At 43.2% G+C, this 72,089-nt stretch overlaps 1 protein-coding gene across 3 annotated transcripts; it reads right to left on the bottom strand.

Moving 5' to 3' along the window:
* Positions 1–24,222: 24,222 nt before the first annotated feature.
* Positions 24,223–65,973, bottom strand: ABHD4 (abhydrolase domain containing 4, N-acyl phospholipase B). Of its 3 annotated transcripts, XM_077468560.1 has the most exons (8): positions 65,832–65,946; positions 52,284–52,313; positions 49,600–49,685; positions 39,895–40,267; positions 37,769–37,923; positions 34,702–34,813; positions 30,948–31,134; positions 24,223–27,864 (listed from the first exon to the last, which is right to left on the bottom strand). In XM_077468560.1, exons 3-8 carry the CDS (start codon positions 49,637–49,639, stop codon positions 27,775–27,777), a joined length of 957 nt encoding a protein of 318 aa, XP_077324686.1. In that variant the 5' UTR covers positions 49,640–49,685; positions 52,284–52,313; positions 65,832–65,946; the 3' UTR covers positions 24,223–27,774. The 3 variants fall into 3 exon arrangements, with proteins under 3 accessions (XP_077324686.1, XP_077324676.1, XP_077324695.1); XM_077468550.1 differs by lacking the exon at positions 52,284–52,313 and having other exon boundaries at positions 65,832–65,973; XM_077468569.1 differs by lacking the exons at positions 52,284–52,313; positions 65,832–65,946 and adding an exon at positions 61,311–61,329.
* Between the last annotated feature and the right edge of the window lie 6,116 nt (positions 65,974–72,089).

The following is a 72,089-nucleotide window of genomic DNA, read 5'->3' as shown; positions in this document are numbered from 1 at the left end:
TTGTGGGCAAAAAGTTGGATTTTGGTTTCATCTGACCAGAGCACCTTCTTCCACATGTTTGGTGTGTCTCCCAGGTGGCTTGTGGCAAACTTTAGACAAGAATTTTTATGGATATCTTTGAGAAATGGCTTTCTTCTTGCCACTCTTCCATAAAGGCCAGATTTGTGCAGTGTACGACTGATTGTTGTCCTATGGACAGACTCTCCCACCTCAGCTGTAGTTCTCTGCAGTTCATCCAGAGTGATCGTGGGTCTCTTGGCTGCATCTCTGATCAGTCTTCTCCTTGTCTGAGCTGAAAGTTTGGAGGGACGGCCAGGTCTTGGTAGATTTGCAGTGGTCTGATACTCCTTCCATTTCAAAATGATCGCTTGCATAGTGCTCCTTGGGATGTTTAAAGCTTGGGAAATCTTTTTGTATCCAAATCCGGCTTTAAACTTCTCCACAACAGTATTACGGACCTGCCCGGTGTGTTCCTTGGTCTTCATGATGCTCTCTGCGCTTTCAACAGAACCCTGAGACTATCACAGAGCAGGTGCATTTATACAGAGACTTGATTACACACAGGTGGATTCTATTTATCACCATCAGTCATTTAGGACAACATTGGATCATTCAGAGATCTTCGCTGAACTTCTGGAGTGAGTTTGCTGCACTGAAAGTAAAGGGCCCGAATAATTTTGCACGCACCACTTTTCAGTTTTTTATTTGCTAAAAAAGTTTAAAATATCCAATAGATTTCGCTCCACTTCACAATTGTGTCCCACTTGTTGGTGATTTTTCACAAAAGATAAAAATGTTATATCTTTATGTTTGAAGCCTGAATTGTGGCAAAAGGTTGAAAAGTTCAAGGGGGCCGAATACTTTCGCAAGGCACTGTATGCTAAAACTCCCAGATTCACCCTGAAAAATTATGACCAGGTTTTTTTGGCTTCAGGCCAGAAGAAGAGAAGTGGAGTCCTCACTGCAATACGGAGCACACTGCAATTCAAACTACATCAATCTGTCACGGACACCCATGGCCATTTCCTGATTCTCGTATGCGACATTAACCAAGTCACCTACACTCTGATCAACGTATGTGGGCCAAACAAACAACAACTGTGATTCCACAAACAACTATACAAGAAAGTAACATGACTCCGCAGGGGGAGGCTTCCTATTGGAACGACTTCAACATAATTTGAGATCCCAATTTGGATACTACGTCCACGACTAGAAACCATCAATCTGTTCTAAACCCCGTTCTTCAAGCAAATGACCTCTATGATCCCTAGAGATGCCAACACAGCAATGAGCGGGACTTTTCCTATGTCTCCTCCTCTCAACTGTCATACACCCGTATTGACTTCTTCCTTGTTTACAAACTCACCCTCCAGGACGTGACGAACTCCGTGAATGGATCCATCACATGGTCAGACAATGCACCTATCTCCCTTACTGTGGGAAACTGTAGACCTAGAACAACCAGAATATGGAGACTTCCCTCATATCCGATCCAAGCATCATTCAAAAACTCACTACTGAGCACCACTCTTACTTTAAAATGAACAATCAACCAGACACCGATAGGTTTGTACTTTGGTCAGCATATAAAGCCTACATGCGTTGCATCCTAATTAAACTTCACAGTAATGTTAAGAACCAGAGGTCTAAGCAAGTTGACAAGGTCCTTTCGCAAATTACCCTATTAGAAAACCAAAACAAATTGACCCCCTCCCACAAACTAGTCAGTGAGCTCTTAGAACAGTGACAAAAACTCTGCTCACTTTTACTCTTTACAATTGAAAAAAATCTTAAATTAACTAAAGCCAAATAGTATACCTTAAGTAATAAAGCTGGAGCCCTACTAGCCCGACAGGTCAAAGGTCAACGCGTTAACAGTAAAATAGCTTATCTCCACTATCCCACCACCGAACAACTCCTAACAAACCCACACGATATAGCTAACATCTTTAGTGACTATTATTTCTATCTCCACAACCTTTTAAATAACACAGCTACTCCTCAACCAACAGACCAAAGCATACAGAACTTCCTATTCAGTATTGATCTTCCGACTATTACCCCTACTCAAACAGAGGAGCTCTCCCAACCATTCCCGGGCGAAGAAGTCTTAAAAGCCATTAATTCTCTCCCTCTCCACAAGTCACCTGGGGAAGGTGGCTACACTAACTCACAGACCTCTTCAACTCTGCTGCCACCTCTGGTTCCCTACTGCTTGACATGCTGCTTTCAGTTATCATCACCATTCCCAAGCGAGAGAAAGACCCTACCTCCAATTGCAGACCCATTTTGCTCCTCAACACAGACGTAAAAATATTTGCTAAAGTCATTGCATCTAGATTGCTGAAGTGTCTTCCTTCTATAATGCACCCGGACCAAGTCGGCTTTATGCTAGACAAGCAAGCACCAGATACAACTACAAGGGTCATCAATTTGATCCATCAGATCACCTAAGCACTAATGCCTTTTCTGCTAATATCTTTAGATGCAGAGAAGGCATTTGACAGAGTGCACTGGGGATTCCTGAGGGCAGTACTATCCAAATTTGGAATCACAGGCTGATTTCAAACTGCCATACACTCACCTTATTCAAACCCCTCAACTAGAGTTAACTGGCGGAACCCTGTCCAAACTGTTCAGGGTCTCTAATGGCATTTGCCAAGGTTGCCCGCTCTCCCCTTTCACTTTTGCTCAAATTATGGAATCCCTAGCCGCAAGGATTAGAGGCGACAATCGCATTTCAGGCATCCCACACAACAACATGGAACATAAAATAAGCCTATTTGCCGATGATGTCATACTTTTGATCACAAATCCAGCCCACTCCATGCCTGCAATCCAAGACACCATTACTCAATTTAGCTCTGTCTCCTTCTATAAAGTTAATTCCTCTAAGTTCCTAATCCTCCCATTTAATCTTACACACAGACAGCAGTCCCTCCTAGAGGGAACTCTCCCTTATTCTTGGATGAGGAAATCTATCCCATACTTAGGGATAAAACTAGCCCCCTCACTACCTCACCTCTATGATCTCAACTACCGTGCCTTCCAAAAACTGCTTCCCCAACTATTAAACCAAATGCGCACAACAGGCCTATCTAAACTAGAAAGGATTGCCTCCTTTAAAATGCTAATCCTCCTCAAGCTACTCTAGCTATTCTGTACAGTCATCTTACCTTTACCCCATACCTTCTTCACCTCCATACAAAAGTACATTTCCAGATATGTTTGAGAAACTAAACCACCCAGATGCGCTCACTACATTCTAACCAGACATCACAAAAAAGGAGGAGAAAGCCTTCCCCACATACAAACCTACTACTATGCTTCCATCCTGGACCAGCTTTACTACTGGCGGCACTCAATTCCCAATAAGTCCTGGTCAATTGTAGAATTATCTTCCTTCAAACCAAACACTCTGCATGATATACTCCTGATTAGGGATGAGCTTCATGTTAGAAATGAACCCATATTTGACTCGAACATCGTCTGTTCACCCGTTCGGTGAATTCCGAACATTATAGGCTGTTTGAGCCAAATTCATGTGGTGCGTCACGGCCCATACTTCACTGCGGCATCGCAGTGCATAGCTGGCTGATGATTGGCCAAGCATGTACTATGACCCGCATGCTTTGGCCAATCTCAGCGCGGAAAAAACAGAGAGGCGTAATTGGTCAAAGCCAGGGTGATAGGAGAGACAGTGTGATTGAATTTCTTTTGAAGCTGTTGCAATTACAGTCGGTGCATTGTGCCACCTGCACAGTGTACACCTAAAGCTACCCCAATTGCTGGTGTTCTGCTGATCCTATACCACAGGCAGGCAGCTGCAGCAATTACAGTCAGTGTATTGTGCCACCTGCACAGTGTACACCTAAAGCTACCCCAATTGCGGCTGTTCTGCTGATCCTATACCACAGGCAGGCAGCTGCAGCAATAACAGTCAGTGTGTTGTGCCACCTGCACTGTGTACACCTAAAGCTACCCCAATTGCTGGTGTTCTGCTGATCCTATACCACAGGCAGACAGCTGTAGCAATTACAGTCGGTGTATTGTGCCACCTGCACAGTGTACACCTAAAGCTACCTCAATTGCTGGTATTCTGCTGATCCTATCCACAGGCAGCTGTAGCAATTACAGTCGGTGTATTGTGCCACCTGCACAGTGCACACCTAAAGCTACTCCAATTGCTGGTGTTCTGCTGATCCTATCCACAGGCAGCTGTAGCAATTACAAAACTAAAACAATCCTGCGCATAAGCGGAACACCAGACCGGCTATGGAAAAACAGACACTGGCCTTGCTGCCCTCAAGGGTGGGGAACCCTAAAAGTCAAAAAAGAGAAGAGAAAAAGAGAGGGCTCACTGGCCTTGCACATTATCCTGTTGTTGTGTTTATTGAAGAAATAAAACAGAAAATGACTCACAAACGATCGTATAAATTCTTATAGTAAGACAGTACAAGTAGTCATCAAATAGCAGCATCCAATACTAGACGAATGGGACTCTCCAGAGGTCACACCACTCACCACCCACTGACACGTTTCGAGGGGACCAACCCCTTTTCTTCAGAGCTCAGTGGAAGGCTCTCCTTCAGCAGTCCCTGAATTCCACAGTGTACACCTAAAGCCACCTCAATTGCTGGTGTTCTGCTGATCCTATCCGCAGGCAGCTGTAGCAATTACAGTCGGTGTATTGTGCCACCTGCACAGTGTACGCCTAAAGCTACCCCAATTTCTGGTGTTCTGCTGATCCTATCCACAGGCAGCTGTAGCAATTACAGTCTGTGTATTGTGCCACCTACACAGTGTACGCCTAAAGCTACCTCAATTGCTGGTGTTCTGCTGATCCTATCTGCAGGCAGCTGTAGCAATTACAGTCGGTGTATTGTGCCATCTGCACAGTGTAAGCCTAAAGCCACCTCAATTGCTGTTTTTCTGCTGATCCTATCCGCAGGCAGCTGTAGCAATTACAGTCGGTGTATTGTGCCATCTGCACAGTGTGCACCTAAAGCTACCTCAATTGCTGGTGTTCTGCTGATCTTATATCGCAGGCAGCTGCAGTAATTACAGTCGGTGTACTGTGTCATCTGCACAGTGTGCACTTAAAGCTACCCCAATTGCTGGTGTTCTACTGATCCTATACCGAAGGCAGCTGCAGTAATTACAGTCGGTGTACAGTGTCATCTGCACAGTGTGCACTTAAGGCTACCCCAATTGCTGGTGTTCTCATACTAATAATACTACAGGCAGGCAGTTGATTCTGCTAGCTGCAGTATATCAGTATATACATCCCAGCATTGTGCAGCTACATCTCCCTGCTGGCCATTAGTATGTCTGGAAGGCCAACAAGGAGAGGCAGACAGTCACGAGCCAATAAAAGAGGGCAAGTAGGCTCTGTGTCTAGAGGCAACAGTGCTGGCCGTGGACACGGTGCATCCTCCTCAGCACGTGGCCATGGGACACGCTTGTCCTTATTTTTGGCAGCTGGACGTGTTGAGCCACAACATGCCAAAGACTTGGTAGAGTGGATGACCAAGCCGTCCTCATCCTCCTCATCCTCTCTCACCCAGGCTCAGGGTACTGGCAAAGCAGCTGCCAACGCGGCCTCTTCCCTTGGCTCAATGGCATCAGTCACTCCTTCCCTAGCCCCACCATGTCCTCCTGAGGAGCCCCCCGAACTGTTTGAGCACAGTGTTGGGTACATGTTCCATGACGATGCCCAGCGTTTTGAAGGCTCTGATGATTATACCCAGCAAGAGGAAGGCAGTAACATGAGCCCAGAGAGAGGGGATGCCCAAGAAGGACAGCAATATGGCAGTCATGTTCCCCCAGCTGCCAGGTTTGCTCCAGTGATGAAGAGGGAGGGGATGTTGAGGTCACTGACTCCATGTGGGTGCCTGATAGGAGAGAGGAGGAGGAGGAGGCACATCTCCAATGAGGCAGGATGCCCTCCAGGGGCCAGCTTAAGTGCAGCACACTGACTGCATCATGCCGCAGAGCTCCGCATGTACAGGGCGCTGTCTCTGCGCATTATTCCAAAAGTTCTTTGGTTTTGGCCTTTTTTGACACGAGTGCATCAGATCGTACCGCTGCTATTTGCAACATATGTCTCAAGAGTATCTCGTGTGGCCAAAACATCAGCCGCTTGGGCAACACATGCTTGACCAGACATATGTCGACCTGCCATGCAGTTCGTTTTGCAAGTGTACCTAAAAGACCCACAACAAAGAACAAAGCGGACCTCTCCTTGCTCATCATCAGCTGGGATCTCCAACCCCACTATACCTTCATTCCTCTCTGAAACCTGCACTGAGAAGAATGAAGGTGTAGAATTAGGTGTGTCACAGCCAAGTACTTGCTGGCAATCTGCTATCGGTACACCGACGTCCGATTGTACCAGGCAAATTTCCCTGCCCCAGCTGCTGCACCATTGAAATAAGTTCACTACCAGCCATCAACATGCCCATCAGTTGAATGCTAGCTTGGCTAAATTGCTAGCACTTCAACTGCTGCCTTTTCAGTTGTTAGACTCTGCCCCCTTCTGTGAGTTTGTGGAATGTGCGGTTCCTCAGTGGCAGGTTCCCAAATGCCACTTTTTCTCATGGAAGGCGATTCCGGCTCTCTACCGGCATGTGGAAGGCAATGCCTTGGCCTCGCTGGACAGGGCGGTCAGTGGTAAGGTGCATATTACCGCTGACTCATGGTCCAGCAGGCATGGACAGGGATGTTACTTATCTTTCACCGTGCATTGAGTGACTCTTCTGGCAGCTGGGAAGGATGCAGGACAAGGTGCAGTAGTGTTGGAGGTTGTTCCGCCACCACACCTCCAAAATGCTACTACTGGTGATTCTGACACACCTCTCTCCTCCACCCCATCCTCTTCTTCTTCCTTCATGGCCTCTTCCTGTGCTTTGTCCTCGGAATTAGCGGTGCTCCGTAGGAGTTTAAGGGGATACGCAAGTACGCAGGCAAAAAAATGCCATGCGATGTTTGCGCTGGTGTGCTTGGGAGACAAGAGTCACACTGGGGCAGAGATTCTGTCAGCTCTCCAGGGGCAGGCTGAGAGGTAGTTGATGCCATGCCAGCTTAAGCCAGGAATGGTGGTTTGTGACAATGGCACCAACCTCCTCTCCGCCCTCCGACAGGGACAACTGACCCATGTGCCCTGTCTGGCTCACGCCCTTAACTTGGTGGTGCAGCGGTTCTTGGGCAGGTACCCGGGCTTACAGGATGTCCTGAGGCAGGCCAGGAAAGTCAGATTGCATTTCCGCCAGTCAAATAATGCCAGCGCTTGGCTGGCTGACCTCCAAAAGGAATTGAACCTGCCCAAGAACCGCCTAATCTGTGACATGCCCACCAGGTGGAACTCAATGTTGGCCATGCTGCAGCGGCGTCACACTCAGAAGAGGGCCATCAATGAGTACCTGTATGACTACGGCACCAGGACATGGGGGAGCTTGTTTTTTTTCCCCATGCCAGTGGGCCATGATCGGGGATGCATGCACTGTCCTATCACTATTTGTGGACTTGTACGTGGCTGGGAGGAGGTGGCTGCGGATCATGCTGTCCTTAGTGACCCAGAGGACTCCGGATCGAATGCCTCAGCTAACCTAAGCTGCATGGCCTCCCTGATCCTGCAAAGCCTGTTGAAGGATCCTCATATTCATTGGATCAAGGAGAGGGACCGTTACTAGCTGGCAACCCTTCTTGATCCACGTTACAAGGGTAAGGTTGAGGACCTTATCTTGCCATCACAGAGGGAGCAGAGGATGAATCATCTTCGGAAGGCCTTGCAGAAAGGTCTGTGCAACGGGTTCCCAGAGACTGGGAAGTTCCAAATTCCTGGTCCTGGACAACGTGTTGGTGAGACTTCGGTCAGTCACAGAAGGAGCAGTGGAGAAGGTGGCCATCTGACCGATGCGTTCAGATTTTTTAGTCCGCAGCCCCAAGGTATGATCGGTTCCAGCAACCATCGCCAGCGTCTGATTTACATGGTGCAGGAATACCTAGGGGCAAGATCAGACTTGGACACCTTTCCCACCAAAAATCCTCTGGGTTACTGGGTCTTGAGGATGGATCACTGGCCAGAGCTTGCACAGTATGCAATTGAGTTACTGGCCTGTCCTGCATCCATCGTGCTTTCAGAACGCACATTCAGTGCTGCTGGAGGCTTTGTGACCGATCACAGGGTGCGCCTGTCCACCGACTCGGCTGATCGACTGATCTTCATAAAAACTAATCAGTCTTGGATCACCACCAGCTACCAAGCACCTGAAGCTAATGTAACCGAATATTTTATTTTTTTTTAAATGTCAGATCCCTTCAAGACTGCCTATGCTGATGCTGAGTGACTATCCTGTTATGCTGAGTGGCTATCCTCTTCCTCCTCAAGGATCATGCTGATAGCTTGGAAGAACATTTTTGGTTCTGGGCGCCGTCACCAGTGACTAAGGCTTAATTCTTCAGCCCCTGTTTAGCAGGGGCATGTAATTACAATTTTTGATGCAATATTTTGCAGGAGGGTTCGTTGCTGTGCTCAACTACAATATTTAGGAGTGGCTGCAGTGTTGTGGCACCAGCACCAGTGCCTAAGGCTCAATTTTTCAGCCCCTGTTTACCAGGGGTGTGTAATTAAAATTTTTGAAGCAATACTTTGCAGCAGGGCTCATTCCTGTGCTCCAACTGGAATATCTGTGAGGGTTTGCAGTGTCGTGGCACCAGCACCAGTGCCTAAGACCCAATTTTTCAGCCCCTGTTTAACAGGGGCGTGTAATTACAATTACAATTTATGATCCAATACTTTGCAACAGGGCTCATTCCTGCTCTCCAACTAGAGTTTCTGTGAGGTGTTGCAGTGTTGTGGCACCAGTGCTTAAGGCCCAATTTTTGTGCCCCTGTTCAACAGATGCATGTAATTACAATTCTTGATATAATATTTCACAGCAGGGTCCGTTCCAGTGCCCACCAATAGTAACTGTGAGGACTTACAGTGTTATGGCACCAGCACCACCACCACCACCACCAAAGGCTCAATTTTTCTACCACTGTTCAACAGTGGCATATAATTACAATTCTTGTTATAATAGTTCACAGCAGGGCGTTCCAGCACCCACCAAGAGTCACTTTGAGGGATTACAGTGTTGTTCCAACACCAACACCTCAGGTCCAAATTTCTGCAGAGCATATAGGGCAGGCCCCTACTTTCAAACATCCAACTTACAAACGTCCCCTACTTGCAAACGGAAGGAGACAACAGGAAGTGAGATGAAATCTACTCCTAGGAAGGGAAATTCTCTCCTGTAAGAGTTGATATGGGAAAAACGTGTCTCCTCTCCACTCATGCTTTATCCCAATCCTTGTTTTACTAAAAAACCCAAGTTTAAAAAAAAACATTTGTCATTGGGACAGAAAGTCAGGTGAAATCTTGGTGCATAGACAGCCAAAAATATTTTACATGGGTGATAACCCTTCCCTATGTTTTCCAAAAAGCTTAAAAATAGATTTTTTGACTAGAGCTACACTTTAAAAATGTACCAGTTCGAAATTACAAACAGATTCTACTTAACAACAAACCTACACATTCCCTGTCTTGTTTGCACTGCCTGTATACTGCTGTCCTGAGTATGAGTATATAGGGCCTGGGGGCCCCACGCCTTTCCTTTTTTCAATTTGGGTACGGGGTTCCCCTTAATATCCATACAAGATCCAAAGGGGCTGCTAATGGGTGGGGGGAGGGGTACCCATGCCATTTGTCTCAATGATTTTCATCCATATTGCCAGGACCAGACATTACATTAAAACCGCAAGCAGTTTTAAATTACTTTTTTTCCATTAGAAATGTCATTTTGTGCAGGGACTGTTCTACAGACATACTACAAACACCCCCAAGCACGATAGTTAAAGGAATATTTTACTTTTTTCACTTTAAGCTTTATTAATTTCAGTGCTCCCGAAAAAACTGCAGTTTTTAAAACTTTTTTTGCATTGATATATGTCCCCTGGAGCAGGACCCGGGCCCCCAAACCCTTTTTAGGACAATAACTTGCATATTAGCCTTTAAAATTAGCACTTTTGATTTTGAATGTTCGAGTCCCATTGACTTTAACGGGGTTCTAAAGTTTGCGTGAATTTTCGGTCCGTTCGCAGGTTCTGGTGCAAACCGAACCGGGGGTGTTCGGCTCATCCCTACTCCTTCCTCCTAACACAAGGACTAATCCCCCATCAATCACAGCTTCATTGACAGTCTGGAAGAAATTCACCCAGGCGACATCCACAGCTCACCCGTCAAACATTACCAATTCCTCTCAGAATGCTAATAACGCATTTGCCAAATCTTAAACTACAAAACTGGCAGAAACACAAGATCAGTATTATCTCAGACCTCTACAAAAAAGACACTTTACAAAACCTTCACAGATCTCCAAACTGATTACAACCTCAATCAAACAGAGGCCTTTACATGAGGATCTCCCACTTTTTTCAAACGTCTAAAATCCTCACTGAGGCCAAAATACCTGAACCAATCCACAACTTTTACACATACACAACTTACCCAAAACATGGTATCTCCATAATGTACTTTGCACTTAGTGACAACTGGCCCTACTCCCAAATATCATCTGTCTCAAAATGGACAGAAGAACTAAGTATCACTGTCACCCCTGACATGTGGACACGTGCTTTAAACACACCTTCACAGCCTCCCACTGCTCTAACCACTGGGAATCATACCAGAAAACAATACACAGATGGTATCTTACACCCTACCGTCTCCCCAAATTCTTCCCAGGACATCCCTCTACCTGTTGGAGGACCTGTGGAAGTACTGGTACCATAGCACACATCTTGGAAACAAATATTTGATCTAATCTCCACCATATCACAGTTTACAATGACCCCCTAATCCCTTGCTAGCATTACTACACCTCGGAATAGAAACATTTCAACCCCACGTCACGAGTAGTAATAGTGCATCTACTACTCGCAGCAAAACTGAACATCACCAAACTCTGGAAAACTACAGATGCCTCATCCATTTCCAATGCAATCACAGATTTGAACCTTCAATAATGGAGAGACTAGTTGCTAGAAAAAGTATGGAAAAGTTTCTGTATAAAGGGTCATCCTGACTCAAACATCAAAAATGTACTGTAACGACCTGATGTTCTCCTTATATCGCAAATTCCTCCCATTTTCATATCTGCTCTTTATTTTCCTATCCACCCACATACTACAACATAGCAAGATGCCTACCTAGCTGGTACCCCCTCTCCATCTGGAGTTATCATATTAAAATACTATGCATGACTCACCACAGCTTAGTCCAATTTGTAAGAATATCTATGCAATACTTAACCCAACTTCTTCAGTTTTGGTTTAACTTGCTCTAGTCAGAACATCCGACATGTTGTAAAAAACGTATTTCTTCTTCACGTTATTGAAAATATTAATAAAGAAATATTGAAATAAAATTATATTGAATATCCTCAATGTTACCAGCTCTAGAATGGGCACACTTATGTTAGTTTAACTAAAGGAAAGCTTCTCAGTCCTCATATTTGTTCTGCCTATTATTAGTACTCATTGCATTTTGTCATTACTATTGTGATGTATAGAGGAACATAGGGGATGTCAGCTACTCTAAATATACCACTGGTAAAAAAAAAGGTGTCCCTGAAAATATTTTTGAAATGTTGGCAACTATGCTCTTGGGCACTGCCCAAAGGCCATCCGGTTAGTAAGGGTTCCCATGAGTGGCTCCTGGGATCCTGTGATATTAAAGCAGTAGTAAACTTTGCTAACATTACTACTTTTTAGAGACCATGAGGTAGGTTATGCCATAATGTACAAGTATTCACAGCATATTAGCACATTAAGGTACACTTACCTGTCAGACTGAGCCCTCCAGTGCTGTGCTGTGATCAATCTGGTGGGTCCTGGGTGCTTCCATCTTCACCCGGTCTTCCTTCTAGGTTCTGTGTCTTCAGTCACTTGCCTTGCCCGGGCTGCATTGATGTCACTCCCACACATGTTCGTGTGCATCCTCTCTCTCTCTTATCCCCCCTCTCTCTCTCACCCTCCCTCCCTTACCTCACCCCCTTTCTCTCTCTCTCACCCTTCCTCTCTCTATTTAATTTAATTTGTTATAACAAAAAATTATTTGCATTTTTATTTATTTATTTTGTTATAAAACGCCCTACCAAAATCCTCAGCACCAGGCTCCTGATGCTCTTAATCCAGCCCTGCATGTAGTCATCTCAGAAAGGTGTGTGTGTGTAGATATGAATTAGCTGAAATGAGGCTGCAGCAGCACTAAGATGCAAATATTAAATATACTTATTGAATGCAGTGTTGCATCAAACTTGTTGCCCCCCTATACATTGTAAAGCGCTGCGTAAACTGTTGGCGCTATATAAATCGATAATAATAAAACTAAATGGCATTCAGGGTTTACAGCTACTATTACTAGCCATAGTCAAATGTATGTATGCATACATACACACTAGATGGCGGCAAGCTGCAACTCACACGCTGATAAATAAAATGAATAGCCATAGTATGTATACATTGATAAAATTAATCCACTAGGGGGCAGCAGGTTGACACTCACAAACAGTTAAATCAAATAACTTGTCCTGCGTATGAATTTATATACAATTAGTCCACAAGGTGGCAGCATGCTGCAATTTATAAATAGATAAATCGGATTGAAATCTACAAGTGCATTTGAGATGCAAGCATCTCAGAACTACATGAATTTAGACATGAAGTGGCTGAAATAATATTGTAGAAGATCAGCAGTAAGATGCAATGGATAAAAAAGTGAAAGTATTTTTTACTATATTTGTTTATTATATACAGCATTTTAAATGTCATTCAGGGTTTACAGCTACTTTTACTAGTCAAACACACACACACACACACACACACACACACTCTTGAAAAAGTATTGGTGGTTTCAGCCAGGTGGAGGGGAGGACAGGGTGGATGGTAGCCATGTGGAGGGGAGGACAGGGTGGATGCAGCCAGATGGAGACTAGAGGAGGACAGGGTGGAGCAGCCAGGTGGAGAGGAGGACAGGGTGGAGCAGCCAGGTGGAGGGGAGGACAGGGTTTATGCAGCCAGGTGGAGAGGAGGACAGGGTGGAGCAGCCAGGTGGAGGGGAGGACAGGGTTTATGCAGCCAGGTGGAGAGGAGGACAGGGTGGATGCAGCCATTGATATGGTCATGTTTGCTCTATGGAAACCTTCATCCCCGCCCCCATCCCCCATCACTCTCCCCACCTGGAGGTAAGTTCTTACCTTGGGGGATATATAATAGAATGACTGGCATTTTCTTTCTGGATCCCTACACTCGTGGTCCCACTTCTCCTCTCACAATCCTCTTTCCCCTCCTCTTCCCCCTACTGCTTGGCATGTTGGAGGCTGCAGTCCCCCAAGGGAACTTACCTTGGGGGATATATAATAGAATGACTGGCATTTTCTTTCTGGATCCCTACACTCGTGGTCCCACTTCTCCTCTCACAATCCTCTTTCCCCTCCTCTTCCCCCTACTGCTTGGCATGTTGGAGGCTGCAGTGCACTCTCAGGGAATCGCCCTGGGCCCGCTGGTATCCAGGACTACATGTCCCATAATCCCCTAGCTGTTAGATTCTCAGCCATTGGCCCTGAACGTGGCCGATAGGAGTGGGCATTGCCGGGCCGGGTGAATGAGAGCTGCTCGGCTCCAGGAGGAGAAGGAGGGGTGGAAAACCCTGCAGCTGTGGTTCTGCTGTCCTGTGTCCTGTAGCAGCAGCAGCTGATGGAGTGTGCAAGGGGGGTTGGCACCCGCTACGCAAAGAAAGGCATTTTCATTTAATTGGGGGGCACATAAGGGGGCACACCCCTAGTGATGCCACTGGAGGATAGCAGGTTGTGGATCACCAGGTATTGTTTAAAGAAGTGTGGCAAATAAAGTGGTTTTCACTGAGCTGGGAGTGTTGACTGTCTGTCACTACTCTGTGCTCTGCCCTTCCAGCACTCACTGGAGAGTACCAGGCAGTGGAGGGGATGGCAGCAGCTGGCTCAGGCTCTCATCCTTCCAGAACCTGGACCAGCTCAGTGTTGTCAGCTGGATCTGGGTCCCAGGAGTGCAGAAATAAGTGACCCAGAAGAGACATAAGGCCATACTTCTCTTTTGACATTAAATAGTTCCTTTGCACCAAGCTGGTCCCAACAAACTATTTACTTCACTAACAGATGCAGGGAGCGCTTTATAAGATGTATGTAGCCTCAGGTACATATAGTATACAGTGCTGTGTTTTGGCATTAGACTAGCACTTCCAGTCCCACTTTCAGAATAAAACTGAGTCAGGTTGAGTGACAATCAGCCTTTCCATACTGTGCCAATAGTCCCGATTTTCCCAGGACAATCCCGATAATTGGAGCCTCGTCCCAATCAAGATCCCAGGCACACCTGATGTAAGGAGAGGAGGGACTCCACTAGACACATTTGATGTAAGAAGTGGAGGGACTCTGCTGGGCACACCTGATGTAAACAGCGGAGGAACTCTGCTGGGCACACCTGATGTAAAGAGCAGAGGGACTCCACTGGGGGCACCTAATGTAAGGAGGGACTCTGCTGGGGGCCCCTAATGTAAGGACGGACTCTGCTGGGGGCACCTTATTTAAGGGGGACTCTGCTGGGAATGCCTGATGTAAATAGGGGCTCTGCTAGGGTCGCCTGATGTAAGGAGGGACTCTACTGGGAATACCTGGTGTAAGGTGGGACTCTACTGGGTATGCCTGGTGTAAAGAGAGATTTTATTGGGTATGCCCGGTCTAAGGAGGGACTCTACTGGAATGCCTGGTGTAAGGAGGGGCTCTACTAGGAGTGCTTGGTGTAAGGAGGGACTCTACTGGGAATGCCTAGTATAAGGAGGGATTCTACTGGGAATGCCTGGTGTTAGGAGGGACTCTGTTGGGGACACCTGATGGCATCTGGTAGCAAGCGACGTGACAAGTGACACATTCGGGGCTCCCACTGATTCTGCATTATGGTGAGTGGAACAATTTCATTTTATATTACAATGCAATAATAGAAATAATGCGGTTCAATCATCCTGACACCATAACAACCATGGTACCAGGATGATTGAAGCGCTAACATCAGGTGTTTGGAGTATGTTTATCTGATGATTGTTACAATTTCTGGAATACAAATATTGCTATTGTGGTGTAGGATCTGGGCCTGCTTTCCCTCCATCCCTCTTTCTTTCTTTCCTTCTCTCTCTTTCCCTCCCTATTTCTTTCTCTCTCTCTTTCCCTCCCTATTTCTTTCTCTCTCTCTCTCTCTCTCCCTCTTTCTCCCTCCATCTCTCTCTATCCCTTGTTCATCTCAGACTCTAACCATACCCCCTTTGAGCCACACCCAATATTTTAGTTTAAACCACACCCATTCTTTGGAGCACTTTTCTTCCCCTGATATGCCATGCCTACAAATGAGTGCCCTGCTCTCTAATTATAACAAGGCTTCACCTACAGGCAAAAAAGTGTCCCTATACATTTTTTTACGTTGGCAACTATGCCTCTCGGCCAGTCAGGAAAGAGGGTGGGGACGAACAAGCTCCACCCCTCCTGAACCATACTAGGCCACTTGCCATCAACATGGGGGGTGGGTGCTTTGGGGTAGGGGGTGCCCTGTGGCCCCCCACCCCAAAGCACTTTGTCCCCATGCTGATGAGGACAAGGGCCTCTTCCAGACAACCCTGGCCGTTGGTTGTCAGGGTCTGCGGGCTGGGGCTTATCGGAATCTGGGAGTCCCCTTTAATAAGGAGACCCCCAGATCCCAGCCCCCCACCATATGTGAATGAGTATGGGGTACATCATACCCCTACCCATTCACCTGGGGAAAAAAAGTGTTAATAAAAAAAAAAAACACACTAGATCGGTTTTTAAAGTAATTTATTAGGCAGCCTGCAGCATGATGAGGTGGTGACGTCATAAATCGTTGTGCACCACACACATGGCATTACAGCGGGAGAGAGTGCTGTGTCAACATTGGAAGAACAGAATAGGGAAGAAGATGACGATGGAGAATACTGGGCCAACACTAGTAAAAGAGCTGGAACAAGATAGCGGAGGAGCCCGGCAAAAGAGGCTGGAGAGTACGGAGAAGAACCGGAGACCAGGAGAAGAGGCTGGAGAGCGGGAGAAGAACCGGAAAGCGCAGAGAAGTCGGAAGAGACCCCCAAAGTCAGAAGAAGACCCCCGGAGCTGCCTAATAAATTATTTTAAAAACCTGTCTAGTGTGTTTTTTATTGACACTTTTTTCCCCAGGTGAATGGGTAAGGGTACGATCACACAGGGTGGGGGGCCGGGATATGGGGGAACCCTTATTAAAGGGGATTCCTGGATTCCGATGAGCCTCCCGCCCGCAGACCCCGACAACCAACAGCCAGGGTTGTCAGGAAGAGACCCTTAGGGACAAGGTGCTTTGGGGTGGGGGGGCTGCAGGGCGCCCCCCTGCCCCAAAGGACCCACTCCTCATGTTGAGGGCATGCGGCCTGGTACGGTTCAGGAGGGGGGTGCTCCCTCGTCCACACCTCCTTTCCTGACCATCCAGGCTGCGTGTTCGCATAAGGGTCTGGTAAGGATTTTGGGGGGACCCCCATGCCGTTTTTCTGCGTAGGAGGTTCCCCTTAAAATCCTTACCAGACCGAAGGGCCTGGTATACTCTTGGAGGCGGAACCCAATGCCGTTTTTTTTATTTAAAATGTTGTGAGAGTTCCCCCTCAAGATTCATACCAAACAAAGTTCCTGGTATTGGCAGGGATCCAAGTCCGATTCCTGTTCATTGAATTCGGATGGATGTAGGACAAATGTAGGAACAATGTAGGGCTGATGTCACAGAGCAAAGTAGGATGAAAGTCGTACTACTGTCTTGTTGTATAGTGTAAACCCAGCCTAATTCTGAACACAGCTAGTTATAAGAGGGTGTGCACACTTATGCAATCACATTATTTTAGTTCTTTATTTTCACCACCCCCCCCCCCCCCTCCCCAAAGGATTTCAGTTTGTTTTTTAACTGAGTTGTACAGTTTATAGGTCACATTAAAGGTGGAAAAAGTTCTGAAATGATTTATCTTTGTTTCGTTTTTTTACACCACAGAAACCTGACATTTTAATAAGGGTGTGTAGACTTTTTATATCAACTGTGTGTGCACACACATTAGTCCACTAGGTGGCAGCAGGCTGCAACTCATACATTTGTTAATACCAATTGTAGTCATTTTAAAATCTATACAAATCCAATCAAGTTGGTTCAAAAATGAGGTGTTCTATGTCTATTCTTTTTCAATGATTTTAAATCATTAAAGAAGACTCAATTTTCAGAGCAGGGGGCTGCAGGTGAACACATTTTTTGAGAGCAGTGGCTTCTTGAGGCTGGGTTCACACTGCATCTAATTCGCATAGCAGGAGATTGTGACCGGCTCTCTATGGAGTCGGTTCACACATCTCCGCAGTGGCTCCAGTGCGAATTGCACAGGGGTTCTTTGCCTCTTTTGGTCACTTCAGGTCTGAATTCAGCCCAAAATTCATCTGAAATCGGACCTGGGACTGTGAATGGAGACGCACTGAACTCCTGCTGTGAGACGCTGCGATGTCTAGTGTAAACCCAGGCTTGCCGTGGTCTGAAACACCCCCTACCTTGGCAGCAATGTTCATTCTATCTGCTGATTGCAGTTCTGTAGTAGCAACAAGGTAAAGGGTGTTTCAGATAACTGTAGAGACCTCTGTTGTCACATTTGAAAGAAACAACTGAATTAAGCCTACTAGCCTAAGTTTTAGGGGTAGGTTGCCTTGACCCAGCTGATCATGATTGTGATCAGAAGCCAATTAAGAGTAGTTCAAATTTCCTAAAAAAAACGTCACATGTGCTATAAGCATTTAAGAAAAGCATGGAGTCCTGGTTCATACTGATGCAAATTCAATGTGGATTAGATACAATCTTAAGGGCATAGATTTGCATGTCAACTGAAAAAAACATTGTTTTAAATGAAGCCTGTTCACGTTTATGCAGTGTCATTCTGATAAAAAAAAAAAAAAAAGGGTCCAGTGCGAGTTTAGTGCGGATTAGGTGCACATTTTATCTCCAGCTATGCCAATCGCACCTGTCACAGCAGAAAATGAACTGTAAAATGGCATCAGATTTGCACCACATCAGTGTGAACAGAGACTTAGGCCTCTTTCACATATCCGATCCGTTCAGGTCCACCTGTCAGTTTTTCAGGCGGACCTGAACGGATGCTCCATAGAGGTCTATGGAGCGTCGGATGTCAGCGGTGACAAGTCCGCTGACATCCAACCCACTCCGATCCGAAAAAGTGTGAAGGAGGAAAAACCTACTTTTCCATCTGTCATCGGATCGGATGACGACGGACTCTGTGGTCCGTCGTCATCCGATCTCCCACAGGGGAGAGCGGCGCTCTGACAGGTCCATCCCTGCAAAGTGTGCAGAGACAGCAGGGGCGGATCCAGAGTCTAATCTCGGGAGGGGCACTGCTATAAAATATGTTTTTTGGGGGGCAATTTATATGGGAAATGGCTGGTATTGGCGCTTCAATCATTACGGCACCATGGTTGTTATGGTGTCAGGATGATTGAAGCGCATTATTTCTATTAATACATTGTAATATAAAATTAAATGGTTCAACTCACCATATTGCAGAATCAGTGGGAGCCCTGAGGATGTCACTTGCCATGTCGCCTGCCACCAAATGTGGATTGTCACTTGTCACCAAATGCGGATTGTTACTTGCCACGTCACCTGCCACACATTGCGGATTGTCACTTGCCACGTAGCCTGCCACACATTGCGGATTGTGACTTGCCACGTCACCTGCCACACATTGCGGATTGTCACTTGCCACGTCGCCTGCCACCAGATGCGGATTGCCACGTAGCCTGCCACACATTGCGGATTGCCACTTGCCACGTCACCTGCCACACATTGCGGATTGTCACTTGCCACGTCGCCTGCCACCAGATGCGGATTGCCACGTAGCCTGCCACACATTGCGGATTGCCACGTCACCTGCCACACATTGCGGAATGTCACTTGCCACGTAGCCTGCCACACATTGCGGATTGTGACTTGCCACGTCACCTGCCACATATTGCGGATTGTCACTTGCCACGTCGCCTGCCACCAGATGCGGATTGCCACGTAGCCTGCCACACATTGCGGATTGCCACTTGCCACGTCACCTGCCACACATTGCGGATTGTCACTTGCCACGTCGCCTGCCACCAGATGCGGATTGCCACGTAGCCTGCCACACATTGCGGATTGCCACTTGCCACGTCACCTGCCACACATTGCGGATTGTCACTTGCCACGTTGCCTGACCCACATTGCGGATTGCCACTTGCCACGTCACCTGCCACACATTGGGGATTGTCACTTGCCACGTCACCTGCCACACATTGCGGATTGCCACTTGCCACGTAGTCTGCCACACATTGTGGATTGCCACTTGCCACGTAGTCTGCCACACATTGCGGATTGTCACTTGCCACGTCACCTGCCACACATTGCGGATTGTCACTTGCCACGTCACCTGCCACACATTGCGGATTGTCACTTGCCACGTCACCTGCCACACATTGCGGATTGCCACTTGCCACGTAGTCTGCCACACATTGTGGATTGCCACTTGCCACGTAGTCTGCCACACATTGCGGATTGCAACTTGCCACGTAGCCTGCCACACATTGCGGATTGCCACTTGCCACGTAGCCTGCCACACATTGCGGATTGTCACCTACTGGTGGTCTTTTGTTGGGTCCCAGAGTGAAGATAGGCAGCAGAGAGATGATGCAATCTGTCTGCTGCACACAGCTTCCTACACAGTGAGGGTGGAACTGGAGGGATGCAGGGCAGTGAGAGATGATGTCATCTCCCTGCTCCCCTGCCTGCTGGCTTCCTGATTGGCCAGCAGCCCTCCTAAGCCGCCCAGCTGCCCCCCCTCACTCGTCCACTAAGCGCGGGTACCCGCGGAACCGGCCGCGCGGGTACCCGCGGAACCGACCGCGATTGGACCCGCGGAACCGGCCGCGATTGGACCCGCGGAACCGGCCGCGGGTACCCGCGGAACCGCCCGCGATTGGACCCGCGGAACCGGCCGCGATTGGACCCGCGGAACCGGCCGCGGGTACCCGCGGAACCGCCCGCGATTGGACCCGCGGAACCGGCCGCGATTGGACCCGCGGAACCGGCCGTGGGTACCCGCGGAACCGCCCGCGATTGGACCCGCGGAACCGGCCGTATTCTCGGAGGGGGCAATTGACCCGTTGCCCCCCCCCTGGATCCGCCCCTGAGAGACAGACCTGTCATCTTCCTGCTCAGCGGGGATCGTACACTTAGGCCTGGTACACACCTATGTATTTTTTTTTTGTGCATTTTCAGTTTTGCAGAAATACACTACAGTCCATTTAACTTTAGCTATTACCTTTTGTACCACCACCCCTCCCTTTAGAATGTAAGTTCTATGAGCAGGGCCCTCCTGTACCTTTTGTATTGAACTGTACTGTAATTGTGTTGTTCCCCCGACCCCCCCTATACATTGTAAAGTGCTGCGTAAACTGTCGGAGCTATATAAATCATGTAGTATAATAATAATGATTTAACTTGGTTTCCTATGGATGTAGTTCACATCTGTGCATTTTATGGAAAGGGCCAGGGACAAGCAGGTTGTGTTTTTGATTCCATAGACTTCAATGGATCAAAAATATGTACTGAAAAAAGCAAAATGCAACTGGAACATGCACCAACTGCAGCCTGCATAGGTGTGAACCAGACCTTGCATGGATTAATGTGCTGCTGCGATTTATTATATTCTGATATCCGGGCACCAGCAGCTGTCAGAATACCTGAAGTGTGGCTGTATTTGATTGAATGCAGTCACTGTTTGGCAAACAGCTCTCTATCTTCCTCTGTGTTTTTCGAGGGACATTGGGTGGAAGGGTGGTGACAGGACCAGATATGGGCTGAAATTTTAGCTGGTTCCTGATTTAATTCAGATAGTGAATGACCAAAAGTGTTTATAAACTCACATCATAAAAAACTATCACTAAATGGTATATTACATGCTGTTCATACTCAGTCACTATGAGATTAGTTTTCTGTATTCTGCAAAAAAAAAAAAACTGGTGGATCCTGCTGATCTCTATCTCCACCTTCTGTTCATATTCCCAATTCAGCTGGAGTTTTGCAGCTGTGGTGGCAACTTTGCACATGCTCAGTTTTCAGTGAGTTTCTATGCTGAGCATTTCCTCCCCTTCACATCTGAGCAGCCCATGTGACTACAGAGTCACACATGTGAGCGTATACACAGTGGAAAATGACAGCCCACTTCCTCCCTCCTCCTCCATGTCCACTAACCAGCTTAACATAATGGGGGTGGGAGACTACATGTAGATTGATGGAGGCTTTACCTCCCTCTTATTCTAAGTCACAGGCTGGAGGGGATTGCCATAGTCTGTGACTGGCAGAGGTCCCCCCACACCATGTTATTTCCACAAAATAATAAAGATTTGATTTCAAATATATATTTGTATGACAATTTAAAACATTTTATTAGTATTTATTTTTACTCTGTATTCCAAAAGGCAGTTTTTTTTTTTTTTTTTTGTTTTTTTAGAATATGTGACCAGCAGCAGAGGACTAGAAGCTTCTCCTGGTTATGTTTCCCTGCAGACAGGCTGGGAAAGAGCTGGATGATGTGACAGTTGTATATTGATTAAGAAGATCCATCATCCATAAACAGAAATAGAAGTGACAATGTAAATGAAAAAGTGTGTGTTTAGTATCACTTTAAAGGCACTGAACCTCTCTTTTACAGTCACAGAGAGAACAGATATACACAGACTGCTGCTTCCTCTTTTTTCTGGCTGCCCCCCAGTGCACTGACATATTCCTGGCTCATCTCAGTGACTGTCACTGTACTGCATTTAGGATGCAGCCTGGGCTCTACATTTGAGCTGTTCACAAACATGTACCCAACTACCAGAATGGGGAGAGCAACAAGGGTGGGACTTTACATGAAGTGCGTGAAAGCAATAAAATAGAATTTGGTGAACAATTGGGAAATTTTTAATTGGTTTATAAAAAATAATATATAAACAATAAAACATGCATAAACTATTAATACCAATTCCATGTAAGAATAGATATTCACAGTAAACATAATAAGACAATACATGATAATATGAACACATACCGTTTGTGCCCATTGGCCAGGCGCTACTGTGCCCATTCGGCGGTGCTCTTCGCCCCTCCCTGGCGTGTGCGGCGTGACATTGGTGGGGCCTATAAAGGCGGAGCTTCGGCAGTGCTGGCTCTCGAGGCTCCCATTACACTGGATGTTTCATTTGCTTGGGGATTGTTATTTCCTTTTCTTTGGTTCACTCCACACACCAGGTACTTTCACTGTCTTATCTGTTTTTCCCCTCACTTCCCTACATTCTCTTTCACGTTTTCTTAATGGCATCCGGCTTTCTCTTTTTCTCTTTTTAGCATTGATCTGTATCTACTCCAGGGTCACTGCAGCAATGGCCGCACTCCTTTTCCCCCTTTTTTACCTATCAAGTTCTACTCTTTCCCCTTTCTCTCCTCGTCACTACCACAGTCATGCCCTCACTTATTCACTCCAGTCCACTCTTTGGCAGCACCTCTTGCCTTGAATTTTCACTTATACAATTTCACTCTACACGCAGGCCTGCCTTGTGGGTTTATGCCAGCCATGGATGACACCTTGCAGGTTGCCTCCGCTGATCCGTCCACCTCAGCTCCCGGGTGGTGCCTCCAAATGGCCGGCGGCGCCCGACATTCAGCCACCATCACATGAACCATAATATGGAAGCATTATCTTGGGTGTTTTTTTTTTTTTTTTTTTACTACCCCACCTCTGCCTTATGTCTGCAATTAACAGACCACTCTTATACTATATCTTTTATTCTAGACAAGACACGCGCTTGCTCCTGACGAATAGTACCTCAGCCACGAAACGCATAGAGCTACCAAATGTCGTGTTCTTCATAAATTTTACCTAACTTTCCATAATTGTCATACCCCACAGGATATCCAAGCCACTTGTCATGCACGCACCATCTTATATCTTACGGTTTTATATCAATATCAATTTGGTGCACTGTGGAATATTTTTGTGTTCATATTATCATGTATTGTTGTCTTATTATGTTTACTGTGAATATCTATTCTTACATGGAATTGGTATTAATACTTTATGCATGCTTTATTGTTTATATATTTTTTTTTTATGAACCAATTAAAATTTTCCCAATTGTTCACCAAATTCTATTTTATTGCACTCACACGCTTAATGTAAAGTCCCACCCTCGTTGCTCTCCCCTTTCTGATAATTACAGGGATGGAAACATCTGACCTTACCAGATCATTGTTTCATTCAAAGTCCCAAGCGATGGAAATAGTTGGCCTTATCAGGCCATCATTTGGTTAAAGTCCCTAAACCTTCTCCCAATTAAAGTGCCCACCTACAGTGAGGATGGCCAGTGGAGGGCTCAAAACAAAATGGCTAAGCTTCTAGTCACTATAGGATGCCAGGGGTGGGCTACTGACGCATGACACCGAGAGTGTGCCGTAAAGCACCAGAGCATTGGAGAGCAGACGTTTGAAGTGGCCATTAGTGTACAAACCATACTGTCCAGTTTGGCAACCCTAGTCACATGTATGCAAGCATATAAATGTATTCAAGTAGGAGACTGACTCCAATTCACATTGAATAAAAAACAAAATACTAGCCTGTGCTTGTAAATAACTACACCGTTGCCCATTTTATAACTTCGAGATATTGGGCTTATGTAAAAGCGGTATGTTTTCAGAACAGTATCGATTACGATTTGTTTCCCCAGGTCAAGATGGTATCATTGTTGGCTTAGGTATTGCCAGACCAGGGTGGCATCATTGTACGTTTGTGTTTTTTCTAGTCTAGGGTAGTATCATTGCAGATTTAGCTTTTTCCACGCGAGGGTGGCATCATAATAGGTTTAGGTTTTCCTAAACCTACAAAGTCACTTGGGTTGGGATTGGCCAGGATGGTGGCATTGTAGGTTTAGGGTTTCCCACATCATCTACCTTACCTTTTGATATAGTCAGTTGAAGAAGATGTTTCAGCAAATCTCATAGAAGACATAAAACTCATTTGGAAGGTTTCATGAGTGCAAGATCTCTTTATTTTTAGAGTGGATTTCTGATGGCAATAATTAGTTCACATGTACAAAATGATCAACACATTGACCATTGTTACAAGACTTTATTAAAATAGAAAACAATATAAAGTTAGCGAAACTATACAATGCACCAAAATGCTGGAGGATTATTATGAAAACCATTTTTTTCTTTTTAACATAATGTAAATATTACAAACAGTCCAATAACATTATGTTCTTAATATGAAATAACCTTACACAGACCTTCATTGTTACTACAAATTACAATATATACCAGTAACACTAGGCTGTGATTAAGGAGAAGACATAAAACTCAAAATGTTGTTGAAAACATTATCATGTATTAATTTCTGTATGTAGTTTATAAACTTGTTGCGGTTTTGTATATACATATATTTATTTATCTATTGAACTCTGCATATAAATATATTCAAAATTACTATTCTCTTTTATAGGAGTTTTTTAAATAGTTTTTTTCTTCTATTCTTAAGCACCGGAAAACAGGAATAAATGATGTGTCAAAAACAACAAAACAAGAAACTACTTCATTTCAATAAAACAAAACTTATTAGGCAGTATACAGTGTGTTAACAGAAGAAAGCACCAGTTATTTAGTGAAAACATTAACTATGTTAAACTTTCAGAGTTTAAAGACTGGCAAAGTTTGTTCTTTACTAGTACCCTCACTTCACTATAAACTGGAGCTTTGCGGTGGCACAATGTTCTATAGTTAACAGTGCCCATTAATACAACTCTGTGCTTTATCCATTAAACTGAAGGCATTAAAAGCCAATTTCAGCTTTCACTCCTTTCTTGTAGATAGGCCAATGAAAGATGATTTCCATTTGCAAATTTCAATAACTAGTATTAATGTTATTCAATAAAGCCATACAATTGTATAAAGTCTATAACCCAAGCAGCAAGACAACGTGATTTTTGTTTTTATAGCTGAAGCCTTATTACTAAGGGCGATCTACTTTTTTGTGTTATCCTTTCTACAGCACTAACTAATCTTACTACAGAATAAAACTAATCAGATGCCGTCCAACTAGTTGTAGTGATGTGATAAAATGCAAGAACTGCTTAATCTATGTGGGCCCTCATTGTAAAAACAAATTGTTTACAAAAAAAAAATAAGAAATGTAGGGAAATAGTGTATTGAACATACTCACCTTTCCACTAACATCCACCTGTACCCCTATGCAAATGCTTCTTCTAGCAAGATCCTGGGTATTATCAAGTAACCTAAACCGTGCTAGAAGACACTCCTTGCACTTGTGGCATCATCACATGAAATTTGGGCTACTCTGCATTCCTTGGGATTTCTTCACAAGTTATTTGTTTTTAGGGTTTAATAAAAAAATTTTTTTTTTCAGTAAAGACCCTTTCAATAGTATATAAAAGGAGTGTTGGCACCTGTGCTCTGCCACCAACCTCAAAAGTAATGCCCACTAATTTGGCTCCTATGTGGGGAGAAGCAGAGTGGAGGGACTAGACAAAGAAAAATGTGCTCTTATGCTACAAAACGATCACGGTTTTCAGAACAGATACAAGGCATTTGCTCTCCCTATAATTAGATTTTAAATGCATCACAATAGTTCTTCTTTAAGTCAGTCATTCTTAAGGCCTAGTTCACACCTATGCAAGTTGCAGCTTGCGTTTTTTCAATACACGTTTTGATCCACTGAATTCTATGGAACCAAAAACCAGAATAAAGTCCCTGGTCCTTTACATAAAATGCACAGATGTGAACGTGACCCATAGGGAACCATGTTAAATGGACTGTAGTGTGTTTCTGCAAAATGGAAGACGCACTAAAAAAAAAAAAAATGCATAGGTGTGAACCATGTCTAAGAACATGCCAAGCTAGTACTGCATATCACTTGTTTTACAGGTAAGGGAGCAGATGGCAGCTGAGTAGTTAATATGATGGGTTATATTTTAACTATTCTCATCTCAAAGGCACACTGTGAATATACAATGCCTGAGAGAATAAGCTATGCAGTGTATTTGCTAAAACAAGCTACAGTACGGTACAGAGGTAGAAGGTTAAGATACGATTACAGGATAATCAAGCAGTAGACAGTTACATCCTATTTTTTAATTGGTTGCTGCACTTTACTAATTGCATTTTTTAATAATTTTGTCCATCCATTTTCACACATCCTGGTGTGATACATTTTACAGCCCTCGGATAGCAAGAGGACCTGAAAGCAAAGAGTACACCAGTGGTCTATCTTGCTACTCAAAATAGAAAGGATTTGCTTGGCTGGAACATTCTACATGGTCATACTAAAAGTCGGATGGCAGTGGAGTCAGAACGTGGATCCTAAAAATGCTAAAGGACGAAATTCTATATACAATTCTCTATTTATATATTAAAATGACAACCATTAGCTTTATTTTTGGCCAAATTAGCAGTTTGGCCAAGAATGCATCCCCCACATCTAAGGACTGGTGGACTGCTATACATGTAACATCTGTTGACAACACTGTTCCTCTACTATAAGAAATTATAGTACAGAACAGGATCCAATATAGAACATATATAAAACATCCATGGAGAACTCTCCTATTCCATTCTTTTTATATCCTGCCTCTGTTATACACCTATAGGAACCAATCACATTTAGCTTACTGAGGTTAGATCAGTAAATGTTGTCAAATATCGCCATTGGCTTCATTGCATGCCTTCTATTGAAGTTTCTTATAAAATGAACGCCAGCAAGTCTTCATGTTTCCTCTGGTAAAATGTTAAAGAAGGTGATGCAACGTCTCATACCACTTAAACAAATACAATTAGAACTACAGTGCATGTGTTCAGTATTGTGAACATAAAATATACCACAGATTCCACAAAGAAACAAGCTTACCATAACCTGTTCTGTCAAGTACAATATAATGAATACAAGATGTATCACTATGATAGATCTGGATATTACTTTCAAATATAACAGATTCTTTGCACATTACAGAGGTAGTTCTGGCAACATCAAACATGTAATCCACAGGTTTCTGAAAGTTACATCCCGTTACTCATTTACATATCCACTAGAAACGAATATTGGCATTGGCAGAGTTATGCTACTAGAATGCCTACTCAGGAGCTGTTTTTTTGATACAAGACGGTTTATACAAGACATGCTCTTCTATTTGTGCGCTAGACAGGTTTGGCACATTAAGGTCAAACATTCATTGCTTTGAGTCCTTATAGATTCAAACTGAATGACAATCTTCCAATATAAAGTATATAAAAAATAAAAAGACAAAAGGTTGGATAACTTAACAGTTGGTGCTCCAATAGCAAGATCATCATCCGGCATACAGTTGGTGAATATCACCAGGAGAGGGCGCCATGCGCTGCTGTGGCACTGTGGGAAATCTACCGCATTGTACAGATGGGCTCTAAACTATCCAGCTTAAAGAGTAGAGCTCAAATGTGAGCCATTGAGATTTATTATATTATTAATTTCGGTTCACACACCAGGAGCTTTTCCTTATTTTTGGATATCACAGGGTACTCTCAATCCACCGCATCACAAATCTCATCCACCACTTCATTGAAGATACTTGGCTGATCTGCATATACATGGTGAGAGGCACCTTTGATGGCCTGGGGATAGGAAAATATTACAGTGAGGTTTACCAATACATGTACATAAAGAGCTAATTTAGGCATCACCACAAATAGTATATGAATAGGTATAAATTATCATATTTTCATCTATAACACAAAAGATAGGAGGTGATGAAATCTAGAAAGGCCCAGTTGTTTAGTAGTTTGTTTCCCATGACTATCCTCAAATACCATTTACATGGATGTTTTGCAGGTACCTCACATGTCGAAGTGTTAAAGTGATACTAAACTTTTTCTTTTTTTGTTTAAAAATAACAAACATGTTATACTTACTTGCTCTGTGTAGTGGTTTTGCAAAGAGCAGCCTGGATCCCCCTCTTCTTGGGTCTCTCACTGGCTCTCGGCCCCTCCCTCCTGCAGAGTGCCCCACAGCAAGCAGCTTGCTATGGGGTCACTTGATTCGAGGCTCCGTGTGTCCATTCAGACACGGAACTGCAGTCCGTCCCCCGCCCCCATTGGCTCACTTACTTTGACAACAGCAGGAGCCAATGGTGCCCTGCTGTGTTCTCAGCCAATAAGGAGGGAGAGTCCAGGTACGTTACAGGAAGTGTGTTCCTGACAGGATCACCTATTCAAAAAGTTAGGAAAAAAGAAGAAAGAAAAGAAGGAAGGAAAAAGAAGAAAGAAAAGGAGGAAGGAAAAAGAAGAAAGAAAAAGGAGGAAGGAAAAAGAAGAAAGAAAGAAGAAAGAAAGAAGAAAACCAAATTCATGATCACATCTAAGCTGCAATACATTACATTTTCATTCCTGAGTTTTAATACAAATTGAAAATCCAACTCCTTGACACTGAAAAAACCCACTCTTCAACCCCCACCCCCTGCACTGCAAGGGTTATCTGTTTGTTATGTCTAGGAGTATAGCATTAAAGAGAAGGATTTTTATCCTAATGCATTCTAAGCATTAAGATAAAAAAACCTTCTGTGTGTAGCAGCCCCCCCCCCCATACGTACCTGAGCCCCCTCTATATCCAGTGATGTCCACGAGTGCCTGGCCATCTGGGACACTCCCTCCTGATTGGCTGAAACAGGTCATTGGCTAACTGACTTTGACAGAAGCGGGAGTAAATCAGAAGAGAGAGGGGGCAAACCAGGGGTCTGTGTCTGAATGGACACAGGGAGCTGTGAATCGGCTTGGGTACCCCCATAGCAAGCTGCTTGCTGTGGGGGGGAATCGGCAGGAGGGAGGGGCCAGGAGAGCCGAAGAGGGACCAGTGAAGAGGAGGATCTGGGCTGACCTGTACTATAACCACTGCAACAGACCAGGCAAGTATAACACGTTATTTTTATATATAAAAAATTAATTAAAATTTGACTTTACAATCACTTTTAGGAGTAAACACTTACCCTAGTCCGAAATCACCTAGAAATATCTAGCAATTAAAAGTAGTTGTAAACCCTCACGTATACACAGTGAAGTGACTGGCCTCAAGTGATTCACAGAGATTAAACAAATCCTCTTACATGCAAGTTGTACCTGTTTATCTGCATATCTTTTCACTGAATCCATATAATTGTCTGATTTATTTATTTTTTCCCCTATACATAATAGCGCTGGGAAGGAGCTGTCATTCGAGCCTGTCACTAAACAAAAGGGGTGGGGTCATCCGGTGATGTCATTGGGTGACCCGGCCCCTTTGTTTAGTTTAGTTAGTGGCGGCCCGAATGACAGCTCCTTCTCGGCGCTATTAAGTATATAAAAAAAAAAAAAGACCCGACAATTGCATTTAAAAGCCGACAGTGACAGTCAGCATCAACATGTGTGGGAGCTTGTCTGTACAGACTGCCCCCTCACTGTATATACTGCTCTGTCCCGGCCATCACATTTAAAAGCAGAAAATGACAGTCAGTACCAGCAAGCGAGGGAGCCTGTACAGGCCACCCCTCACTGTGTATACTGCTCTCCTTCATTTCCCCACTACAACCCCCCCACAGTGACTGGTTGCTCCTATCAACCAATGCAAAAAACGGATGCAACAGACTGTTCGTCCGTTTACATCCATTTTTTGTCCAATCTGTTTTTTTTAATGGATGAAAAATAAGGCTTTCATTCGTTTAAAAAAAAAAAAACGGATGTTAACAGAAGCGGATGAAAATAGATGATCATCCATGGTCTTCTGTTTTTCTATAGGAATGCACTGATGTCCGTTTTTCATCCATCAATGGATAGAGGGAAAACGGACAAACAGCCCGTATGTGTGAAAGGGGCCCAAGAGACAAATACACACTATAGATGGATATGCTTTGTTCATATTTATGTGTGAGGTTTACAACCACTTTACCCTCACGGAGTTGGTGTTTAGGTATTCTATAGGTGGGCCTGTGAGCTACTGCCATGTGAACAAAGCAGCATTTGTTCTGCAGAGCTGGGTAAGCTCAATATAGATGGTTCCAGCATGTACATATATATGAAACTTTGTGCCCATGAAAACCTGCTGTACGTTTCTACTATTCTACAAAAACATGGAGGCGATAGTCAAGTGTTCAGTTTTTAGTTGTGCTTAATAAAGATGTATTCATATGGGTAATGCTTGTGTTATGGCAGATGCAACCTGTGCCACCTTTTCTAGGTTTGATCAATCCTAAAACGTAATCGTAAAATTAGTTAAAATTTTTTCAAGATAATATGTTGTGCTTGTATAGCCAGTCTATATGGGACAGTTATACAATCTACTGTTGAAGGATGGCACAGCTCACAGATGCATATCGACGGGTCTCATCTCTTGGCGATACATGACAGGTTGATTCTCACCAAACTACAAATACATTTATTGAAAACTCATGTAGAGACAGGGGCCTACAATTACTCTGGTCTCTACATGAGATTTCAATAATGGTATTAAGAACAGCTCAGGGAGTACAGCAATTTACAAGCTGAACAAATTATATATTATACTGAAGTAATAGTAACAAAAATGGTTAAAGCGTATTTAAACCCAAGAACAAAAATGGAATATATTGGAGTTTACAGGTCCATAGATAGAATCACAGAACATGACAAAAAATATTGCATTACTTATCTGATGTTTGCAGACAGAATCCACCTTTTTTTCAGGCTCTTACCAGTGTATGCACATATGAGTCAGGTCGTAGTTCTTTGGCCTTTTCCCCCGTGCTGCTGTCAATCCAGGTCTCTGCCCCATAGATGAATGTGATGGGAAGGGATTTAGGAATCAAATTAAGACGAGGCAACATCGGTCGCTTAGCCCAGCCAAACCTCTCCATCATGGTTTTGAAAGCACTTTCACCACTAATACGAACATAAAGGAAAAGTTCATGATACATTTTACACCAAGTACAAAGATACATGGCTAATAATCCAGCTATTCTCTAAGTGCCACCCAACTGCTTAATATTTAATAACTAAATCAGCTATGTTAGCATAAGTGATGCATATGCCAACAAAAGCAAAATCTACTTCTGGTTTGTACGTGGGCTGCAAAAGAAACAGTATATATGCTGATGTCCTTCTCCGACAGCACAACATGGTGAGTTTCCCTTACTTGCCCATCTCGAAGCAGGTCTATGTACACTTTTTTCATTAGACTCATCAGAAGTTAGTAAGCTACTCACACGGAGCTGTTTGGTTGAGGCAATGTATAGTATAGCATGGTATACATTATCCAGGCACCGCTTGCCTACATGGGCGAAAACCCAACATAGATCCATTGTCCAGGTACATGCATATGTGAACTTGTGCAGAATGTTCTTTACATTATGTATATTAGCATGCATGGACTTACTCAAGCATTGGTCTATCTGCTTTAAAAGGCTATAGTGATATTACATGTGCTGGAAGATTTTCATTTTGTCTTAAGCCAGCCATAGATGGATCAGAATTTGGCCAGTTCAGCAGGGATCCATGTGTGGCCGTTCTCATTTGACAGAAGTTAATCCTTAGATTGACTTCTGCTGAACAGGAACGTTTGAAAACTTTTGTCGATTAGTGGCTGCAGCTGCTGATCATTGTATTCTGATGCTTGCTAACAAAAAAAAAAAAAAAAATGAATGATCTATGGCCAGCTTTAGGAATCTTAAAGCATACGCCCTATTTCTCTGACAGCGGAACTTGATTCCAATTAGTGTGGCACTTGTCCGTTTCCTGGTACCTACCATCCCTTAAATGTCTTGAGCTTTCCTCCCAATTCTTGAAGTATGCCTGCTCCCCTGACTTGACAGATAAGGCCAGATTTCAGGTACTAACCCTCTACTATAAAGATTCCAGATGCCTAACCTCCTAAACACATTGTGCTGCCTTTACTCATCACTTCATCAGTTAGAGGTGCGGTAAATACGGCACTCTTCAGCTTCAATTATCACTGGGTACAATGGCAGGAGGTCAAATTAGCAGCTATACACTACACTCTTGATAATAATTAAGAGTTTTTTTTTTTTTTTTTTTAATCGGAGGTCATCTTATATTAACCTGGTCTAAGTTGGTCTTATCCTCTCTTATACAATGTATGACGCAATCTTTTGAGTAGTTAGATCCATGCTTAAATTGATTTAAACTACTTTAAGTTTATGTTGGAACTACAACTCAATATTACCATATATGTGGTCTTTTATTTTGCTGCCACCATATGTACTTATGTATACTAATTGTTAAGATTCAATAAGCAAAATTTCACTAGAATTAGCAGCTAAAAATTTCAGCAGCAGTTGTTCAGCAAAGTGCTGACTGCATTTCTTCATATCCAAAACGAACTCTACAAAGCTCTATGTGAAGTGGAATCATAAAAACCATGAAACACCAGGCATCTAAAAAATGCAAAAACGATGTAAAATAATAGGCAAATTTTACAATGAGTGAACAAAAATGAGCTGCGCTAAAATCAAATTAGAAATGAAAAATTAATCAAACACCTAAAACCTAATCAAAACCTATACAAAGTAAGCATACAAAACAATATTAAATAAACAAAAATGTGATTAGTAAATAGTATATATGAGTACTATCATATCATCATAGAGTGAATAAAGTGTATACTAGATCTGAAATGAAATTAGTATAAATAATATAGAAAACACCCACAATAATTAATGTGAATTGAAACAAAAATAATAATGTGTGCTAAATCTAAACGAATAATATTAACAAAAATAATATTCAAAAACCATAAAGAGTTCATATGTGATAAAGGAAAAAATAATACTTTTAGTCCAAAAATATTATTATTGATTCTTCAAACTTGATATTAAGGTGAAAAAAGAATATCCACAAATGCGTGTATGTAGAAAATATTCAAAACAATCCTCCACCAGTGAGAAGAGGGGCCGCTTACCAGAGCTTTAGATCCCAGTGTTAGTGAGATCAATAAGGCAACAACACAGGGGTTTCTGGGTGAACCGTCACAGGCATCCCACCATCTATATCTCCAATGCGAAGGCTCCAATACGAAGGCTCCAATCGAGGAACGAAGGTGTCGTAGATTGCTGACACCACGCTGTCTCTATCTCCAGTACGAAGCCTCCAATCAGGAAACGAGGGTATCGTGGATCATATATAAAAGATCAAAGACACTCGCATAGCGTAAAACCACTTGGTTTAATAAAGTAGAATTTAAAAAAATTTACACTCACATACGTAAAGAAAAAATGATCACATAAAAAACGAGCCGGCCGGACTCGTGTGCCGCCCGCACTTCCTGGTTGGGCGTAGAACGCGGAGACGTCAGAACGCCTATCTCCCTACGCGCGTTTCGTCTCAAACGGACGTGTTCACGGGATGCGCATCCCGTGAACACGTCCGTTTGAGACGAAACGCGCGTAGGGAGATAGGCGTTCTGACGTCTCCGCGTTCTACGCCCAACCAGGAAGTGCGGGCGGCACACGAGTACGGCCGGCTCGTTTTTTATGTGATCATTTTTTCTTTACGTATGTGAGTGTAAATTTTTTTAAATTCTACTTTATTAAACCAAGTGGTTTTACGCTATGCGAGTGTCTTTGATCTTTTATATATGATCCACGATACCCTCGTTTCCTGATTGGAGGCTTCGTACTGGAGATAGAGACAGCGTGGTGTCAGCAATCTACGACACCTTCGTTCCTCGATTGGAGCCTTCGTATTGGAGCCTTCGCATTGGAGATATAGATGGTGGGATGCCTGTGACGGTTCACCCAGAAACCCCTGTGTTGTTGCCTTATTGATCTCACTAACACTGGGATCTAAAGCTCTGGTAAGCGGCCCCTCTTCTCACTGGTGGAGGATTGTTTTGAATATTTTCTACATACACGCATTTGTGGATATTCTTTTTTCACCTTAATATCAAGTTTGAAGAATCAATAATAATATTTTTGGACTAAAAGTATTATTTTTTCCTTTATCACATATGAACTCTTTATGGTTTTTGAATATTATTTTTGTTAATATTATTCGTTTAGATTTAGCACACATTATTATTTTTGTTTCAATTCACATTAATTATTGTGGGTGTTTTCTATATTATTTATACTAATTTCATTTCAGATCTAGTATACACTTTATTCACTCTATGATGATATGATAGTACTCATATATACTATTTACTAATCACATTTTTGTTTATTTAATATTGTTTTGTATGCTTACTTTGTATAGGTTTTGATTAGGTTTTAGGTGTTTGATTAATTTTTCATTTCTAATTTGATTTTAGCGCAGCTCATTTTTGTTCACCTATTTAGTTTGATATCGGAGTATTACGATTAGGGTTGCTGCTTATAGGTTGCTTTCTTTTGTTGTTCGAGTAGCGCGGTTTACCCTTTGTACCAAAATTTTACAATGAGAATTAAAAAAAAATATAACATATTAAAAACAAATCTTTTCAATTCAACCTACCTTGGTGTCTGAGCATTGCAGTGGTAAATGTATTCCATTATGGTGTCATCCTCAAAGAACTCCTCAAATTTCCTTTTTAAGTCTGGACGAAATCTTTGCACCAATCTCGGACCTGGTAATTAACAGTTATACAGCTGAACATGTGTTGCCTTTTTTTCCAAGGCCAAAATATAGCATCTTTTAGCAATTTATTTAATAGTATTTATTACACATGCTTTCATTTCTTCACCAATATTATTATCTGAATTTACCAAAGTAAGTGAAAAATGTGATTGAATACATACGTCGCTACCTTTGGGGATATGAAGCGATACACTTTTGCCTGGACTCACAATTTTACCTAAATGACCACAAAACCCATTCTGTGAATTTTTCCTGTGCAAAATGAGTGCATCCTTACATTTCATAGCAATGTGTCTATATCGGCAGCAGAACCAAGTGTCTACACTTGTTTAACCCCTTGTAATCGGTGCCTCCCAGCCCTTTAAGGGGTTTAGGATGCCAGGAGGTGGGGCAGGGTTTCTGATCATGTGGCCGCCTGTCAGGTCACCTTGAGGCGAGGTGACAGATGCACACTGTAGGAATCAGGAGTGCACCGCAAAGGTTGTGGACCCTACGGCTGACTGCTGCGGACAGGAGACAGGTCCCACCGGGGTTAGAGTGTAAGATTCCCTGGGGCGCGGAGTGTAAGAGCCAGCAGGTGTTCACCAGCGCCTCGAGTGGTGAGGATGGATTGGCTGCAACTGGCTCCAGGTCGCGACCCCCAGGGTCCCCCAGCTCACACCCACAGTAGGCAACAGGAGGATAGGGATGGTGAGGGACAAAGCCAAGGTCGGGGCCACAAGCAGACAGAATAGTCAGGGACACCCCAAAAGGTCAGGATCACAGGCAAACAGGGATAGTCAAAGACACGCCAAAGTCGGTAACGGAACAACAGAAGAGCACACGGCAGGTAACAGGAAGCCAAACACACAAAGGAATACACAATGGTTGATCAGCACTGATGGCCTGCAGTGCACAGGTTAATATAGGGCTCCCTGATAGGGCCTGGGGTGGAGCCATGCTTAGAGGAGAGATTATAAAAACCACCAGGTGGAAGTGGCTGGCCTCTTAGTCTGAACACATGAGGGAAGGTAAGCAAACACAGGAAGATCACTGCATAACCATGACACCGCCATGACTGGCAGTCACCTGATTGGAAAGCTTTTCGTTAGCTGCCAGTAACTGTATCGGGAGCGCACAGGGCACACTCTTGGCACAGCTGTTTTTGCACTGATGCACACAAATATGCTGCCTCTCAGCGCCAAGGGCCACCCGCCGAGAGGCTGCATATTTGTGTGCAGGCAGCGCCAAGAGGTTAAAGATGAAGCGCCTTGTAGTCTGCATGCCTGAAACTTCAAATGCCCTTCTTTAATGCTACATTAAAGTAACACTAAACCATATCCTTAATCTCCAAAAATAATCCATACACATCTGCTTAAAGACCCTGTAATCTTTTTTTTTTTCAGAAAATGGTTTCTTCGGTGGAGGAAGGCTACATTCCTACATACAATGGGACCATGGAGAACGAATGTAGTCACCTTCTCAAAGAAGGTTTGATCACAGCAAGAATAAAAAAAAAAAAAAAAAAAGGGTATGTTGACATTTGGGGGGAGGCTGAGAGCAATAGAAGGGATTTTAGTGGCACAACAGCAATCCAATGAGTCACTCTACCTAACATTCAGTGCAACAATGTGTACCTGTCTGTACTAGTTCAAAAATGTTACTTTTCAATGCAGATTTGCTTTTCCGGCGTGACCACTTCTCACAGCTAAATACAGTGATACATCATATAAAGCTCTAAGGGCCAGTTCACACCACATGCAGTCCAGTGCGTTTTTTCTGCATCAAAAAACGCATGAAAAGTAGGTTATATGAGTCCTGCTGTGATTAGATGCTCTTTTAGCAATCTCTGTTGTCTAGTACAATGAAAAAATAATATGTTCTTAATAAAATGTTGATTTTTATCTTTATTCTATGATTGTTATTGTATACATGGTGCCTAAAAAGTCCAGAAGCCCCACCTTTTGTCTTTGTTGTAAAATATTAATTGGGACGTGGCACTTGTTGTACTTCTGTGTATCCACAGCTCCACTCTGTGTGAGATGCATTTTTTTGATTAGCATTTAAGTAGGTTATATGGTTTTCAATGGCACAGTTGACACCAGTGCTTGCAGTTTCAGTTCCATAAAAAAAAAAAAAAATAATAATAATAATAATAATAAAGAATATTCTGCATTTTTCCTGCACTGGAACACTGTAAAGTGCATCAATAACGCACTGGAACGCACCTAAAATGCATCAAAAAACACAAGAACGCACATGTTCTTGTTTAAAGGTTAAGAAAAAAAAAAAAAAAGAAGAGGGGGGAAAAAAAAAAAGAAGCAATGGACAACATCAAAAACACACGGGAACCTATGAAAAACGCACATGCAGAAAAGCATCTGGGATGCATCCAGACTGCATTTCTATGTGGTGAACGGGCCCTAAATCAAAGACATGATGTAGATCTACTTCGTGTTACTAGGTATTTTTTAAGCATTTGTAATGACAATATGGAATTTGTTGCCTGCTTGGTTTCCATGGTATCCAATAAACAGAATGGTAAATGCAGTGCTCTATAGTTTTAGAACCCCAGGGGTCCCCCTTCTCAGGTACTAGGTATACAGTGCTTGTATTCCACTGGTAGGATTTGCTTTATTGTTACCATAATTTAGGTCATGGATCTCCTCCAGAAAGTTTTCACCTCATACATATCTAACAGAATCCATTGGGGGTAACCTTCATAATGTAATTCTTGAACAATGGATTCTTATTTTTCCTGCTCAATTCTCCATAAAGTGAAAAAAAAAAAAAACAGAAAAATCCACCAAGGAGGAAAGAATTTCCTCGTAATGGTGTTCATATGGGGCTGTAACAATGGCCATTCAGTTTCTGCAATAGATGCTTGAGTCTGGACTGAGTGCACCTATTGGGAGGGCAGACTGCATCCTTAACCAGTATGTGTGCATTAATAGCAAGAACTCACCCCAAGGTCCTGCTGCTCTCACAACAGCCAAAGGATTGGATCGTCCAAGAACTGCAGCAATAGCTTTAACCCATGCTGGAGGAGAACGCACCTCACTGGGGTCTGTTGGCAAGGCTGGGAAGCCCCATGGATCAACAAGAATGAGATGTTTCACTCTGAAATTTGTAAAATAAACAGAATACTATGTACATATGGGTAAGAATTATTGGCATAGCAATATAATCAGTGACAGAAATGATCCACCAAAATTATATATACACATACACACACACAGTATCTCACAAACGTGAGTACATCCCTCACATTTTTTGTAAATATTTTATTCTACCTTTTCATCTGACAACACTGAATAAATGAGACTTTTCTACAATGTAAAATAGTGTGTACAGCTTGTATAACAGTGTAAATTTGTTGTCCCCTCAAAATAACTCAACACACAGCCATTAAGGTCTAAACCGCTGGCAACAAAAGTGAGCACACCCCTAAGTGAAAATGTCCAAATTGGGCCCAGTTAGCCATTCCCTGGTGTCATATGACTCAGTGTTACAAAGTCTCAGGTGTGAATAGGGTGCGGGTGTGTTAAATTTGGTGTTATCGCTCTCTCACTCTCTCATACTGGTCACTGGAAGTTCAACATGCACCTCATGGCAAAGAACTATGAGAATCTGAAAAAAAAAAGAATTGTTGCTCTACATAAAGATGGCCTAGACCAGTGATGGCGAACTTTGGCACCCCTGATGTTTTGGAACTACATTTCCCATGATGCTCAAGGACTCTGCAGTGTGGTGGAGCATCATGGGAAATGTAGTTCCAAAACATCTGGAGTGCCAAGGTTCGCCATCACTGGCCTAGACTATAAGATTGCCAAGACCCTGAAACTGAGCTGGTGGGGGGAGAGTCATGGTCTGGGGCTACATGAGTGTTGCCGGCACTGGGGAGCTACAGTTCATTGAGGGAACCATGAATGCCAATGTGTACTGTGACATACTGAAGCAGAGCATGATCCTCTCCCTGCGGAGACTGGGCCCCGGGGCAGTATTCCAACATGATAACGACCCCAAAGACCTCCAAGACGACCACTACCTTGATAAAGAAGCTGATTGTAAAAGGTGATGGACTGGTCAAGCATGTCTACAGACCTAAACCCTATTGAGCATCTGTGGGGCATCCTCAAAATGGACCGTGGAGGAGCTCAAGGTCTCTAACATCCACCAGCTCTGTGATGTCATCATGGATGAGTGGAAGAGGACTTCAGTGGAAACCTGTGAAGCTCTGGTGAACTCCATGTCCAAGAGAGTTAAGGAAGTGCTGGAAAATAATGGTGGCCACACAAAATATTGACACTTTGGGCCCAATTTGGACATTTTCTCTTAGGGGTGTAATCACTTTTGTTTCCAGTGGTTTAGACATTAATGGCTGTGTGTTGAGTTATTTTGAGGGAACACAAATTTTACGGTTATACAAGTTGTACACTCACGACTTTACATTGTAGCAAAGTGTCATTTCTTCAATGTTCATGAAAAGATATAATAAAATATTTACAAAAATGTGGGGGGGGGGGGTGTACTCACTTTTGTGCTAAGGTTTTGGCTAGACCTATTCTTTCTTTTAGGAGTGTAATATAAGCTGTACACAAACACACACACACACACACACACACACACACACACACTTGAGCAGTGGAGGACACTCTGCTGCTTGAGAAGTAAGCAATGTTGCCAAATCCATTAACAGCTGGACAGTTTCCATTACATTATACATGTAGAAGTGTTTAATTTGGCTTACAGAAAACACTCTAACAGGAGGTTATTCTTGATAATAAAAAAGATGAACTTTCAACATTCTGAAAAATAAGGATTTTCATTCCATATCCCCACACTAAAGCTACTCTTTAGTGTTAATGTACCAGCATGTACAGTTTTATTCATTCATTTGAATTCCAGAAGCTCACACCACCAATTACTGGGAGATGGCGGAATAGCTTGTTCTTAAATATTGTGATTTTTCCTAAAAGCTGAGCGAGTAAGTTTATAGGCAGTTCATGCCTTCTATTTCTTTAAAAACAATAGAAAATCTGAGATTTGTGTTGTCCTGACTTAAGAAAGCAGATTCTTGCATTTGCTCACCTCTGTGGGTATTTCGTAGAATACGATGTAGCTAGGAATCCACCCATGCTATGCCCCAGGAGAATCATGTCTTTAATTCCCATCTCCTCTCTCCACTGCTCAATGGATGATACAAACAGCTCTTCTGCCGCTTCTGGATCACTTGGAAAGGTTGGTCGGGAGCTACGCCCAAATCCCAATAAATCAAAAGCATAGAGAGCCCGCCGTGAGCTAAGGCGGTCTATGTTTTGAATCCAAAGTCCTATCCCACCTCCAAAACCATGAACCATCACTAAAGGTGTCTTTTCCCGTAGCTCTGGGCTCACTGTCAAAGTCCAAATCTTGTTCTGATCCGGTAAAGAGACATAGCCTGCAGAGAATCGGTTCTTGATACCTACAGAGATAAAAAGGACAGGAATATACCAGATGAATATTGTATTATTTTTTTACTAAAGAAGTCGATAGTGCAATTATAATAAAGTGCAGAAACCCAAAGAAAACAGATCAGCTTACTGTAGGCACATTAGGTAAACTAGGTTTAAAACCTAACCTAAACATTTTATAATAGAGAATATATATATATTATCTATCTGGTAAAGTCACCTAGTTGCATCCAGGATCACTACATATAGTATAAATAAACCGCACCTTTGTTTTTTTTTCACCTACAACGCTGTCTGCTGTGCCTGATTTTGTGTGGTGAACCCATCCAGGGAGGTCACACACTCACTGTTGAGCTAACCCCCTCACAGTATATATTTTTTTTTAAATACAGTACTATAGTCACACTTTCAAGCAGAGCAGTTATCAAGGTGGGTTCCCCCATGGTGACAACTGAAATATAGTCACATAATGTGTGTTGAAACATATGAAAAGCAGTCTATTGGAAAACCATGGGGGAGATATACCAAACATGGGCACAACGAATCTGGTGTAGCTATGCATAGTAACCAATCAACTTCTAAATTCAACTTGTTCAGTAAACAAGTTTGACAATAAAACCTAAAAGCTGATGGTTACTCTGCACCACATTACGTGTGTACCAGGTTTAGTATAACTCGGCTGTGACACGATGACAATGCAGGAGCACAACAGAGACAGGGACCGAGCACTATCAGCTCATAGCAGAAGTGCCCAAACATTAATATTCATGGCAGGATCACTAAAGCTCAAGATGTAAGAATATTGAAAATTACTTTTAAAATAAGACTAAACATTTATGACATTAGATTTACATATACTTTAATTCTCATAGTTTGGGGTTGAACTAATTGCACATCAGTAACATTTAAATTGGCTTAAAGTGTTCCTAAACCCAGGACCCTGCATTCACTATATCTGGTCTTCCACAGTACATGAGAATTAATTGTTTTAGTAAATATAAACTGCTAAATACCTCTTCTCATCAGCAGTTCTCTCAGTGTGTCTTTTTAAAGCTTGTATTAGGAGTTTTCAATCTGCTCTGACTGTCCTATGAGGCTGCAGGACCCCTGGCTCTCTGTCTAGACAGTGCAGATTGGCCCTTTGCTGATTACATGCACCATCCAGAGAACAACAAAAAAAAAAAATCCCCTCTAGCAATACACACCATGTTCACACCATGCGATCCGAGTTTGCAGATCGCACTGCGATATGCGAACTGATCTGGGGGTGTCATTAACATTTCACTGACACTCCCAGCAGTTCGCATAGGGCAGTGTGAACTGCCGCCGGGAGGCATGCGATGCGGGAACCCGCCGCGGATTCGTGGCGTTCCCGCATCGCTCCAGTGTGAACCCAGCCTAATAAGCGATCGTTTTTCTGATCGCTGTATTAGTGTCACAGGTGACGCTAGTTAGGCAGGTAGGTATTTAGGTTCGCCGCAGCTTTTTATAGCGCCAGGGACCCCCATATACTACCGCATAAAGCCCCCTGATTGCCCCCTAGTTAACCCTTTCACCAGTGATCACCATATAACTGTTACAGGTGACGCTGGTTGGTTAGTTATTTTTTTTATAGTTTCAGGGCACCCGCCATTTATTACCTAGTCTCACTAGTGTACCCCTAAATTTAGGGGTGTCTACTTTCCAAAATGGGGTCATTTGGGGGGGGGGGTTTGTGCCATCTTGGCATTTTATGGCCTTCAAAACTGTAATAGGTAGTGAGAAGTGAAATCAAAAATTTACGCCCTTAGAAAGCCTGAAGGCGGTGCTTGGTTTTCAGGGCCCCGTACGCGGCTAGGCTCCCAAAAAGTCCCACATATGTGGTATCCCCGTACTCAGGAGAAGCAGCAGAATTTATTTTGGGGTGTCATTTCACATATGCCCATAGCATGTGTGAGCAATATATCATTTAGTGACAACTTTGTGTAAAAAAAAAAATTATTATTCAATCGCTTGAGGCAAAAAAATAAAATATTCAATGGGCTCAACATGCCACTTATCAATTTCCTTAGGGGGTCTACTTTCCAAAATGGGGTCATTTGGGGGGGTTTTGTACTGCCCTGCCATTTTAGCACCTCAAGAAATGAGATAGGCAGTCGTAAACTAAAAGCTGCGTAAATTCCAGAAAACGTACCTTAGTTTGTAGATGTGACAACTTTTGCGCAAACCAATAAATATACAATTATTGACTTTTTGATTATTATCAAAGACATGTGGCTGAATACATTTTGGCCTAAATGTATGACTAAAATTGAGTTTATTGGATTTTTCTAATAACAAAAAGTAGAAAATATCATTTTTTTTTCAAAATTTGCGGTCTTTTTACGTTTATATCGCAAAAAATAAAAATCGCAGAGGCAATCAAATACCATCAAAAGAAAGCTCTATTTGTGGGAAGAAAAGGACGCAAATTTTGTTTGGGTACAACATTGCATGACCGCGCAATTACCAGTTAAAGCAGCGCAGTGCCAAATTGTAAAAAGACCTCTGGTCATTTACCAGCAAAATGGTCCGGTCTGAAAGTGGTTAAGATGCGGACGTCATGTGGTTTGGGGTTCCGGTCCAGAACAATGTTCTGACTTCATGGTCCTGGTCCTCCTGACCAGCCACCATGAAGGCTATGGCCTGGAGTGCGGATCCACCCAACTTATTGTCTTGGGGCTGACTAGCCCGAGACAAGGAAACTAAAGAAGGATTCTAAGGTGTTTGGGTGCCGTCACCGGTTTGGGAGAGACCCAGTAACTTCATAGCCATCCAGGGGAGGACTCTTCAGAAGAAAGCCACGTATGGGTTGGTTTCTTAGCAAGAGCCTGGAGGGGCTGAAGTACCTAAGTGAATCTGGTCTCGTGGGTATCGCCAAGCTGGCTGAAAGATCCAGGTATCACACGAGTGTTCTACAAGTTTAGTTTTCCTACATGCTCTACAACAACATCTGTGGCAGAGACTTATTGCTGTATGTTCTACAACAACGTCTGTGGCAGAGACTTGTTCCTGAGTTAAGCACCTTGTTGGCTGCTAGGCCTTGTGAGAGAGGGACTATCCAACTCAAGTGAACATCCAGTTGTGAATGGCTATTCTCTGGATTTAGTCAAAGTAAGCAAGTCCTTTATTATTGACTTTGACACTAAAAGTACCTGAATTTTTCTTCCAAACCCTCTGATCCTAATTTAAGAGACTATTCGTTGTCTACGTTTTTGCAAATAAAATCCCTTTATGCGGATCTGTCGTCAGTCTCTCAAGTTACTGGGCCATTTATCACGGGAAACCCCTAGACGTGAATTGAGGGGGAAGAAGGTAACGGTAAGCCCAATCAAACCAGCAGCTCCTTCGGGGGTAAGTTCGGGGGTAAGTGCTACACAGGGATAACTGTGCAGGTTTAGGAGATATCCTGGGTAGCTGCAGGTAAGCCTTATTATAGGCTTACCTGTAGCACAAAGTGGTCTGTAAGGGTTTACAACCACTTTAAGCTCATGTAGTTTGGGTATTTTTCTAACGCACTATTGCACAGCTGGAAATTACCACACATTTGTCATGTCTGATTGTAGCAGTAAAAAAAATCTATGTCCTAAAGCCCTTTATGTTCTTAAACCATGGGGGAGATTTACTAAAAAAAAATTAAAAATAACTGGAGCATGCCAAATCTGCTGCAATTGCGCATAGTAACCAATCAGCTTCCAGGTTTTATTGCCAAAGCTAAATTAAACAAGCTGTATTTAGAAACCAATTGGCTACCATGCACAGCTACACCAGATTCTGAGTGCTCCAGTTTTAGTAAATCTCCCCAAATTTATGCTATACTGCAATTCACCTCCGATTACAGGTCCCAGCAACCAGTGGTAAGTTACACCCATCTATTTTTTCTTTTACCCCCATTTTTTAGTCTTAAAACACATTGAACAAAAAGAGGCCATTAGCATGGCCCAAATTCAAGGGATCCAACATCAATTTTGTTCATGTTATGTAAACATAACACATATATAGTACACAGTTTCACTAAAATATATGATGGAATTTGGCAAATCTTCTCACTGCCTATTGGCCAAATAGCTCTAAGTGTTGCCTCTCACGATAGTACCAGCAGTTTCCCCAGATTCAAGGAGGCCCACACATAAAAAGCCCTTACTCAGAACATGTCGTAAAGAACCCAAAAAGGTACAATTATTTATTGGCCATTTATTCTCAGTCTAGCAATATAACAGCCCCTGAGTGCATAGAAGACCAGCAATTTCATAATACATAAGCCTTAGCAGCAGCAATTTCACCAACAACTTTACAAACTGATCATGAACACACAACCTAGGCAGCAAATCATACTACAGTACCAATTGGTCACAAATATAGGGATTCCTACACTTGTTAAAGAGATGTTTTCTTATTTCGTAGAAGCCTTATTAAAAAAGGTGTTGCTTAAATGCACTGCATTTTTCATTACAACAATCCAAACAGCAAACCTGCATTTATATACCTGGAATATCCGGTTGTCTAATGACCTACTAACTACCAGCTGAACTTATTGTAAGGTCATCAACCAAACCCAAGATATGCCCAGTGACTAATTGCTATTGCATGCCAATGGATATAAGATTAGATCTGGCTGATACATTACTTAATGTGGCAATACAGCCAAATTCTGTTCAGTGATCTATGTAAGTCCAAGCATAAAATTTGCTTTACCAACACCTAGCAGTTTTTTTCTAATGTTTATCACAGCCTTTCTCAACCTTTTCAACACAGAGGAACCCTTGAAAGTTCTCCAGTCTCGGGCAACCCCTGCTAAAAATTAGAAATCTACAACTCGTAATACATTAGTGTGATGGTCAGTGGGAAGAATGGTCCTTACACTTGTGATCATTGGGAAGAATTACCTCCTTACAGATATCTAAAAAGATCAATTGTGTCAGTGGGAACTTATCCAAGAGGCAGAAATGGCCCAATGCTGAAGGAACCCCTAGCAACCTCTGGAGGAACCCTGGTTGAGAATCACTGGTTTATCAGATAAACCAAGCTACATATTTCCTATAGAGCGGTATGTATTGAATAACAATGAGGAGATGTAACACTAGTAAATTCTAATTTGTCATATGTATAGATGCAAAAGCCATATTTTCCAATGCATGGGAATACATTGGTTATGCTTACTACTGATAACAATGCAGACTAAAAGAATTAGTGTACTGAGGAGTTTCAAATAAATAATAACATCGGAAGGTTGATTTACTAAAACCCCTGCAAATTAAGGGAATTCCTTGGGGACCCCAGGTCACCACTGGAAGAATTCCTCTCTATTACTTTTCTGGGGACAACCCAAAAATCTTTTACTTTCACTGATAATGGTAAACATGACAAACAGAGAGTGAATCTCCCCATCGGCGACACAAACCTGGGGTGCTAGAGGGCATATACTGGAGGTGTGTGTCATTGGCTCACTTTGGGTTGCAATGATATTACTTGTAGTTGTTGAGTGCTAGAAGTAATAAAAGCTCTGCTACTTTACTGCGGACACTTGTGCAAGGCTTAAAGCTGATCTTCAGGCCAGCGTTTCTCAACTCCAGTCCTCAAGGCGCCCCAACAGGTCATGTTTTCAGGTTTTCCATTATTTTGCACAGGCGTTTTGATCAGTTTCACTGCCTTAGTAATTACCACAGCTGTTCCATCTGAGGAAAATCCTGAAACCATGACCTGTTGGGGCGCCTTGAGGACTGGAGTTGAGAAACACTGCTCCAGGCATAAAAACGCTCTAATTTAACCACTCACAGACCGGCTCACGTCACTATACAATGGCACTTTGAAGAGGAATATTGTTGTTATGGCAGCAGCTAGCTGCCATAACCCCGGTATCCTCTTCTTCAGTGAGTGGTCCGGTTTCAGATGAAAGTGGCCGCTCCAGTGCCCTCTGCCGCTTACTGGAGCCGCCGGCAATGCAGGAGGCGATCGGGTCCTTTTCCGTGTGTGGTATGGATCTGAGTGAGGGGAAAGATGGCCCCCACCCATCTCCATACCACTGCAGGGTGAAAGCAACGTCAAAATGTCACTTACGCCCATAGCTCTTAAAAAAAAAAAAAAAAAATTATATTTAAAGGCATTTTTTTATTGCATTTGTGTGTGATATCTGAGGTCTTTTTTGACCCTGGATCTCATATTTAAGTGGTCCTGTCATGATTTTTTTCCCTATTACAAGGTATTTTACATTCATTGTAATGAGAATAAAAGTGACACAATTTTTATTTTTTATTTTTAAATAAGTAAAATAAGAAAAAAAAATTATATTATATATATATTAATTATAATTTCTTTTTTTTTTTTTTTATGTGCCCCGTCCCACCGAGCTCGCATGCAGAAGCGACCGCATACGTGAAAATGGTGTTCAATCTTCACGAGAGGTATCGCCGTGATCGTTCGAGTGAGAGCAATAATTCTAACCCTAGACCTCCTCCTCTAACTCAAAACATGCAACCTGTAGAATTTTTTAAACAACACCTATGGAGATTTTTAAAGGGTAAAAGTTTGTCGCCATTCCAGGAGTGGACGCAATTTTGAAATTTGACATGTTGGGTATCAATTTACTTAGCATAACATCATCGTTCACAATATAAAAAAGAATTGGGCTAACTTTACGGTTGTCTTTTTTTTTTTTTTTTTTGCATTTAAAAAAAAAAAAGTGTATTTTTTCCAAAAAAAAAAAAAAGTGTGCTTGCAAGACTGCTGTGCAAATATGGTGTGACAGAAAGTATTGCAATGACCGCCATGTTATTCTCTATGGTATTAGTAAAAAAAAAAAAACAATATATAATATTTGGAGGGTTCTAAGTAATTGGCTAGCAAAAAAAAAAAAAAAAACGGATTTTAACTTGTAAACACTAAATCTCAGAAAGAGGCTCGGTCCTGTGGTTAAATATACTAATCCATAGCCACAAAGAAATCCCTTTTGTGTGCACCAATTGCCTTTGCAAACACACATGCCTCTTGTATTTTGACAATATTTGCTTGTTCTACAGTTCAGCTTTAGTAAGTAAAAGTCGCAAGTGACATGGACTAGACATGACTCTCCACATTCATAAGTGGCTGGGAAATACCAAGGATGTCTGCATCCAGCCAGAAGAAGATGTGTTGCAGAGTCCTGGATCCACAGAGCTTCCAATCTACTAGTGCCTACAGTAGGAGATTGTGAGGAATTGGCTCATGTCAAGATTACGTTACTTTCCTCAACAGAATGCTTTTGAAAAGTGGGTAGTACCCCTTTGAATTAGCAAAAGGTATTTTAAAGAGAACATATTCTGTAATGTGGTTTCGGTCAGCTTATTCACAGTTCTGAATATCATCTGAATGCAAAAAAAGAAAGAAATATGTTCAATTCTTTCTGCTTCTTGTCTGTCCATTTAGTACCTACATTCCTTATTGCTTTTGTTTCTTTTGGGTTGTTCTTCTGCTTAAATGTAACAAGAATTGTGCAGTAGGGAATGCCCTTTGTGCACTTATGCCCGATACGCCAATCATATTTTTGGCTTTGATTTCTTATCATCTCCATACTATTACTGCCTTCTGTCATTAGCCAAAGAACAGCTCTCATTTCTGCCCCTTGCCAACACATACAAAAAAAAACAAAAAAAAAAACAAACAAACAAACAAACAAACAAACAAAACAAACAAACACACACACACACACAATAGTGTGCACTCTGGGCCTATTCTGCATGGACAAAAAAAAAAAAAAAAGGGAGCATATACAGGTAAGTTGTATCTCCAGAAAATAGTACGTATGAGCGCAATAACTGCAGATACACTGCCAATGAAATTCACATGGCACTCAACTTCTAATAGTGTGAAACTGTACTTGAGCGTGAAGTGTAATACTTGAAAGGTTTCAAACAATTTTGAGAAATCTTAAGAGCTTCTTTACAGGGAACAGCACTTCAACAGTTGTGAACATTCTTCAATCCTTGACTCTAATGCTGGAAAAATCTCTTACAAGGCACACTATTTGGACATAATGGAGTTTACATAGTCTAGAATTGCAGTTAATTGACAGTAAAGTGCCCAGATGATTGCTTTTATACTTTTCTTAGGCAACTCATGCATTACAGGTAAGCCTAGGTTCACACTAATGAGGTGCGGGAAACCCTGTGATCCGTGCACATTTTCCATACAGCATTTAAATTGCACTGGCCTTGCAATCTGCAGTTGGTGTCAATGCGATCTTAACGACACCTCAAATGCAGGTCACAAGCGCAGTGCCCATAGTACAAAGGTACCGGTTGCAGTGGGGATTACAAAATTGGTGCATTCACGACTTTGGTGCAATTTGAAACCATTAAAAATGGATGGGCTCAAATCAGACCGCACTGAATCACGTGAATTGAACAGGAATGCGGTACCAGCAAATTTGGCCCCAGAGCCAATGCTTGATGAAAAAATAAGTTCTCCAAGAGACCCAAATGTTTATTACAGGATCTGCCGGTAACTCTTGTGACAGTTGGTGTCAAAGTGCAGGCATGAACATCAAAAAAGAAAGTGTTTTTACTGATTTAACCTGAACGGAATGTGTGCCATAAAAAAGCCTTTTCCGGGGAAAAAATTTAAAATATAGGCAAAGGCTAGGCCTTCTCGAACAATCTGCCATACTGTTTTTTTTCATTTACTAGAAGTCATTACTGGCTCTACAATGTGCACTAGACAGTCCTAAAATGGATATCCCCAACACTGTCACCTCTACGCATGTCCTCATTCATCTCCAAAGGCTATGCCGATCAACAACCTATCCTCCACTCACAAAACTTATTTCATACAACCTTGTCTTAATTACAGCTCCAGGATCTTTCTTGTGCTATGTACCTTGTTTGAAACGCCCATTTTTTAAAAGAAATAAATACTTTGATTTGTTCATAACTTAAATTCCACAATTTTTCTATAAATATAATGGCTTCCTTTAAGTATTTATCCCTTCCCCTTATAGACCAAAAAGATTTAAGACAGGGCCTCTTTGATCCTATGCAACAATGCAGTGCTAAATTCAATGGGTATGTGCCGTATACCACAATCAAAAAAAAAAAATATATATATATATATATATATATATATATATATATATATATATATATGTTTTATCTTATCCAACTCCAGTAATGATTTATTTAAATTTTACATTGACTTATTGAGCAAGCCCAAGAGCGACTCACTTATTCATGTACATTATATAAATGTTGTATATTGCAGAAGGTGGTGACTCTGTGTTAAATGATGTAAAATTATATGGCGTACACATAGAAGTTGCTACATTTAAATATAAAAACAAAATGACTATTCTTACATTGAAGTATCTTGGATTCCACTGCCTTTAATTTTGACATGGAAGTTGGGCACCAAGATGGTATCCAGCCAGTTAACCAATGAGACCTGTATCATAAAAAAAAATAAAAAATAATTTAGTTAAAATGACTTACAATCAAGAGATAATTTGTAACTATGAGCGTTCATTCTAAACAGAACCATGCTTAGCATTAAACAATTTCAACCATAAGGGAAACGTCAAACCAGTATCCAGTGCCTTAGTATGGACACGTAGGAGCTTAAGCCATATACTTTAATAAAAAATTTTTTTATTTTTTATAAAAACCTGGCTAAAACTCAATACTCCACCAAGCTTTATAAAAACTTTTTGTTGTGTAACTTTGTGGTACCGGCAACTTACCTTTTTGATAAGTAAAATTATACGGTATATGGATTGGGACTTTGAGGTTTGCAAAAGTTGTTGCTCCAATACTTTGAATCACTGATCTAGAACAAATATAGAAATGAGGCCCCCTTCCTGATCTACCTGCTTGTTCCTGATCTCAGAAAGAATTGAAAGCTGAACTCTTTGAATTTTAAATGACTGCTTGCCACCTTTTTACTGAGCACCAGGAGTACAGCTATGGCTATACTTCTGCAACAACACAGCCACTTTGCCTGTCTCAAACCTCCACTGTCCACTTAAGCCTGATTCACACCTGGATTCATCCCCCTGATGATGCACTTTGAGTGACGAAATGTTGGGCAGAGCCTGGCTTAACGTGGGACCTGGACAGACTGCACTACAGCGACCATCACTGAAGCGCTGGACGCTTCAGTTGTTTGCCTGTTTTAATCAACTTAAAATGTGAGTGGAATTGTTTTTCCTTAATAAATTGGGCATCGTTTAAGATATTTGCGCAATGAGCGTTGTTATTTTTCTATATCCACATGACTGCTGAACTGCATGGGAATCTAAATATCTGTTCATGATTGGAGAGATTTCTGGTTCCAGTGTACTGCTTGTGAGGAGTAGTGGAGCAAAGTGGCTTTTCTATTTGTGCATTAACGTTGCACTGATGGCAAGGGTCTGTCATGTTGGGTGACGGTGATGGGACCCCTACTATCCTTATCTCTGCTGAATGAGGTGGAGGGAGATCTGTTGTGGATTCACTGAACTTTCAGTACCTGTTTTGGACTTTTACACACGAATGCGTTACTTTAAATGTGTTTATATATAAATTTTTTTGCTTTGTGCACCGCATTTTCTTTGTTTATATGATTCACACCTATGCAGGTTACAGTTTGCATATTCCAGGAGCATTTTGTGTTTTTTTTAATGCACATTTTTGATCCATTGAAGTCTATAGAACCAAAAACAAGTAAATAGTCCCTGGCCCTTTTACATAAAATGCACAGATGTGACCTGCACCCATTGCAAAACATGCTAAATAGACTGTAGTGTTTTTATACAAAACTGAAAGGTCACTTAAAAAAATATGCATAGGTGTGAACTAGGCCTAACAGAACGCTTAAGGTGTAACTTTACCTTCTCCATTATTTTTTTATTTTTTTTAAAGCCTTACCTACCGGATGCAAGTTCTACTAAATTTTGATACTCACCCACCCACCCAGTGGATCCAGCTCTGTCCAGCTAAGAGACTCTTCTCTTCTAGCAGCGCTTGATCCTGGGCCACTATGTTTCCCCAGTAATGTTAATGCTAGGCTGCCAGCCTTTCCAAGTTCAGCCGGCGTCATGTCAAATAGTGTCCCCCGTCGGATAGTGTACGCTGTGTACTGCGCATGCGCAGTACACAGGACAAGCAGATTCTGAAAATATCCGAAGATGAACAGCACCTGCGCCGTGAGTGGACATAGAGTTAGAATAAAAAGAGCCAAACGAAGCGAGGCCATGCCCAAAGCGTGGAGAGCTAAGCGAGCCCGCCAGGGGCCCTCTAATATGTGCAGTCCTATGTCCACTTGGATGGTGGAGCTTGCACCTGGACTCACGGCGCAGGCACCGTTCATCTTCTGAGATTTTCCGAATCTCCTTGTGCTCCGTACAGCACAAGCACTGCGCCTGCGCAGGACACAGCGGACACTATTCCATAGGCGGACATTTTTTGGACAGAACACCGGAATGCCTCGGAATGATGCCCAGACAGGCCCGCCCCTCCTTTCTTTAATGAAAGCTTATGCCTCCTGGGATATGCGACATACATATCCTGGGAGGTGTGTGCATTATTCGCCTAAGGAGAGTGACATGCATGGGGAAGCGGGACAGACTTTATATTGAAAAAGGATGTAAACAAAAGAAAAAAGCAAAAAAGTCCTATTCACGCAAAGGACAGGAGGAGGAGTCGAGAAGCAGGACTGTTCAAGAGAATGAAGGTCCGCTTTAATGTTTTAAAACGAGTTTAAATAATACAAAGCCTTCCATAACTGGGCAAGAGGGGCGGGCAAAGCAACTGCAAATGACATATGACAGTGGCATACAAATGACATTGGCATACACCTCATTGTACTTAACCGCTGAACAGAGTTTTAAAAGTGCTGTAATTCCTAGAGTTCCTCTTGAAGTCAGGGGTTCAGTGCAAAAGCCAGGCAACTAGCATTTTTAGGAGGTGGTCAGCATGACAGCATCTGTATTTCTCGTGCCTGAGTTACTAGAGGCTTTTGTTATGCTGGCTACACACAAACATGCAGAAGATTGAGAATGAATACCTTAGGTGTTCTGACCCTAGTCAAATACACCTAAAAAGAAAGGGAGAGGAAAATAAAAGACAATATAAAAGCAATACCTTCAGATTCACCAACCAACCATGCATTACTGCCCAGACCCTTCCCTATATCGTAATGACTGACACCAGCAATTATATATAATTTTTTTTTGTAAATATTTTATTATATCTTTTCAGATATAAGATATACTTTTCAGATATTCAGATATACTTTGCTGCAATGTAAAGTAGTGAGTGTACAGCTTGTATAACAGTGTAAATTTGCTGTCCCCTCAAAATAACTCAACGCACAGCTGTTAATGTCTAAACCACTGGCAACAAAAGTGCGTACACCCCTAAGTGAAAATGTCCACGTTGGGCCTAAAGTGTCAATATTTTGTGTGGCCACCATTATTTTCCAGCACTGCCGTAACCCTCCTGGGCATGGAGTTCACCAGAGCTTCACAGGTTGCACTGGAGTCCTCTTCCACTCCTCCATGACGACATCACAGAGCTGGTGGATATTAGAGACCTTGCGCTCCTCCACCCTCCGTTTTGAGGATACCCCACAGATGCTCAATAGGGTTTAGGTCTGGAGACATGTTTGGCCAGTCCATCACCTTTACCCTCGGCTTCATTAGCAAGGCAGTGCTCATCTTGAAGTTGTGTTTGGGGTCGTTATGTTGGAATACTGCCCTGCGGCACATGTCACAGTACATGTTGGCATTCATGGTTCCCTCAATGAACTGTAGCTCCCCAGTGCCAGCAGCACTAATGCAGCCCCAGACCATGACACTCCCACCACCATGCTTGACTAAAGGCAAGACACATATATTTGTACACCTCACCTGGTTGCCACCACTCACACTTGACACCAACTGAACCAAATAAGTTTATCTTGGTCTCATCAGACCACAGGACATGGTTCCACTAATCCATGTCCTCCGCGTACACACGATCGCACATTCTGACAACAAAATCCGTTGGATTTTTTCCAACAAATGTTGGCTCAAACTTGTCTTGCATACACACAGTCACACAATGTTGTCAGAAATTCTGAAAGTCAAGAACGCGGTGACATTCGACGAGTCGAGAAAATTGAAGTTCAATAGCCAGTGCGGCTCTTCTGCTTGATTCCGAGTATGTGTGGAACTTTGTGCGTCAAACTTGTGTACACACAATCAGAATTTCTGACCACGGATTTTGTTGACACAAAATTTGAGATCCAGATCTCAAATTTTGTGTCAGAAATTCCGATGGAAAATGTCCGATGGAGCCTACACACAGTCATAATTTCCGACAAAAAAACTCTCCCATCAAACATTTTCCGTCGGAAAATCCAACCATGTGTACGCAGCATTAGTCGGCTTGTCTTCAGCAAACTGTTTGTGGGCTTTCTTGCGCATCATCTTTAGAAGAGTCTTCCTTCTGGGACGACAGCCATGCAGACCAATTTGATGCAGCGTGCGGCATATGGTCTGAGCAATGACAGGCTGAACCTCCACCTCTTCAACCTCTGCAGCAATGCTGGCAGCATTTATACATCTATTTCCCAAAGACAACCTCTGGATATGACGCTGATCACGTGCACTCAACTTCTTTGGTCGACCATGGCGAGGCCTGTTCTGAGTGGAACCTGTCCTGTTTAACGATTGTATGGTCTTGGCCACCTTGCTGCAGCTCAGTTTCAGGGTCTTGGCAATCTTCTTATAGCCTAGGCCAGTGATGGCGAACCTTGGCACCCCAGATGTTTTGGAACTACATTTCCCATGATGCTCATGCACTCTGCAGTGTAGTGGAGCATCATGGGAAATGTAGTTCCAAAACATCTGGAGGGCCAAGGTTCGCCATCACTAGCCTAGGCCATCTTTATGTAGAGCAACAATTCTTGTTTTCAAATGTTCAGAGAGTTCTTTGCCATGAGGTGCCATGTTGAACTTCCAGTGACCAGTATGAGAGAGAGTGAGAGCGATAATACAAAATTTAACAGACCTGCTTCCCATTCACACCTAAGACCTTGTAACGCTAACGAGTCACATGACATCGGGGAGGGAAAATGGCTAAATCGTGCTCAATTTGGACATTTTCACTTAGGGGTGCACTCACTTTTGTTGCCAGCGGTTTAGAAATGAATGGTTGTGTGTTGAGTTATTTTGAGGGGATGGCAAATGTACACTGTTATACAAGCTGTACACTCACTACTTTACATTGTAGCAAAGTGTTGTAGCAAAGTGTTGTAGCAAAGTGTTGTAGCAAAGTGTCAATTCTTCAGTGTTGTCAAAATAGAAGAAAATAGTTACGAAAATGTGAGGGGTGTACTCACTTTTTGTTAGATACTGTATATATGTATATTTATTTATTTTTTAAATCAGCACAATAGACAGTACTTTAATTCAACAAGATGTGTCCCTTGTGCTGGTGGCTGCTATGTTAGTTGAAATGTTCTGTCCTCTGCCGCCCCCCTCCCCCCCCCCCCCCATAATGGTAATCTCCTGGTGCTATAGAGGTCAATATAGCCACTGGACCTATCAAAGGCACAGGTTCACTAGAGTTTAGAGCAATAAACAGTGATCAATGAATAGATCACTTTTCATCACTGGAAACTATCACTACAACTATCACTACAACTACACCTTCTATGAATGAGGGATGGAGGGGAAAAAAAAAAAAGTGGGCATAGTCTGCACTTTTGACTAGTGCCTATAACAGGTCCAGTGGCTGTATTAACCACTTCAGCCCCAGAAGGATTTGCCCCCTTCCAGACCAAGCCATTTTTTGCGATAAGGCACTGCTTCGCTTTAACTGACAATTGCGCAGTCATGCAACATTTTAACGAAACAAAATTTATGTTCTTTTTTTCCCCACAGATAGAGCTATATTTTGGTGGTATTTGATCACCTCTGCAGTTTTTATTTTGTGTGCTATAAACAAAAAACAGCGACAATTGTGAAAAAAATATTAAAAACATTTTTTTTTCTCAGTTTAGGCAAATAGTATTCTACATATGTTTGGTAAAAAAATTTTAATAAATTTGCAATAAGCGTATATTGATTGGTTTGCACAAAAAGTTATAGTGTCTACAAAATAGGGGATAGATTACTAGTAATGGTGGCGATATGCCGTTTTTATCCAGACTGAGACATTGCGGGGGACAGATGGGACACTTTTGACATTATTTTGGGACCACTGACATTTATACAGCGATCAGAGCTAAAAATAGCCATTGATTACTGTATGAATGTAACTGGCAGGGAAGGGGTTAACTGTGTTCCCTAGTGTGTGTTCTAACTGTAGGGGGGCTGGGACTGACTAGGGGAGGAGAGAGAGATCAGTGAACACCACACACACACACACACACACACACACACACACACACACACACACACACACACACACACCGATTCTTGCTCTCTTGCTCTGTCACGAGCAATCTCAGGTGTCCAGTGGTCATTGTGCCCACCGGGCACTCACATTGGCTTTGGTCCGGGGGCGCACACGCGCCTGCTGTGAAATCATAAAGAAGCGTCATACAGCTAAAATGATTTCCGCAGCCATGCCAATCTGCCGCAGTATAACTGCGGCTGCTGGTCGGCTAGCGATTAACCCCCACCATACTGGAAGATGACCACTGCAGGGGTATAAGGTGGGTGGCAGAGGATAGAGGATTTCAAATAAGACAGCAGGGACCAGCACAAATGCCACCTTTTGAATGTACAGTGCCTTGAAAAAGTATTCATATTCCTTAAAATGTTCCACATTTTGTCATGTGGAAAAACCAACAACCAAAAACAAATGTATTTTATTGGGATTGTATGTGATATACCAACACAAAGTAGCATGTAATGAAGTGGAAGGAAAATGAATAGTAGATAAAAAAAAAAAATTTTTAAATGTAGCATCCACTAGTGTGCTATAAGAGTATAGTAGTCAATTTTTTCTGGAGTGTTGGTCAATTTCAGGTTTGGCTGGCAACACATGGAAGTGTTCTGGACAGGTGGCACGGGAGCAAGAAGACAGCAGGAGAACACTGCCAGGCAAGTCTCCAAAGAAGAACAACAGGCCGCAGCCAAGGGGGCTGATGAGTGACACACAGTCCGGAGGACTGGGGAGCCAAGCCTGAGAGGACTGGGAGATTGTAGTCCGAGATGGGTGCAGATCCAGTGGAGTGGACTGTGCTGGCACAGACAGTGGAGAGAGGCAGTTGCAGCTATAAGGGCTGGCAGGGCCTAAAGAGGTGGTGCTGGAATCAGTAGCCACGTGGGACAGCTAGCAATGGGACTACCTTCATTTTTGCTACACTAAAGGGGCCTGCAGTCCCTGCCTGCAAAGGGCAATTGCTTTGGGCCTGGCTGAGCCAGTGTCAGGCCTGCATTTCAGCGCTAGATAATCCTGGGGATTGATAAACTGTAAACAAGTTTGTGCCGGAGAGCGAGATCAGTAATCAAGTGCTGTGCTGGAGGAAGAGAGGAGATGGTATATACTGAAGATGTACCGTATATAGTTTCAGTCCCTACATTGTCTGTCTCAACTGGGCATCTTATATCTACCCTATTCCCATCCAAATTGAATTCCTCCAATAACAATAGCAAAGTAAATGGACTGTTTTCTGTCTGGGAGGGACTGAAAAAAAAAACTAAAAAAAAAAACTGTGCCTGGCTGGGCAGGGTCACAGACAGACCACAACTATGAGCAGCCCCTACAGGGGTACCGCTACACAAATAAATATGTGACAAGTGTGGGGTGCATTTGTAATCAGCAACCCTGAGTCAATACTTTGTAGAACCACCATTTGCTGCAATTACATTTGCAAGTCTTTTTGGGGATGTCTCTGCCAGCTTTACACATCTAGAGAGTGAATTTCTTGCCCATTCTTCTTTGAAAAATAGCTCAAGCGCTGTCAGATTGGATGGAGAGTGTCCGTGAACAGCATGTCACATATTCTCAATTGGATTTAGGTCTGGACCTTGACTGGGCCATTCTAAAACATGAAAATGCATTGATCTAAACCATTCCATTATAGCTCTGGCTGTATGTTTGGGCTCGTTCTCCTGCTGGAAGGTGAACCTCCGCCCCAGTTTCAAGTTTGTTTGTTTGTTTTTTGTTTTGTTTTTTTACAGACTTACAGGTTTTCTTCTAAGATTGCCCTGTGGCCATCTTCCCATCAACTCTGACCAGCTTCCCTGTACCTGCTGAAGAAAAGCATCCTCACAACATGATGCTACCCCCACAATTATTCACGGTGGGGATGTTGTGTTCAGGGTGATGTGCGGTGTTTTTTTCAGCCACACATAGCGTTTTGCTTTTAGGCCAAAAAGTTAAATTTTGGTCTCATCTGACCAGAGCACCTTCTTCCACATGTTTGCTGTATCCCCTTCACAGCTTCTTGCAAACTGAAAATGGGACTTTTTTTATGACTTTCTTTGAACATGGCTTTCTTCTTGCTACTCTTCCATAAAGGCCAGATTTGTGGAGTGCATGCCTAAGCCCTTGTACACACGGTCGTAAATTCCGACGGAAAAGGTCTGATCGGATTATATTGTCGGAAAATCCAATCGTGTGTGGGCTCTATCGGACTTTTTCCATCGGATTTTCTGACGGGAAAAAATTTGAGGGCAGGACCTCAAATTTTCCGACAACAAAATCCGATCTGACTTTTTTTCCGAACTTTTGTAGAGAAGTCTGATCGGACAAAGTGCCACGCATGCTCAGATCAAATTACGAGACCAAAGCTGTTGGCTACTTATTTGCAACCTAGTCCCGCCGGAAGGAACTAATGTAATTTCATTCCGAACGATTGTATTTTATGACAACTTTGTCCGACCGTGTGTATGCAACACCAGTTTCGGACAAAATCCGATGGATTTTGTTGTCAGAATGTCCGACCGTGTGTACAAGGGCTAATAGTTGTCCTGTGGACAGATTCTCCCACCTGAGCTGTGGATCTCTGCAGCTCCTCCAGAGTTACCATGGGTCTCTTGGCTGCTTCCCTGATTATTGTTCTCCTTGCCCGGCCTGTCAGTTTAGGTGGACAGCCATGTCTTGGTAGGTTTGCAGTTGTGCCATACTACATTTCTGGATGACAGATTAAACAATGCTCCATGAGATGTTCAAAGCTTGGTATATTTTTTTTTTATAACCTAACCCCGCTTTAAACTTCTCCACAACTTTATCCCTGACCTGTCTGGTGTGTTCCTTGGCCTTCATGATTCTGTTTGTTCACTAAGGCCAGGTTCACACTGGTAAGACACTACAGCAGTACCACTTTGGATGTGACTTTGCCCTGTGACTTGAAGTCTGACATGCGTCCTACTTCAATGATCAGAGATACGACTTTGATCCCCGACAATACCAGGCACTGTGTCTGGTATGAATCTTTAGGGGTAACTCCCCTATGGACTCCACTACCCACACGAGAAGAACTGAGAGTACCATAGCTCCACTTCTCAACAAGCAAGAACTATTCGACATATGGAGATGCTTTCATGGCTCGGAGAAGGACTTTACTTACCTGCCGGCAGCCCATGCCTCTTATTCACGTATAGATTTTTTTTTTTAACAGATAAAATATCCTTGCAAAATGTAATCCGTGCTGACATTGGTACAATTTCTTGGTCGGACCACGCCCCAATCACTATGGAATTCGATGATACCCTTTGTAGTACGCCACCCCCCCCCCCTCTGGAGGTTGAATACCTCTCTCTCTTAGAGAACAAGAGATTGTACCAATCTATAGTACAGGAACATCATACTTTCTTCCAATGCAATGACACACCTGATATTAGTAAGTATACTTTGTGGAATGCATACAAGGCGTATATGAGAGGGGTGTTGATTAAACTTGCTTCTTATACTAAGAAACAGAGAATGAGGCAGATTGCTGATCTGCTCCTATCTATTTCCATTAAAGAAAGTAACAACCAGGCTAATCCCTCCCAGAGCTTGACAGAAGATATCCTCCAAGAGAGGCAGAAATTAAGAACCCTATTAATGTACAAATTTGAAAAACCACTTAAAATACCTCAAGGCTAATTACTATGGCCTACATAACAAAGCAGGTGCTTGGCTAGCTAGGAGAGTCAAACAAGTTAAACGTAAAGTGGCCACACTCAATTCACCCCACAACCCATAAGACCCTATTTAATCCAAAGGACATTGCTAATGCCTTTGCGGACTATTACCAATCACTGTATGACCTCCGTACTGACCAGAGCACCCACCAACCTACTCCAAAGCTTAATCACTGACTTCTTAAAGACAGTGAAACTTCCAAATTTGAACGCAGACCAATTACACTCTATCTCCCAACCGATTACAACCCAGGAGATATGCACAGTCATTAATACACTCCCAAACCATAAGTCTCCAGGAGATGACGTATTCTCTAATGAGTATTATAAATACCTTGCCAATGAAATTGTCCCGCACCTACAATCAGTTTTCAACCTTGCCTCCTCCTCTGGATTCTTTCCACCTGAAATGTTACGAGCTGTGATAATAACCATACCTAAACCAAACAAAGACCCCACTAGCCCCTCTAACTATAGGCCCATTTCACTTCTTAACACAGATGTAAAGATGTATGCCAAATTGTTAGCAATTAGACTACAAAAAAAATCCTCCCTCTCCTAATCCACCCTGACCAAGTGGGCTTTGTTCCGAATCGTCAGGCTCCTGATAGAACTAGACGCCTCATCAACCTACTTGCTCAGGCGGGATCCTCTCGAATGCCTACTCTGCTCCTCTCCTTGGATGCGGAGAAGGCGTTCGATAGAGACACTGGGGATACCTTAAGGCTGTCTTAGACAAATTTGGTATCAATGGCTGGCTGCAGACTGTATTCTCTCCCTCTACTCCACTCCCTATGCCACTGTTCTCACGTCAGGTATCACTTCTAAATCTATTAAAATCTCCAATGGCACCAGGCAGGGATGCCCCCTGCCGCCACTCATTTTTACCCGCATAATGGAACCGCTTGCGGAAAAAATTAGAACACACCCCAAAATCACTGGCATCTCCGCGGCGGGTTCTGAACACAAGATCAGTCTCTTCGCGGATGATGTCATGCTTATACTATCCAATCCTACAAATTCATCACAAGCAACATGACGTGTCTTGGAGGAGTTTAGAGCAGTGTCCTATTACAAGCTAAACGCCTCCAAATTCCAAATCCTAGGTATCAATATTTCTACCCCTTTACAGATGTCCTTAGCTGAAAAGTTTCCCTTTCCCTGGTCCCCACACTCCTTGACATACCTTGGTATCCAACTGACACCACATATCTCCCAGCTTTACATACAGAATTATAAGACCTTCTTAGAGTCCTTACCCAAACAGTTAGCTCAATTAAAACAGGAACTCTCAACTACAGGAAGAATAGCAGCGTTTAAAATGTTACTTCTCCCTAGACTCTTGTATTTATTTCGTACTTTGTCTATCCCCTTGCCCCGCACCTTTATTAAATCCATACAAAAGCTCCTCACCCACTATGTATGGAATCACAAACTCCCAAGATGCTCATTCCACATCATGCAGGCATAGGGTAAATGGAGGGTTGGGTGTTCCTAATATTATGGCATACTACCAGGCCTGTGTTGTGGATCAACTTAAGCATTGGTGGTCAGCCCCTAAGCATAAAATATAGGCGACTATTGAATCTGCCCTGGCCCTCCACAGTGAGCCTAGAACAGCCCTACTTGCTTTTAAACTTGGAGCCCCTCCACCTAAATTAATGTTTCCCACGGTACAGATATCCAGATGTGGATGGAACTCCCCCTCATGTCTACCAATAAAAGTGAACTCTGTAAACTCCATATCCCAATATCAGTATTGCATTATTATATACCGGATATCGCCCTGCACTCATGGACATATAGAGGGATAAAGCACCTAAAAGACTTATACCAAGGTAAAACTTTGTATACTTTTGAGGATCTCGTCTCGCAATATAATCTCCCTTTCTCAGCGCACTATACCTATTTCCAAATCAGAACCTTCCTACATAGACATTCCCTACCTTTGCACCTGGACATACCGTATCAATGATGGTGTTCTTCCAGGACCCAAAATCGCCACAGAAAGGGATTTCTTTGTTTTATAAGATGTTCAATAACTGCCATTCTTCCGAAACCTACCACCATCACCAAATGGGAGAGAATATTAGGCAATTCCTTCATGGAAGCTTCTTGGGAAAAAACCTTTGCCATTACATATGCTTCCACTAAATGCACCAACCATTGGGAACTTTATCAGAAGGTAGTGCACGCATGGTACCTTACACCATTTAAACTCTCCCGATTTTACCCCTCACACACTGCCCTCTGCTGGAGGAACTGCGGTGAGTCTGGTACACTATACCATATTTTGTGAGCTTGTGTAGCATTGCGGTCCTTCTGGAATAAAAATGTTTCCATATTATCTGACAATGGGGGCAAGCCCATAGCTCCAAAACCTGAATTAGCAATATTACATTTGACCGTACAAGACCTGCCACCTGCTCTAAGGGCCATAGCGACGCAGTTACTCCTGGCTGTGAAACTCACAATAACGAGATTGTGGAATAATGCCAACCCACCCTCCCCCTGTTAGATGTCATCTGCACATTAAATCACCAATGTGAAATGGAAAAATGACTAGCTAACACCACCTTTACAGGAGCATCCGTTAGACGTAAATGGGATCTTTGGTTATCCAACTCTAACTGTTCGGTCCAACTATAACTGTGTTCTGCATCCAGAAGTATTATATGCTGAATCTGGAGTAACACTAAGAGTATAATCAGTGAGGGTGACTGTCCCCTTCTCCCTTCCCTTTTCCCATCTGTTTCTTCCCTCCCCTTCCCTTTTCTTTATTCAAACTTCTGTATCTGTATTACACCAGTTATAGATAGGAGAAGTCATGGTTCCTGAGCATACACTATAACTGTATTTGCTCTTATGAGATCTAATTTTGCTAATGTTTGTTATGTGCAAAGCAACTACTGTGACTTGTACCTGTTGCACCTACTTCGATTGTTGTTGTACCGTTACTTTTCTTCAGATACAATAAAAAAAAACTATTGAAAAAAAATAAAACTGGAACGGACTGCATTGGTGTGAACTAAGGCCATTGGAATACATGAAAAACACTGTGTATGCATTTTTGATGAAGAAAAAAAAAAAATGCACTGTACTGCATCTGGTATGAACTAGCCCTCTGGGTTCATTCACACCAAGGCTCAAGGATCAATGGCACAGCAGAGGAACCAAGCTTGTGCAGGTCTTGCTTGGCGTTGATGCAAACTGTGCTACACAATTGGCTGTTACAGTAGTCACATGAACAGTAGCCTGTCCCACCATCTCCCAATCATAATTAGAGTTCGGGGCAGCTTGATCACTACGCTGGGAACACTCAGTGAACATGCCCTCAGCCATCATAGATGCCTGCGTGCGATGTGTGGGCATTAAAGCACACCTTCCTTGCCACCACACATCCAGTATGTGCTATGTGGTCAGTAAGATGTTAATTATAATTAGATACGATTACTTATAAATGTGCACATATTATAATATTAACTCCTTTCCAACCACCCAACACATATGTTCTGCGCTATAAGGGTAGGCTTTAACACTCACACGCCACACATATGCGTTGCTGGGTGGCACTGTGTGCTCTCAACACAAGACAGCTCTTGGTTCAATGTAAATTGATTGCTAGCTGGCAGGCCTGGCTTTTGCTCATGTGATCACCATGACAGTAGTTGCACGATAACCGATTTTTCCCGCTACCCCATCTCCCCCCCCAAGCATTCCTAGCTATTTAAAAAGGGTGCCAGAGTGGGCAGAAGTAAATTAAAGACAAAAGGAAAATTCTGCAGAACCCAAGACATTTTTAAAATATTAGTCTTTAGATCACATACAATCTTTGTACAAACAATGTTATCAAAATGATGTAATATGAGGAGCTACCTAATCTACCCAATCAGTGTGTATCCATTCAGGCCGGCCCTTGCACTACATAGTTGTTGGTGGATCTAAAGCAGGCCATACATAGTATAATAGTACAATCTGATTGTATTATTATACTATCTCTATATGATTTCTTTAGTGTTACCAAAACTAATAAGGACAGACCTAGAAAATCAATTTAATCTGTATTCATTCAGGCGGGCCCTTGCACTACATAGTTAATGGTAAATGTAAAGAGATTGTACAATCAGATTGTATTTTGTACAGCCAGCTTTAGGACTCGTTCACACTAGTGCGATGCCAGACATCGCATGCGATTTGCACCACATTGCTGTACAGATCATGTGACGTGTGTGCGATGCAAATTTCAGCCACACAAACTGTATGGCTAAATTCGAAATGCATTCAGACCAAACTCGTCCAGGACCCTTTTTTTGGTCCACACCATTAGCACTGCACTTTGCAAACTGATTGTGGGGCGTTGTTAACTTAACATACACTCCACAATCAGTTTGCATAAACAGGGCTGTGATTTAGACGTGATGCGAATTCGCTGTGAATTTGTGCCGCATCTAGTGTGAACTGAGCGTTAAGGAGAGTGTACAAGCAGATTGCATCTTGTATAGCCAGCTTTAACCGTTTGCCGACTGGTTACATACGGTGGCAAGGTGGCTCTCCTGCCCAGGATCACGTACCCAGTACATGATCCTGCACTTCTGGGTCTGGAACATGCATGCAAGCTGCTGGTGACCCACTCCCGCTGTGACTAGACAAGGCAGGAGCTGATCTGCAGGTACCGTGGACTGTCCACCGGCACCCGCCGATAATTAGCAAGGATGAGCTCCGGTGCGTTCGCACACTCCACGTGCAGAGCCCGCCAGGAAGTCGGCACTGCACTGTGCTAATCACAGGCAGGGAGACATTTTTCCGATGCGCGGCTGCAGAGATCGGGAAATATCTCACTGCCTGTGATTAGCGAAGTGCCGTGACGACTTCCTGGCGGGCTCTGCACGTGGAGTGTGCGAACGCACCGGAGCTCATCCTTAATCATTAGGCAGAGAGCCAGAACAGTGATCTGCCTTTGTAAACAAGGCAGATTGCTGTTCCGTCAGTAGGTAAGGCATTGATTTTGACTTTTTTTTTTTTTTTTTGTATGTGCTTTAGAGCAGAAAGAAAAAAATAATATGCAATATATATATTACATATTTATTTATTTATTTATGTTTTTCCCCCAAAATTGGCAAGTTTTTTTTTTTTTTGTTTATATCACAAAAAATAAAACACTGCAGGGGTGATCAAATACCACCAAGAGAAAGTTCTATTTGTGAGGGGAAAAACATTTTATTCGGGTACAATGTCGCATGACTGTGCAATTGTCAGTTAAAGTAATGCAGTGGCGTATCGCAAAAAATGACCTGGTCATAAAGGGGGGTAAATCTTCCAGAGATCAAGTGGTTAAGGAGATTGTACAATCAGATTGCACTTTGCAAAGCCAGCTTTAAAGGAGGTTGTACAATCAGATTGCACTTTGTATAGCCAGCTTTAAAGGAGGTTGTACAATCAGATTGCACTTTGTATAGCCAGCTTTAAAGGAGGTTGTACAATCAGATTGCACTTTGTATAGCCAGCTTTAAAGGAGGTTGTACAATCAGATTGCACTTTGTATAGCCAGCTTTAAGCCCCTGTACACACGGCTGGAGATTCTGCCAACCAAATCTGTCGGATTTTGTCCGTCAGATTTAGTCTGACGGATTGTGTCCGAAACTGTTGCATACACACGGTCGGACTAAGTTGTCGAAAAATCCGATCATTCAGAACGTGATGACGTAATTTCGTTACGATGGGACTACATTCAGGCTAGTAGCCAATAGCTTTGATGTAGGAATTTGATCTGAGCATGCGTGGCTCTTGGTCCGATCAAAATTCTCTACACATGATCGGAGTATGTCCGATCGAACCAGTTGGTCGGGAAATATTTCCAACATGTTGGAAAATTGGGTCCGACGGATATTCCGATGGAATCAGTCCGATGCATACCACACACAGTCGGATTATCCGACGACACGGTCCGATAGGACACATTCCGACGGATTCTCTGACCGTGTGTACAAGGCTTAAGGGAGGTTGTACAATCAGATTGCACTTTGTATAGCCAGTTTAAGGAGATTGCACCGTGTGTTGAGTATTATAGCCTCCACTTTCCCATAGAACCACCTGTAGCTATCTAGGTCTATGGTAATAGAAGCAGGAATGAAGAATCATTGTGTCGGATTGGACATGCCATGTGATTGGAGTCATACTAGCACACATACCCCTGAGCCCCGAGGCTGATACTTTTCTGTGTAGGGTGACAGTTGAGTTATCAGGGATGACTTTTTTCCCCATCAGATCAGTAGACAATCCCAGAGATGTAACATAATGACCCAGAAACGTCCCAATGTAACGAATAGTCTGATAATGATACAAATGAATGTCTGTGCTGGCTGATTTCAGCAGTTTGTTTTGCTCTGTGGGTTGTGTAACAAACACGGGCCTATCCGTCTCCACCCTTTGTGTGGGTGATCAGCTGGGCTCTATCACTATGTGATAAGACTACATGCTATACTCACTGTTCCTCCAGCTCCTCGGCCATCACAGGTCCTGTCTCCTGTACACCGGGCATTACACAACCAGGAAAGCGCCCGATCACCTGGAAATAAGGGAACACTGTCACATTAATGGGCGGGGATAGAACGTTCAGCTGACAGGAGGGAGTGGCCTGACCAGTCAGTTTAATGAAAGGGGCACAGCTAGAGGGCGTGTCTATAACTGCAGGAAACGCCCACTCCAGAGTCATGCACAGGTTCTGTATTACAATGATGAATGGAGGGGGCTGGGCTCGGTATGGGCTGGGATGGACATGGGAGGGGAAGGGGGGACAGAAGTTTGAGAAGAAGGAAACTTGTCATTACTCCTGCTTACATCATTGTATAATAGAGGAACGTGCTGTGTCATCGTGAGGACAGGGAAAGGTGCCTACACACACTCCATTCCACTGCCACCTTACCCTGGACACCCCCAACCCCCCTTATACGATTTATTTTTACATATTTTCTCATGATGAGACAATCCTGCAACTTCCACCTGTCTGATTTCTGTCCCAGTCTCAAACAATCATCTACATGGGATCACCATTGTCATCTGACTGTACAATCAACTGATTTACCATAACTATCCATTATAAAATCTACCTAAACTATCCAATAAATATACAGATAAACTAGTATTCCTCACCTATCAAAATGAATATAAATATAGAAACAGCTGCAATCACTGAAATGGTCAATCCGAAATCAAAAGGTGAAATAATGTGATATGTGGTGCTGTGCTGTAGTAGAAAACCCAAAACACACACACACATATATATATATATATATATATATATATATATATATATATATATATATATAGATAGATAGATCTATATATCAGGGGCGGACTGACAACTCATGGGGCCCCCCGGCAATAGGAGATCATGGGGCCCCCATGCAATCAGATATTATGGGGCCACACAGTATACAATCACACAGTATATACAGGCATGCTTCTATTGGCTGAGAAGGTACTGGAGAGGTGGAGCAGCTATAATCTCAGGATTTTTAGACCAAAAGGATGTTGGTAAGGGACATTTCAGAGACAGATGTAAAAAAAACTGATTTGTACATACTGTCCCTGGTTTTACTTAGGCTGGCAACCCTGATGGGGCCCCCTAGTGGCCCAAGGCCCTCGGGCAGTGCCCGAGTGGCCAAATGATCAGTCTGACACTGCTATATATATATATATAGAGAGAGAGAGAGATCTATCTATCTATCTATCACTATATATGTCTATATATAGATATAGATCTATCTATGTCTATATATATAGATATATATCTATATATGGATCTATCTATATATATAATGTGAGGGGTTAGCTCGGCAGCGGGTGTGTGTGACCCCCTGGATGGGTTCACAACACAAAATCAGGCACAGCAGACAGCGTTGTAGGTGGAAAAAACAAAAGGTGCAGTTTATTTATGCTACATGCAGTGAAAAATATAACAGCCAAACAAAAAATAACAAAAAAAACATGAAAATAAATCCTGGTCAGCTTGACCTCTAATTACACACATAGATTCCCTGTCTAACAACTGAGTGCAGCCTTGTGCTGCACCAGTCCCTGTCTCTGTTGTAGAGGTTTGCCACACAGGCGTTAAGTCACCGCACAGAACAGGTGTCACACTCCCCAGTCTATACAACACAAAACTGGTTCCAGGATGGAGCATCTCCCTACGCATGCTGGGGTTTTTTGTAGAGGTCTTAATGAGCCCACTTACTTCAGCTGGGCTCATTAACTCTTCCCCTATAGGACTCCCAGCACTCCCCTCTAGTTGTACAAGTCCGCATAAAGCCTGAATCTAGGGCACACATATTTCCCATCCTGGATACAACCAGGTGATTTTACCTGCCTGCTGCCACATACCCCCCCCCCCCCTCTTGTTTCAACCTTGGGGTTGTAACACAAGCAGTCAGACACGCATGTATCCGAGACAAAGCATCCACAATCCCCATTTTAACACCAGGGTGATGCTTAACTGTAAAGTTAAATTCCTGTAGGGCCAGGAACCACCTATTTACCCTTCTATTGGTCTCCTTGTTTTGAGCCATCCACTTTAAAGGAGCGTGATCAGTCACCAGGTCAAAGTGCCTACCTAGCAGATAGTACCAAAGGGAATCTAGAGCCCACTTCACTGCTAAACATTCCTTCTCAATCGTGGCGTAATTTACCCCATGGGACTTCAACTTCCTGCTGAGGTAAATGACTGGGTGCTCTTCCCCGTTCCAGACCTGGGATAACACTGCTCCTAACCCAACGTCTGATGCATCAGTTTGTACAACAAAGTCCTTAGAGAAGTCTGGTGAGTACAACACTGGCTGGCTACATAAGGCTGTTTTTAAGGACTGAAATGCTTCTTCAGCCTCTGGGGACCATTTAACCATGACAGACTCTTTCCCTTTTGTCAGGTTGGTGAGGGGCACAGCCTGAGAAGCAAAATGGGGAATGAATCATCGATAATAGCCAGCGATTCCCAGAAAGGCTCGTACCTGTTTCTTGCTGTTGGAACGTGGCCAACTCTGTATGGCCTCGACTTTATTGACTTGGGGTTTTATCACCCCCCTCCCAATAGTGTACCCAAGATATTTGGCCTCCTCCTGTCCAATGGTACACTTCTTTGGATTGGCTGTAAACCCAGCTTCCCGGATAGAGTCTAGGACTGCTTGTACTTTTGGCAAATGTGAGACCCAGTCTGTGCTATGGATAATCACATCATCCAGGTAAGCTGCAGCATATTTCAGATGGGGCCTCAGAATCTTATCCATTTTCCGCTGGAATGTTGCAGGTGCATTCTGTAACCCAAACGGCATTCTCTTATATTGGAATGCCCCATCTGGGGTTATAAACGCAGTTTTCTCCTTGGCCGACTTGGCCAGGGGAATTTGCCAATACCCTTTGGTGAGATCAAGAGTTGTCATATATCGGGCTGTTCCCAGCCAGTCAATCAACTCATCTATACGCGGCATGGGGTAGGTGTCAAATTTTGTAACTTTATTCAATTGTCGAAAATTGTTACAAAACCGCCAGCTCCCATCAGGTTTGGGCACTAGTACGATAGGACTGGACCAGTCACTCTGGGACTCCTCTATCACACCCAATTCCAGCATCCTCTGAACCTCCCCACGTATTGCCTCCCGTCGGGCCTCTGGTATTCTATAAGGTTTTAGTTTTACCCTTTCTCCTGGTGGGGTGATAATGTCATGCTCTACGCCAGATGTTTGTCCCGGCAGCTCAGAGAAAATCTCTTTGTTACGAAGTACAAACTCTTTAACCTCCTGTTGTTGGGGTTTCGATAAGGTGACTGCTATTCCAACCTCAGGAACTAAGCAATCAGACTGGGCTTGTGACAAAGTCTCTGCGACTAGGGATTCCCTATCCCTCCAGGCTTTCAGCAGATTGACGTGATAGATCTGTTCCGGCTTTCGCCTTCCTGGCTGTCTAACCCTGTAGTTCACCTCACTAATTTTTTCAATTACTTCGTATGGACCTTGCCATTTGGCCAGAAATTTGCTTTCAACCGTAGGGACTAGCACCAAGACCCTATCCCCCGGGGAAAAAGTACGGGTCTTGGCCCCACGGTTGTACACTCTCTGCTGTGCTAACTGCGCTTGGGTCAAATGTTCCTTTACGATTGGCATTACCTGTGCAATTCTATCTTGCATCAGGGCGACATGCTCAATCACACTCCTGTGAGGAGAACTCTCATTTTCCCAAGTTTCCTTGGCGATATCCAGCAGCCCTCTTGGGTGTCTCCCATAGAGCAACTCGAAGGGTTAAAAACCCATAGAGGATTGGGGTACCTCCCTAATGGCAAACATCAGATAGGGTATTAGACAGTCCCAATTCTTTCCATCTCTATCCACCACCTTCTTTAACATTTGTTTTAGGGTTTTGTTGAATCTTTGAACCAACCCATCTGTTTGGGGGTGATACACAGATGTACCCAATTGTGTCACTTTGAACAACTTGCATAGTTCTTTCATAACCCGGGACATAAAGGGTGTACCTTGGTCCGTAAGCAGTTCCTTACAAATACCCACGCGGCTAAAAACAAGAGATAGCTCTTTGGCTATGGTTTTGGCCGAGGTATTTCGAAGAGGAATTGCTTCTGGATAATGGGTGGCATAGTCCAATATAACCAAAATGTACTGATGCCCCCTAGCGGACTTCATTATCGGGCCTACCAAATCCATTGCGATCCTCTCAAAGGGGACCTCAATGATAGAAAGAGGTACCAGCGGGTTACAGAAATGTGGCATAGGTGCCGACTTCTGACACACAGGGCAGGAGGAACAATAATTTTCTGTTTCCTTCATGACCCCAGGCCAATAGAATCTCTGCAATACCCTCTCTCTGGTTTTCTCGGTCCCCAGATGACCTCCCAGAAGGTGCCCATGGGCCAATTCTAACACCAACTTCCTGTAAGGTTTGGGCACCACAAGTTGCTCAATGGTTTCTTCTGCCCTTTGAGCCACTCGATACAGCAGGTCCCTTTCCATAGTGAAGTACGGGTAAGTGCAAGTCTTATCTGGGTTCACTAACTCGCCATCTATTTTCACCACATTTTCCCGTGCCTTTATTAGGGTGGGGTCTTTTAACTGTTCTGTGGCAAAATTTTCCCTGTGAACCTCAATATCCGAAAACTCCAAAGACGGCATGTTTTCATCTGAGGATGTTGGCTCCTCCCCAGTTTCTCGAGTTTCCCCCGCCAATACCGACAAGGGAAATTCAGGAGAGTCCTCACCACTCCCAGAGGAATTCTGGTCATCTTCCTGGTCTATAGGGGCACCAGTGGGGGGCTCAGGACAATCCCAGAGTTCCCAGAACTTTGGAAAATCCCTTCCCACAATAGCATCATGTGGTAAGTGAGACACTAACCCCACCTAATGAGAGAGGTTACCTTTGGGGGTCTCAAAAAACACTGAAGTTACAGGATACTCTCGGGTGTCCACATGCACACAAATAACAGCCACCTTGTTCTTCCCAGAGACCTCTGTAGTAACTAATTCAGCTTTTATCAATGTTACCAGGCTACCTGAATCCAGCAACACATCAACATTTCTACCATTAATACACATTTTACATAAATGTTTCTCAGGTCCCCGAATGGCAGTGCATGCAACTGTCGCAAACAGCGACTGACGTCTCTCCCTTATAAAGTCACATTGCATAGGCTCACCCACAACTGGGCAATTGGCTGCAATATGTCCCTCTTGCCAGCAGCGGTAGCAAATAATATTTTTCGCTGCCTCTTGCAGCCTGGGCTTCCCGGGCTGCTCCCGCCAGACCTTAGGTAGAACTCCCACCCTCTCATTTTCTCGACCCTCACCCCTTGGAGTCATCTTACCCGCCACTGGGGATGATCTGGTCTTAGGGTGGAAAGTCCGTGAGTCCCTGGAAGAGGTGGTCAGGTTCTCTGTAGCCAAGTACCTCTCAACCAGATCCACAAGTTTATCTGCATTTTCTGGGTCTCCATGGCTTACCCATTTTTGGATGGCAGTAGGAAGAGCTCTCAGGAAACGATCCATAACAACACGTTCCACAATGTTTGGTGCGGTCAAAGTCTCTGGCTGCAGCCACTTCCTGCTCAGGTGAATGAGATCATACATTTGAGACCTGGGGGGTTTTCCAACCTGAAAAGTCCAATTATGCACACGCTGAGCCCGGACGGCCAGGGTGACACCCAGCCGTGCCAATATTTCTGTTTTTAGCACCACATAGTCTTTTGCTTGGTCAGGCTCTAGGTCATAATAAGCTTTCTGCGATTCCCCAGTTAACAGAGGGGCCACCAGTCCAGCCCATTGCTGCTTAGGCCACTTTTCCCTTTCAGCAGTCCTTTCAAATATGGTCAAAAACACCTCTGGATCATCCTCTCCAGTCATTTTTGTCAGTAAACGGCTCACACCAAAGGATGCGGTATTAGTGTAACCACTTGCCTCATTGGTCTGCAGACGTTGCTGTATTAATGTCTCTATTTGCTGTTGAAAACTCTGCTCTTGCTTCTGCAACAGGTCTATGAAGCGGGCTTCAGATCGCTGCTGGGCTTGTTGCTGAGCTTCCAGACTCTGCTGCAAAGTTGCATTTGTCTGCTGCTGGGCTGCAAGGCTCTTTTGTAAACCCGCATTTGTTTGCTGCTGATTTGCATTTGCTTGCTGCTGATTTGCATTTGCTAGAGCCAGCTGTCTCAGTATCTCCTCCATGCTGGCCTTAAAAAAAAAAAAAACTGCCCG

The sequence above is a fragment of the Lithobates pipiens genome, unplaced genomic scaffold (genome assembly GCF_037356315.1).
Source record: "Lithobates pipiens isolate NorthernLeopardFrog02 unplaced genomic scaffold, aLitPip1_a1.2 Scaffold_11, whole genome shotgun sequence".
Lineage (NCBI taxonomy): Eukaryota > Metazoa > Chordata > Amphibia > Anura > Ranidae > Lithobates > Lithobates pipiens.
Note: the sequence above shows the minus strand (reverse complement) of the source record. Positions and strands in the feature narration are given on the sequence as shown.

Coding starts and splice junctions, on each gene's coding strand:
- ABHD4 (XM_077468550.1), bottom strand. CDS start 65,884: ATGCCCGGTGTACAGGAGACAGGACCTGTGATGGCCGAGGAGCTGGAG. Junction 31,135..34,701: donor TGCAATGCTCAGACACCAAG/GTAGGTTGAATT, acceptor TGTTCGTATTAG/TGGTGAAAGTGCTTTCAAAA. Junction 27,865..30,947: donor ACTCATATGTGCATACACTG/GTAAGAGCCTGA, acceptor TCCTATCCCCAG/GCCATCAAAGGTGCCTCTCA.